We start from the raw sequence: 70,150 nt of genomic DNA on the forward strand, positions 1-70,150 counted from the left end.
GTCGGCCGAACTGGACGGGAAGAGTCAGGGCTGCACAGGGATCAGTGGAGCCAACCTGCCGTCCGTCCAGAGACAAGAAATGGACAGAAAACATCACAGCCTGGACGACCAGCCCCACCTTCTCTCCTCTGGGAGGCGCTGCAGAGCTCTGTGCACCAAAAGACCAGTTAGTGCACTCAGTCAGCCTGGAACAGTAAAACATCCAAAATATGAGTCATATATTCAAATACTGCATGCTCCACATCATACTGTGGTATTCCTGTGTACCATTTGTACTTTATTTGTATTTACAGAAACACTTGACTTGCAGAGAGACACTGAACGCTGCTTTTTGTATATATATTTACATATTCAGCTGCACGTGTGAACAAAATAGTTCTGTTTGTTTTCACTCTTGGTTCAGCCTCGTTTTAGCTTTATGTCCTCGTGTGTGTGCACAATAAAGCTGATTGTGATGGAATCAGAACACGTTTGTCTTTAAGATAATAATAATAATAATAATAATAATAATAATAATAATAATAATAATAATAATAATAATAATAATAATAATAATAATGGTTGTAACGGCCATGCATATTTCATGGATTTGCATTATCTGAAAAAACTCTGTCGAATGAATCAGAAGAATATAATATTTACAGGAAGAGAAAGTTCTCCCACAGCTCTCGTTCTGAAATGCCGCTCAGCCGTGTTTTAGTACTTTCTTGGAAATTTACAGTACAAATAAAGGGACACGAGTACAAGTACAAGTTAGTGGACCATGAGTTGAGATTGTTTTGTCAACTGCTGCTTTCAAGGTTAACAGTGAACGGTCAGCCTGAGTTCTGACTGTGACGGCTGAACGAGCTTCTTTCACAGCCATCTTCATCTGCTGATGAAGACCATGTGATGTGGTCAAAAGCCCTGAACGAGCTCATCAGTGGACCTTGACATAGGTTTGTTGGCTTCGAAGGTAAAAATGAATTGTCGACGTGATGCATGTTGTTGTGGCCCTGAACACGAACTTCTCCATCACGACAACACGGACCTGAGAGCACAGGACAGGTTCACATTATTCAAGTCTGTCTTAAATCAGCGGCCATGAGCGCTGAGAGTACGAGCCGTGAAGAGGTGCGCTCCAAAGTTCAGCAGCAGCTAACGAGTCTGTGAACGACGGCTTGCCTTTGTTCAGCTCTGCCCACGCTGAGCATTAACAGGACCATCATTAGATTTACATGGTCCTCGTCTCTTCTGGATGATTGATCTCACGTCTCATTCAATCCTCCTTCCAGGAAGATGTAGAAACTGTGTCATAATCCAGACAAATCACAGCTCAACGCTTGTTTTTCACCTGCAGTCTGTGGATCTCCAGACTCATATTTATTCCCTCTGGTGTGTCTTCATGAGGTAAAACCATTGGATTCCCCTCGTTAGCAAAATCATAGACTATTTAAAACGTGAGCGTAGTCTCTGTGACGCCACCCACAGGATTCTGAAGAGCCGTTATGAAGTTCAGTGGTTCAGCCGTCGCCATCTTGGCGGTGTAAACATTCACGTTTGTCATGAACAGGGAAGTTAGATCTGAAACTGTCTTTTGTAAAAGGCTGTAAAATGCTTGTTTCTGCTGTAAAGCTGGGCCTGTTAATATGGGGGTCTATGGGAATCGACTCGCTTTTGGAACCGGCCTCACGTGGCCTTTCGAGGAACTTTGGAGTTTTTGGCTCTTTGATGAGCGTCCGTGCTGTCCTTCGGTCAGTTCCATCTCAGATCCATAATATTATAGTTAAATATAAAAGTTAAATAGTCAAAGTATCAGTAACCTGACGTCCACGACAAGTGAAAGTCCTGGAGCAAAATACACACTTTAAGTATCAAAGTACTCCTTTAACAGGTGATGCTTTAACACTCAAGCAGCATTTTGGTCTCATAAGAGGAAATCTATAACAATATTTGAGAATCTGATGTGTTTTCTATGGAAAATCTCAAATATTCAATCTGCTGAGTATTTAGCAGCTACTTAAAATAAAGTCGAATAAATTGAAAATACTCAAATACAGGTACCGTTACAGTACTTGATGAAATGTACTTAGTTACTTTCCACCACTGTTTTAATTTGTCGGTTAAGATTTTGCTTCCAGTCATTTTTACTGTAAGTAAAAGTACTGCATTCAAAAGTGTAAATATAATGTAGAGAATGTACTTAAAGTACTTAAAGTAAAAGTACTCCTGTGTCAGTAAAGTCATCCTGTCAGAGTGTTTCTCTCTGCTGTCGGTGGATTCATGTTCCTGCTGTAGATGTTTCAGCTGGAGCTCATTGAACTCCTTTATATCCTGTTGGTGCTTTAATCTTCATCAATGCTTCAGATTCTAGAAGATCATCACATGTCTGCAGCGCGGCGTCCTGTGAGAACCACGTATCTCCAAAAAGTCTGATGAGCTCAGAAAAACAGGCTGTTTTCAGCTTTGTGACGATGATTTTCAGCTGATCCAAGAGGCTTTTTAAAGAGTTTATTGAGCTGAAGAAGAAGAGAAGGAACTCTTCATCCTTCAGTTTATCAGAAAAACTCAAATTCTCCAAATTTGAAGACAGGAAGGGCACAAACTGTAAACTGTAAAGTAACTAAAGCTGTCAGAGATGTGGTGGAGTTGAAGTAGAGCTGAGTACATGTACTCAGTCACCGTGCAGCTCTGGCTGAGGACACTAGGGCCGCACGGACTCCAGCCTGCAGGCTCCGGCTGAACCGAGAAGGTTAAGAAGTTCAGGCCGACTCCACCTGAAGGGTCCAGCCGTCGGTACCTGAGAGAGTCCTCGCAGCTCTGCAGCTCTCCTCACACACCTATGAGCAGTGAAGGCAGCCCGAGCTGCTCCATCGTTACGCTTTCACACTGAAGGATAAAGCTCCGAGGCTTTAAGACATGAGCGGACTGTCAGCAGAGGAAAGTGCTTCATTCCTCAATGGACCGCCAAAGGTAGGAGCTGCCTGCGGGACCGAGGCGCTGCTTCGAGCCTGCAGGCAGAGCTGCGACACGAGCGACTTCTGCACCTTCGTCAGCCATCATTTATTAAATAATCAACGTGTCTGAGGTCCTCATTCAGGCTGCACACCCAGACTAACGGCGCACGTGTTATCTGTCACCTACTGCTCATTAAGGAGCAAAAAATAAATGAACCAATCAATCAAATCAAACGAACGTCCATGATTGAACCTTAAAGTGCAGAGCATGGACCACAGTGTGTGCAGTGATTGGATGGAAACATCTTAACCGTGAAGCCTGATGTTATTTTCATTTATTTTTTATCTGTTGTATCTCTGGAAACATGTTTGCTTCACTCTTTCAGCTCTTTGAACTTTACGTTTTTAAAGAAAAGTTCAACTCTGACGCTCCAGAAAAGTTTGTTTGGAGCGCAGTTTGCAGTCTTTGTGCTCTTAATGATGGTTTACAGTGTTGACAGAGTTCGTGATCATGGCTGATTGATGGCACTCAGCAGAGCTGCTGGCTGTGCAGAATGTGGCGGTTTTAGTGGTTTTCCAGGCGGCCGAATAGAAGCTGCATGTTTGGAGTGTGGAGACAGATGTGGGGGGAGGTGCACAGCTGTGAGGTGAACTCTGACCTGTCACTGCAGGTGTATCAGCCCGCGTGCTCACCTGAATGCTGGCTCCTCGCGCAGCAGCTGAACGTGTGAGGCCCGCCACCAGGGGGCTGTCTGCAGTCTCAACAGGAGCTCAATGAAGACTGCTGAGCGCGGTGAATAAGATCCACACGGACAATAGTTTATTTAAAGGCAGCACTGAAACAGGTATTTAAATCCTTCAGTACTGCACAAAGTACTCCATTACAAGTCAGGTTCCTGCGTTGAACATGTTCCTTTAGTAAAAGTACAGAAGTATTATTCAGAGAATGTACTTCAAGTTCAAAAGTCAGAGCAGTCACTGCAGCAAAGTGTTTTACTATAAAATACCATATTATTGGAGTACTTTCATGTGTACTCTTCTGCTGGTGGAGCGAATTTAAACTATTTTACACACTGTTTATAAGTTTAATGAATTATGATTTCTAAGCCAATCATATGTCCTAAATTGTAAAGTAACCGGTAACTATAGCTGTGAAATGTACGACATGAGTACATGAGTACACCTCTGACATGTCGTGGTGTAGAATTATAAAGTGGCAGAGACACTCAAGCAGTACCTCAGCATTGAATTAAGCTCAGTGCGTGAGCAGATGTACTTTCCATATGGATGCTTTCCTTTGCACAGAGCTGCTCTTGTGTGGCTTCTCCTCCTTCTCGTGGTACACTGGGGTCACAGGAAGTGTTGGGACAGCTTTTCCAGCTCTTCCTCTGAATGCATCTGCCTCGCGTTCAGCTCTCTTTGGCGCCGTGCTGCATGTGGCCGAGCCGTGGATGGAGTGATCGTACTGAAATCATACGCTTTGCTAAGATCCCAAACCTGGACGCCAGCCAGGCCTGCTGGTACACGCAGCGTCGAGGTACTTCTCTGAACATGTTGAGGAGTAGATAACACTGTGTAATAAACACGGGCGTACTTAAACACATGCTATAATGTCCTGACAGATGAACTGAGTCTATACTGAGAGCCATGATCCGCTGCTCCATGTGACGTGGACGAAATATTTAACAGCTCTAAAGTTAGATACGAGATCAGTGCAGCACCACTTGATGATACAGGACACTTTGTAAAGGGTTTATACATTTCAACCAAAGGTAGAAATATGTAATACATTATTAATTAATGATTTATTGACCAGTGAGAAGTGAAAATATGGATGAAATATTTCCAGCCACAAAAGTGATAGTTTATTAGAGAGAATGTTCGTTAACAGTTTATTACACCATGAACAAGCCGTAAACACAACACTTTCAAAGCCATTTAAAGCTGCTGTTTGACGAGTGTCAGCTTATCCGAGCATTAATCATGAGTCACGTTTGTGTCCGCTTCATGTCTGTTTGCTGCTGAGCCGACGCTGCACAGCGTTTGGCTGAAAATGGCGCCGATCAGAGCGCAGAGACTGAAACACATAAGGCTGAGCTGACAGGCGCTCTGCAGAGCTGCGCTGCCGTCAGGTGACGCTCGTCACTACAAGTGGCCCCTTTGTCATCATGTGATCCCTTGCTGACACACACTGACTGCAGCATGTTTTAAAAGGGTGAAGACAAAGCTGGAGCCTCGGTGGAGGCTAATGGTGGCCAGTAACTATGGCCGCCGCGTACTCGGGCCTGGCCACGCCGATCTGTCGGAGGTTTCATAAGAAGAATCACCCATTCATTCCTAACTCCATCCTCATTTCACTGCTGCCTGAGTGAATGAGTGACTGAGGATAATGACTGTTCTACATCCCGGCGTCGTTAAGAGGCTGTCAGACCAGTTTTAAGGCTTCATTCAGTGACTATTGAATATTTGTTATTTATTCACTCATCGTTTTCTTGTATGATATTTGCCTGTTTCTGGACAGACTCTATTGTTCTTTAAGTATCTTCACATGCCTCCTCGAGGGGTCATCATGGAATAAAGAACTTAAATAAATCAACTTTAAAAAATAACATTAACCGTTAGACAAAGTGAGCAGGTTGAGGACGTCAGCTGGGGCTGTGCTTTGGGCGTTCGGTCACTAACACCTCTGGAAAAGAAGATTTGTAAGGGCAATCAAAATAAGACAAACTCTCCGCTCTGGTGGGATCTGCTCCGTTTATTTGGAATTTATGAGCAATTTATAAACCAAACGAGATATTTAGGAAATAATCGACAGATTAACCGAGGATAATAAATCTGACGGTCAGCCGCAGCCGCTCTGTTTCCAGCCTGAATCATTCTGTGATCCTCCACAACAAAACGCTCGCACAGCTGCATCGTTCATGCAAAACAAACTCATATCTGAGCATCTTTAGCAAGAAATCTATAAATATGAGCCAAAAGAGAAGGGGGGGGGGTTTGGACAGTAAGTGGTTTTCATCAAGCCCCATTAGCTTCCTTTGACAGCATTATGTCTAATTCAGCAGAGTGAGGCTTCAGATGACCCCTGGAGTCAGGAGCGTGGCCTCCAGGGAGATTAGAGGGTCATGATGGAGAGATGGAAGTGATATAATGTTAGAGGGAGGGAGGAGGGAGAGGTGGACCGTGGCCAATCATCGACAAGCAGCATAACTGAAGAGGAGAAGGACAGATTTGATGAAGCCAGTTTCCCTCCACAGGCCTGAAACGCGCGCATGTCTCAGAGGACGAAGCCGGATGTGAAGACAGAGGTGATGAAGAGCGGCCAGGTGGTTTAGTCCGTTTATTGTCTTACCCATCAGTCCGGCTCTTTTCACGGACGCGCCGGCGGGTGGTACAGCCCACCAAGGCTCCGCTCACCTTCCGTCCTAAATATGACATCGAAATCCAAGATCCGACGGTAGCGGAGGCTGAGGAGGGACCGGATTCACGGGACGCATGAATTAAACAATCACCAACGCCACCTCACGCCCCCCTCCCCCCAATAACCTCCCCCTTCATGTGCTCGAACGGAGGTGTGTGGAGGAGAGAGCGATTCGAGCCCGCAGCCGATGCCCGGAGAGCCGCAGCCTGTGTGCAGGCGGCTGAGGACGACAGGAAGGTGGTACCCAAGTGTCGCTGTTTGTTATCCGGGATCACGCTCCGGAGGCGCGCCGCTGAGGTATGGGCTGCGCTCCCAGTATCCACGTCTCTCAGAGCGGGGTGATCTACTGCCGAGACTCAGACGAATCCAACTCCCCCCACCAGACCACCACCATCTCTCAGGGCACCGCGGCCACGCTGCACGGGCTCTTCATCAAGACCGATGCGGCCGAGACCATCCCCTCCGTCATCACCTACCAGAACCGGCACTCGCGCAACAACTCGTACCGGGATCGCAAGGAGAACAGCGGCGGACACATCCGCATCGAGGCCGAGACGCAGACCAGCCACACCAGCGTCAAGGTACGGTACCCAGGGGCGCGTTTCAGGGGGGCGAACACGGCGCAGAGGCGCAGTCACATCATCATCCTCCTCATCATCAGCGGGTCGTGAGTGAAAAGCACACGTGAGGGAGGCCTGTCGGTTGGTTGGTTCGGCACCAGAGGAGGCCCGAGCCTTCCGCTGGGCTGCTTTGATCCTAACAATGAGCACAGGTCAGTCAGCTGCTCCATCAGCCCCTGCCTGCAGCCATCATGCCCCCTGTGAGCTGACTGATCTGCTGCTGCTGATCGCTTTGTTTTCAAAGATGAATGTCATTAATGACAGCCAGGCCAGCAAAATCAATGCTTTACTCATCAAAATGCTCCGCAGTCAGTCGCAGATCTGAATTATTTGCCTGTCAACAACATCACAGCTGCTTGTCCAGTAGTCCTCCTGCAGGATTTTTCCATTTCTTCCTGTAAATATCTGCTCAGTGATGAGTTCAGTGTTTACATGCTGCCTGGAAATGCAACATCGGGCTTGTCGTAGTGAAGCGTCACAACTTGAGCAAAGAACAACTTTAACACTTCCAGTCTTCCTCCTCGCGGTTTCCCTCCTCAGAGACGAGCAGTTGGTTAGTTCTTAAGCCACAAAGCTCACCTGAAAGTGGCTGAAGTTGAAGGATCATCTGTGGTTTGACAGCTGGAGTTCATCCGTCTGTGCAGGGTTCTTTTATGGCTTCATGAGGCTCAAACTAGACCAGTTCAAACTGGGAGATGTCTGATTTAACCTGAGAGATCAGCCATTCAAGAATCACTAAGCCATAAAGGTCAAAGTGCGTTTGTTTTGTTTATAGCTTATTAAAGTCCCCACGGACGATGCTGCATGGAATCAGCTCTGAACTTGGTGAATTGAACTTCATTAATAGGCTCAAGGCTCAACCTTCAAACGCTCCTCAGGGTGGAGGAGGAAGAAGTTTCATGACAACTTTGACGCACAATAAAAAGTTTGTTTTTGTTCTGTAGCTGTAGTGATTAAATGTCTCATTCCCACGCTCATGTGCTCCGCTCCCCAAAAAGTTCATGCTCTGAGGACTTTGATGTGATATTTCAGTTGGTTTTAACATCTTTTCGTCCTCTCAGCTCGTAGTTTGGGACTAACGCCAGCAGACTGACGCTTGGAGCTGAAATCAAAGCTCATCACACGATTCAGCTCCGTTCTGAGATCTAAAGTGACTTTTGATTAAGAAAACTGAGGTTTCAGCTGCAAACTGATGGTTCGGCTTCGTTCAAGATGAATGTGACCAGCAAACAAATAACCTGCACGCGTCTCATCGTCCAACACTTACTGGACAAGCTTCAAGACATTTCTGGACATTTTCATATGCATGCGTAGATGTGCAGATAACAGTGTGAGCGTGTAAATACAGCTGTCTGCAGGCGACGTGGTTAAATCCATCACTGCGTCTTTACACATTGCTTATTGATGCCGTTAAAGTCGAAAATAAGAGCTCACAAAGCGACGTGAAAACAGAAAATGTGAAATTTTGGATCATAACCATGAAAATGTTTCAGCTGTCTGTCGTGAGCAAAGATCAGAAAATCAGAAGTTAAATGTTGGTGTGATCTGAGATCTTTAAACGGTGGCCCCTGAATTTGAGCCCCTCAGCTGTCAGTTTGGATCCAGCCCATCGTGAAGTGACGTGACTGCTGGGCAAAGACGACAGAGAATTTTAACGCTGCGCGATACAGCTGAAAAATGACACTTCATCAATCACACGAGACGTAATTATCTTAATAAAGCAGCCTAACGAGTATCAGTAAGCCAATGAGAAGTGAGCGAGGCGCAGAGCGGCTGGCTTCACCATCGGTTCTCATCCTCGGTATGAAGATCATAAAGTTGTCTTGTCATGAGGGAGCATGTGAACAGATACTCCTTCATTCTCCTGATGGAGCCCCAGAGGATGTAGCTGTGTTTTCTTAAGTCATGTAGCAGATGATCATGTCATCAGACCCTCAGAACAGATTAACTCATTCAGGCCGAGACAACATTTGGGCGATTGTGCAGAAGAAAAACGCCCTCGTGCTTGAATTGTGACCTCTTTTGTATGATTCTTGGTGAAATATGCTTCTGAACTTTTGGTTTTTGGCATTTTGTTGATTAAAATATGTCTAATTGATATAAGCTGGCCTGAGCGTTTGGCCTTTGCAGAGGCTCTCATGCACTTTAATTCTCACATTTCCTTATTTTTTGGCCTTTGCTCGCCTCCTCTGGTCCTAATATGGAAGAAAATTGGCACAATATGAGTCATTGGATTGAATGAAAATATTTAGTCGCTCGAACAGGAAGTTTCTCATCAGCAGCTTGAATCACAGAACACACTGCGGCAGTTTGATAATATTTTGATCCATCGATTTCATATTTTTTAGAGATTTGTGTCGTTTACTTAGGGTTGCACAGATAGAGTGTGTGTGTGTGTGTGTGTGTGTGTGTGTGTGTGTGTGTGTGTGTCTGTCAGCAGTTCCTTCCCTCAGTTTCCCTCTATCTGACGACTGCGAGAGGATCAATGATACCATTTATCATTAAAACCATCTGCCTTTCCCTGCAGGATCTTGATAATCAGCCATGGTGCTGATCACACTCTTTTGTGTGTGTGTGTGTGTGTGTGTGTGTGTGTGTGTGTGTTTATATGCACAAGTCGTTTGTTTACCCCTCTGGTCAGTATGGCGGCAGTGTGAACAGTTGCATGTGAGGGAGCTGATCCCGGCGGCCCGTACAGACGCCCCTGCAGGGCCTCTCACACAGGCGGCGACTTATAAGAACGTACAGATGAGAGCGCGAAGAAGCGCTTTCTCAGCGTCGCCGCTCGCTTCCAAAAGTTCCGATTTCACAGATCCCGTGAAGTCTCTCAACACAGCGAACACAGTTCTTCAAAGCTGATAAAAGCTTTGCACAAAGTGTCTTTATTAGCTTTTTCTTTATTTGTTTGTTTTTGCAAAAAAATTGATGATAATTGAGAAAAGAAAGAGAAGGAGAACACAAACAGGACAAATTACGAAAAATAAACCTCCAGAGGATGAGATGAGGTCAGTAACAGAGAGCCGTCTGCTCGATGCTCCTCTGACACACAGCTGATTCGCTCTGACAATGAGGAAATGTTGCTCATTAACGACCTGATACTGACAACGTGTTTCATTAGTTTTCCACTAAAGTGAGAAATCTAGAGCAGCACACAGCTTTTGTCTGTTCTGTTCAGGCACTGACGGTTGGGCTGATGTCAGGGAAAGATTATGGTCTGTTCTCACGCAGGTCTCGCCTTCACCTCGACCAAAGGGCTGCTCTTGCCTGGACGTGAACCCTGAGCTCAGGTGTCACACTCGACCACCTCCTGCAGCTCCAGCAGACGTTAATAATGATGATGAGGAAACTTCATTTGTTAAGTTCCTCTCATGCAGGGTTTACAGCTCAAAGCGCTTCACAACAAAGAACTCACGTGCACAGAGTGAGCTTTACATCCAAACTACAGAGTGGACATAAAAACATGAGATGGAGATGAAAAGGATGAAAAAGAAAATGAAGACGGTGAATAAAACAAACAATGAAATCTTAAAATCTCGGTAAAATAGAGCAGAATCAGGATAAAGGTCTGATCTGAAGAGCTCTTCTTCTGCTGTTTCTGCTTTCTGTGGTTCTCAGACGCCACAGGATCCTTTTCCTTCTCACCACGTTGACTCATCCAGGCAGCGCTTACGTCTGTCGGCACGATGTAATTATGACTGCAAATCAGTTGTATATAAATGTAATTTCTGGGACTTGGTTCTGGCCAGCGTGACGATCTCTGGTTAGAGTTTACAAATCTCAACAGGTAGTCAAAGGAAAGAAACACTGTCAACGAACAATGACCAAGACAGAGTTTAGAGAAGAGGCCATGTGCTCTGATCTGCCACTCTCAGGTCACAGTTACTGCACATGAGTAGACACACAACCCGTGTCCTCCGCGATGTCTCCAGAGCAGGACAGGAGTCGCATTCTCTCACGCATTCACGTGATTATTCTCAACATACAGTGATCCTGATTATTGATTATTAAAGGACGTTTTCAGTTTTAGCCCTCTTGGTGTGGACGCCGTGTGAGCGGGGGTGGAGGAGGTGGGCGTGTGAGCGCAGGAGCGTCATCCGGGCTGTGAAGTGGAAAATAGTTTGAGCGTTGGACTGGGACGACTGTTTACATGCGAAGACGTTCCTGTAGGTGTGTGTTTACATGCGTGTTATGTCACTGGAGCATGGTCAGGATTTTTAGGACGCGCCGTCATATTTCTGCTCTTTCCTGGTCGTTTGGAGTGATCGTACCAGGGAGGGTGGCAGGATTTGGGGGAAACTCCAAACCCTGCAGCTGTCGATCAAATGGAATAAATTAATATTGAAAGCGTCGGGCAGGATTAGCAGGAAGGAGTCACATGAGTGAGGAGAAGTGTCTCTGTCAACAGTGCTTTTTGTTTTCCAGGAGCAGAATCAACAGGTCGCCGTCACTGCAGCTCGAACGCGCTCTGATTCACAGCTTTGGCCAAACTCGACTCTCCGGTCCAGCTGATGAGCACGACTTTAAAGTCCGACCGACGGCAGAAGCGTGCAGCACTGAACACTCACGATGACAGATGACATTTAGCTGCTATGTCTTAGCTTAGCATGCTAACATTTGCTAATGAGGACTACACATAAAAACGCAGCTGAGGCTGATGGGAACGTTGTTAGCTTTGCAGGTCATGAATCAAAGTGGACAAATTAGAAGTTTGAGCTGACGATGGAGCTAGATGAAAAGAGAAGGGCCCAGCGTGCAGGACGAAGGGGCAGAAATGGAAAATGATGTTCATCATTGTGTTTTCATTAGTGTGTGATAAGAACAGTGTTTCTGTTGGCTGAGAATGAGTCCTTTATATCTACAGAAGGAGCGTAATTATTGGTAGTGCAACATGAAATTTGAAGGTTGCAGCTGAGAAACACGCTCACATGACAAACTTTCAGGCCACGTCCAAACATCACTTGATCCGTGTGTGATTATCTTGACTTCATCCTGTGGAAAGAAGTCTGAAGGAAGATAAGCGGAGCAGCGTGCAGACTGAGGCTGACCTCAAGTCCACGCCGGCGGCACAGAACGCCACCTGCACGCCAGATAAGACGAGGCCTTGTTGCAAGGACTGATTCAGAGGAACACGCAGGCCTGCTGGTAACCGTGATGAGTAATGTAACACGACGACAGCCGACCGCTCGGTTTTTATCTGGTAATGCACAAAATAAATCGAACAGCATTTCACTGGATACAGAGGAAAGTGACATAATGCACAGGATCAGACGCCTTGAAGGCCACAGTAACGTCTCACTGTCTCATTTCAGCTTTCTAAACACTTTCAAAGTAAGAGCCCCACACACGGACCCTCTGTCACTTACCCAGAATGATTAGACGTTGGCCTGGAAGTGTAAACAAGCCTTTCTGTTCTCCAGCTATAATGTAAACCAGCTTGTCATCCTTATAATCTAACATCATTGTAAACAGTGACAACACCTTCAAAAGAATACATTAAACATACTGCGGCTTTGTTAAGTTCAGTGCGTTCTGAAGAATAAACCGTTGTGCTAAATGTGCAATGAGACGGTGGAGCGGGCCTCCGCAATGAAAGCCATGTTTAATCTGTATCATAACACTGTGTGTACACTGTATGCAATGACATGATGTACCTGGGCCCTTGTAAGTAATTACGGGTTTATTTATACAGCACCTTTCAAAGCCAGCGTTACAAAGTGCTTCATGCAAACAAAGACGAGCTGAAGCGAGTCCAGGAGGGAGGCAGCACACGGCTAGACGAGCTCCACAAAGTTAGCCATCAGTCGGACGTTTTCAGACTGAGAGGCTGCAGAGGGACAGACAGGAGGCCAAGAGCTGGAAGGGACAGGTGCATGCTGGGAGGTTTGGCTGCGACACAGTGCGATGCACGTTTTAAGATTCAGTGTGATGTTCGATTCTGTCCGACGTCCATCACAAAGAAACGTCCTTGAGTCTGATTAGAAATCACAGACTCTTCCTGTAACTTCAGAACTTGCCTGACAATCGCGAAGTTTTTAGCTCTCGTCAGTACTAAAGTAACACGGTTGTAGTTGTCTGTTCATCTATGGGTACATGTGGTGCAGAAGTGGCTAATAGCTAATTCGGCATTCCTGTAAAGGTGCCAAAATGTGAACTAATAGAGGGAATAAACAGTTAAAGCTGTTGCCCACAGCTAACTGGCTCTTTAGTTATGGCCCAAATCTCAGGCTGATTGTCCTCCAACGTAAAGCAGAACGAGTGTCTTGATTTCGTGTGTGTGGCTCCATCATTTCTAAACTTTGGGACATTTTTCTTCCTTTTTCTCCCACATTTCTGATGGCCAGCGTCCCTCCGCTGTGGTTGCTGTTACTTCAGTGCACAGTCATGATCTCACTTCTTCTGGGTCTCTGCTGTGAAAGGCAACAAGCGTCAGAAGAGTGGAAACACAAAACGTCCAACTTGAGTGCGTAGTTTATATATTTAATAAGGGGAACTCCGCCGATTTCACACATAAAGGTCAGTTTACTACAACTCAGCCTGTGAAAACAGCTGTATGATGTCAAGTCTGAGAAAATAACCCTGATTATGTCATCGTGATGTCATCAGGTTTGTCTCATCCTGGGCTGAGAACATTTGTAAGTCTGCCGTGCAAACTGGAAATGTAGTTTGAAAGATGCTGTTTTCCAGGCAGGAAGGGCTCGTAAAGGAAGCCGTCAGTGGCATTATGGGAAACGTAGCTGCAGCTAACCGTTATTTAATGATCAACTGGTCCGCCCGCCGTTTTTGCAGTCAACATACATTTACACCGTCAAAAACACGAGAAACGCTTCAGTTTTCTAAGACGACACCATCAAATTTCATGTTGTCTGATTCAATATTCAGTTTAGTTTTGTAAGAAAAAGCAACAAATCCTCCTTTGAGACGCTGCGACTGTCAGATGTTTGGCACGTTTGACTGAAACGAGCCTCTGCTTTAATTCCTCTTTCCTCTCTTTCCTCCTCCTCCTCATCCACCTCTCTGCTCCAGCTTCATGCTGCCTCTGCCTCTTTGCTTTCAGCCTTCCTCCTTCTTCTCCGCTCGCATCCATCTTTCTTCCAGCATTCGTCTTAACTCTCAGACGCTCTTGTTTGTGTACTCCTTCACCTGTTTCCCCTTCCTGTATTTCCGCGGAGACCTCGTCAGCTGATGGTGCCCTGTGACAGCTTCACCCAGCGCTTCCTCCATCATCCTCCAACTCCAAACTGTTCTCTCAGCACTGATTGCCGAGCTCTTCCCGTCTCTGCCGCCTTCCTTCCTGTCCTGGTTCACATCTGGCTGCGTCATCCTCAAGTACAACAGAATTAGTCATTTTCTCGTGAAGCCGTCCCTCTGTAGAGTGTCATGATGCTGTTTACAGGGACTCAGCAGATGCTCCTCGTCTGTCTAACTTGGTGGATGTCTGGTTCCTCGCCCCCTCAGGTCGTCTCATACTTGTTTGACCTCCTTCCTCATTTGCCCTGTTCCACCTCAGAAAGATGGCTGCCAGCACGTCAGTGATTCCTGCTCTCATAGCTGTGACGTCCACCAGCTCGTCCTCATTTCCAGGTCATCAAGTATGGACGGTGTTTTCTCAAGAGACAAGTAGGCGACATGTCTCATATAGACTCACGAGGTTCCCCTCAGCATCAGCGTGTGGTTAACCTTGTTAGGTTTGGAGCGAAAACAGCTGGTTTGGGTCAGAGTAGTTCAGGATACGTCAGGTTTTGTCCTCCCTCTGCAGGCTCTGAATGAAGATTCAGCCCAACTTTCAGATGAAAACCTTTGTCTGTGATGAACTTATCACTTTCTTCAGCTGCTCAGCAGTAAAAGACGGATTTGTTTGCATTGACAGCGTCCAGACATCACAAACAGCCTTCACAGCAGCAGTAACATTAATCCACAAACAGCAGATAGAAAAACACTGACGGGAAACACTTAACTGCACTTTTTAAAGTACATTTTGCTGATCATACTCTGATACTTTACTTGCAGGATTTTTACTTGAATCAGAGTATTTTCACAATTTTGTGTTCGTGCTTTTTCTGAAGAAAAGGACTTAAATACTTCCTTCATGGCTGCATTTGAATCTGAATCCGACGACTGACGGCCGACGGACTTCATGCACCCACAGAAAAACAGTCCTGATGCAGAAACCAAAGTGTGTGTGTGTGTGTGTGTGTGTGTGTGTGTGTGTGTGTGTGTGTGTGTGTGTGTGTGTGTGTGTGTGTGTGCAGGTTTGTTCATGCATGTTACCCAAAATTAGGCTCATTCTTCAAGTGTGGCGCCCACAAGCTCTTGATGACGTTCGCGGTGCGTAGAGGCTCGTTGAGGCTGGATGTGGCTTGCGGTGTGTCCACCTTTAAGTCTAATTACCCCCGACAAATAATGCTGATGTGCGGTTGAGTCACCAGCCCTCGTCCACCTCCCTGCTTTAGTCACGCCGCGGCTGCTGAGCGGCTGCTGAGCGGCTGAGTCGAGGTTGTGCGTGGCGTGCATTATTACCAACCTCGTGCCTGTAGTAGAATTACCTGAAATCCCCCCCTCCCTCTTTCTTGAGCTCTCCCCTCTCCGTTCTTGTGGATGCCTCATACATATTTTTCTTCAGATAGAGTGAGACCTTAATCTGGAACCTTCCTCTGCGGGTTATGAGTGTGCGTGTTTACGAACAGAAACCACAGATTCGAACAAAGGATGAGGAGCAATGACTCACCGGCACAGAAATAACTGGATACCTGATGGTAATTCCCATCAGGGTTATTGTGGCGTCCACTCCACTGTGATGCTGCACGATACAGTGCAGCGCTGAATCATTGAAGTGCGGTGAAAGCATGTGTGTGCATGCATATGCTCAAAGGATGCACATGCAGCCGAGTCGCTTGCTCACAGCAGGATGACGCATGGCGCTAAGAAGCCTGCGCGCACATAAACAGCACTGAATGTGATGCTCCTGCAGAAGGATTATGCAAGTAAACCTGTGAGTTCAATCTGTGACTGGCTGCTAATACCTTCTAAAGAAGTTTGCAGCGGACAGGTCTGCTCTGCGCTGCTAATGCCACAGACGACGAGGCCAGCTCAGGATCTGCACTAAAGAAACACACATTTGTTTTCTTTCCAAGCCTGTTGATGTTTCACTGAGGAAATACTTGTTTGTCTTGTTGCTCGATGGACTTTTAAAGCAGAAAGAGGGAAGTAAGAAAGAAGGTTTAGGGTGGTGCGACACAGGCAGCTGGTGCAAGAAACAGCAATATGCCAGTATGCTGCTGGACGTCAACGGTAAAATGGTAAGAAGAGTTGGCAGCTTCCTTTGCTTCGTTTGTGTTCAGGAGCTCAGTTTGTGCTTGTGTTCACGTGGTCTCCTCTGCTGTTTGCAGGTTTCAGCCACAGAAGAATGTGTAGGACCGATGAGACTGACTCAGGAGCCAATTCAGGTAAGAAGAACACAATCGTGCTGCTTTAAGTCTGCTTTTGAGGTTGATTGTTAATCATTCGTTTCATCTTTGAAACATCAAAAAACGCCCAGCAAAACTTTGCAGAGCCAACAACACGTCTACGAAGTCCGAAAACCCCAAATATTTAGCTTCCAATGATACGATAAAGAACAATAATCCCGCCATTTGAAAGATGGCTGAACAGATTGATTAGCATTAAGCTGATTGGTTGTTCTTCAGTTCATACATTAATCGTTTCACCTCTGCGTCAAAGATGATGAAGATTTCAGTTTTTTTTTCTGTCTGTTACTGTCTGAACTTCAGCTCAATCACAGGATCTCCAGCATCTGACTGAAGAGCAGATCTTAACACTGGATCAATGCAGCTCTCCCCGGTTGTTTATACAGAACTGTTTATATAAACCAGAGCCGTGCTGCGTTCAGGTCACGTTGGGATTTTCTGCATTATGATCTTTCTTCTTAAAAAAAACCCAGTCGCCCCAACGTCTGAGTAGTAACTTGGCTTAAAGTGTGTTGAAAAGGGTTTTTTTTTTAACCTAAACATGTTCCACCCACAATCCATACTGCACCGATGACCCATATTTGCTGAGCGTGCTTCCATCGGCTGAACATTCAGGGCTTTGAGATGCTGCATTTATGTAAAAAGTCCACCTCAAGCCTCCTGCAGACACCTCGTCTGTACTCTGTGGTGTCAGCTCTGCTGAGATCTCATCTTCCTCGTCAAGAACTTGGGAATATTGAAGGTTAGTCAGAGTTGAGTCAGGGATTGTCTGTGCTCATCCTCTGCGTGGGGATTAGGCCATGTGCTGCTGAGATTTATCCTTATGTAACAGAAACTCGGAGCTGCTGGAGGTTACAGCCGGTGGAGATGCAGGTATCACGAAGCATTCCTCTGTTCTGGCAGCTTCCGCCGCAGGAATCAGCTGCTTTATTAGGTGCTTGTTTATTGCTTTGATTTAATTTGCTTCAGTTTGAGCCGCGCTGCCTTGACCGATCTCCAGGGGTTTCTGGGTTCAGCTCAGTTCCTGCTCCAGTGCAGTGATGTGAGAGGCCTGGCACGCCGTGTTCACCATCCCTTCACCCTCCTCCTCCTCGTTCACCATGCCAAATAACATCGCACCAGGAATCTGTGGCAGCGTGCGGGCAGGTGGAGGGACCAGGGGCTGTATTAAAAAGGCTCCTAAGACCTCATCTCACATCCCGTAAAACCCTTAAACTGCTCTCCCGAAGCAGCCCGGTAAAGCAGCACCTCCAGCCCTCTGCTGGATCCGTGACCTCCCCTCCTCAACTCCTTCCACAGGAACAGAGAGATGAAAAGCGAGCGATAAAATCTCTGCAGGAGAGAGTTATATACAGTGAGTTTTCCTTGACATTTACTGTTACTGCCTCGCAGCCCTGGAGAGTTTCAGCCTCTCCAGATGCCTCCTCCTTCAACTCATCTGATGATTCACGATTCCCGTGTTTTACTCATGAGATTAGCGAAGGTGAAGTAACACGTATGTTTGTAGATTCCTCATGTGAAGCTGCTGACGCTCGGTCAGGACCCCTTTTTCAGTGTCATTTTCCAACGTGCGGGGCTCCGCGGTCAAGTTAGCAATAATACGTGTAAAATGACTTTCAAAATAAAGCTCGCTGAGAACAATAATAAACACACGGTTCACGTCGAGAAACAGCCACACTTTTGTTTAAGTTGGGGCACCAAAACTGCCTGTTTAGGTTTGGAAAAGATCATAGTTTGGTTTAAAATAAGGTCGTACTGTAAATGCTGTGTATCAGGATGAGATATGTAGAACTTTCAGTGACTGCCAGCGCTCAGAAAAGTTACATGAACGTTTAATTAAACTCAATCAATGAGTAGATCAACAGTAAATCAATTGGCAGAACATTTGTTAACTGTTGGCAGAAACACCATAAATGTCCAGATGATTGAACAAACCACTGATAATTTTCCACCGATGATTGAACAAACCAAGAATTAAGTGAGAAGATGATCTGCAGATCGAACAATAATAAAAATAATGAGTGGCTGCAGCCTCGAGACTCGTGTTTTGAGTTATTGTGGCCACTTTGTGAAAGAACACGGCGTCATAAAACTCCTCCAGAGACGAAGCACGGCAGAGGAAACAGCTGGAAGCTTCCTTCAAAGCGTTCTGTTGTCAACAGCGTCATAAAACCGTGAAAATCTAAAAATCACCACAAAGGTCTGTTTTGGTTCAGGCTGGACGTTAAAGGGTTAACGGCTTGATCTGTATCGTAGATGATTTGTAGCTCAGTAAAAGACGTAAAAGATTCTTTAATGATCCAAATTCACATGTTTTAGGACACTTCCGGCACAGATTGCACAGTGAAGATGACGTCCAGTGTCCGGCCTTCACGTTTAGTCTGTGAGGTGTGAAGAGTCTTAAAGCCTGACTCGGGACCTCAGCGGCCCTCCTATGAAAACAACCTGATTGGCTCAGACTGATTTGTGCTCCCACACAGATCAAGTGCTCAAAGCCAGTTAGCCCAGTGACACCTCTCTGTGTTTGGGACTCTCCCAGCGTTAGACGGCATCTGGCCTGGTTGTGCAAACATGGCGGATTAACCTCTGAACTCTGAAGATGTGAGTCAGCTGGCGGCAGCAGTCGGAGATAAAACCGTGCGCCCGCTGAACGCTGACTGGACGTGTTTTCATCCAAACCATGAAGCCAGTGAGTGACTGCGGGCTTTGTGTGCTTAAGTACACGTATGTCAACATTTAGATGGTGTAAGCAGGCAGCTGCGTGAACATGCAGGCAGTGAGTTACGTTCAGGGACGAGCGTCTAAGACAGACGTGATGTTGGCGTGACGGAGCGCAGCCGTGTGCGGGGTTGAAGACCCGCGGCGCCTCCTGCCAGGGCTGGTGACATATTTGGGTGGCAGGTCAGAGATCCGTGCAGCCGGCGGGCGTCCTCCCAGGGTCGGCCGGGTCCTGTGCGTGTGGAATTTCACATGTCAGCACCATGGTTACACAAAGCAGGTCCAGATCAAAGACTGTGGACCTTTCACAGGCTCTCACCAATACCAGCTCATCTCTGCCCTCTGCTTTTACAGCTCCCTCTCCTGCCGCTCTCACCTGGGCTTCTCCATATTCTCTGTCCGTCCTGTGTCCAGCTGTGCAGCGCTGCGTTCAGGTGTCACTCTGACCGACTCTCTTTCCTCATTTTAAAAATAAAACCCTGATTGGATGCTGCGTAAAGTGTAAATTGAACAGAATGTGATCACCTGCTGATCCTCTCTGACCTAAACTCAGTATATTTAATGTTTTTCCTCATCTGCTTCACTGATTTCTGTAAATATCTGTTATTGTGAGTCTGAAGCAGCAACACGTTTCACAGACTGAAAGATGTGGAACGTTCCAAAAACAGCTGTTTGGAACATTCCACAGGTAAACAGGTGAGAGGATCATGATTGGGTATGAAAGGGGCATCCTGGAAAGGCTCAGCCGATCATAGAGGATGGAGCGAGTTCACCACTTCGTGAACACGTGAAGGATGAAGGACATGAACACATGAAGCTGCTGTCAGTGAACAGTTTGATTATTGATGATTGATTCTGGTTTTATACAGCTTCCCAGCGTCTCTTCCTTTGTCGGGGTTGTTCTCACGACGTGTGGGGAGGCTCTTTTTTCACCCACCCACTCATCGTCCCCCCCCCCGTCACTCTATCCTTTGTTGTCCTTGGTGGGAGTCGGGAGGTGATGCTGCTGCGAGGCAGAGCTGAGCTCTGTTGCTTCTGGCTGCAGACCAGCTGCGTGTGTGCGCACATGTGCCTGAGAGCATGTGTGTGTCCGCCGTATGCGTGCTGCGTCTCCTCACGCTGTACCAGAGGTGCTGGTGCGTTCGTGGTCAAAGCTCAGCGTGGGATCAAAAATCCACGCTCTGCAGGCTGCATGTGTGTTGGTGTGAAACACAGCTTAATAAGGAGGAGACATTTTGACGTGTCCCTGCTGCGGTCTGCTCAATCCAGTTTCATCCATTCTTTATTATTATTGTTTATCATGGAGGGAGCTGGAGTCCATCCCAGCACGAGCACGAGGCACAGAGGCCCCTGCACAGGTTGTCAGCCAATCACAAGGAAAACAAGCGGATGGATCAACACACAGTTCTGGACAGATCACAGTAAATCCTCTGAGCTGTGTGTGTCATGACGCTGTGGGAGGAAATCCACATATGATGCAAACCACGACGGGCCGATCCTGCCTCTGCCCGCTCACGTCGAGGAGATGTGACGTGTTTTCTATATTTAGAACGATGTAAACTGGTTTAAATTTTCTCATGGTATTGATTTCTCTGTCAGTAAGCGTGTTTGAGACATGTGCTCCACATCAGTGTCCAATTTAGACTTTGTTCATATTCATGACCATAAATCTGAACCTTTGATACACCTGATATATCTCAATACCATCAACATAAGTTACACATTACAGTAAAATCCAGACACAAGGAGGACCGTGGTGCTTCTTCAAAGCTGTCTGGCAGCCCAGCAGTGTGATAAATGTTGTGTCCAGTTTCACTGCCATGATCAAAACTAGCCCACCCTCAAAAGGAGGGTGTGTGTTAATGAGTTAAATATCTCCGAGGAGGGTTTTGGCAGTGAGCTGCGTTTAATCACAGATGTGCATGAAGCTCAGCAGTAACAGTGGTTCTTATTCAGGCCCATAAATGTCAGTGACTGTGGTGTCAGAAGTGAATCCTGCGGCTGAAGTCTGGTTCTTGGATGTCTGCTGCTCTGGAGAATGTCCTGTCTGAGTAGTAAATGTGCTGCGGACCTACTAACACAGATATTCTATAATTATCACCGCAGCAGCAGCACGGTCTCACCCAGGCGTCCATTCCTTCCCGTCTCCGCAGGTCCTGCTGGTGTTCGCCAAGGAGGACAGCCAGAGCGATGCCTTCTGGTGGGCCTGCGACCGCGCTGGGTTCAGGTGTAACATCGCACGGACGCCCGAGTCGGCCGTGGAGTGTTTCCTGGACAAGCACCACGAGATTATAGTCATTGATGGACGCCACTCGCGCTACTTTGAGCCTGAAGCTGTGTGCCGGTGAGCCCTAGCTGCATGTCTGATACCACGCTGTCTGTATGTAAAGACTGTCTGAGGCTGCAGCCGGTTAGCTTAGCTTAGCACAAAGATGGAAACGGGGGGAACAGCTGACCTGGCTCGGCCTGAAGGTAGCAAAATCCACCTTCCAGCACTTTTAAGGCTCAATAAGAAATAATCACAGTCACAGCAAAAGCACAGTTTGTCAGTTTTACTCCGAATTAAACAAACTGTTAGTTTGAGGTGGTGGAAGGTTTTGTTACCTGTGGACAGAGCCACACGAGCCCTTTCCTCCATTTCCATTCTAATGCTAAGCTAAGCTAACCAAGTGAATAAGCTTCCCAAACTGTCGACCTGTTCCTTCAAGCATCACATCTCACTTTGATTCCTTCAGGAGCTTGAAGTCGGTCTTTTTTCCTGTTTCTGTGTTCAGGGTTTCATCTGCAGTCGGTCAGTTTCTGTAATAAAGATCACGCAATCCTTCACTAATTTGAGACTTTCACCTAAAATCAGTCATCTAACGCGATGTCCAGAGTTCACACTGTAGTGGAGGGCTTGTTGGCACCATCTGGTGTTCAACAGAGGCACTGCAGGCATCTCCGACCTGAAGCTGCACTCTGGGCCTGTCGGCTCATTTTCTGAGGGTTTCTCAATCCAGTGTTTCAGTCCAGAGAGAAGCAGCAGGACATGCAATTCACAAGAGGCCTCTGGACTGGAATAGAGTGGCACTGGAGTGAGCCTGAACCACAAACTGTGAGTTTGTTTGTTGACGTGAAACTGGATGGTGGCCCCGGGGGATGGAGAGTGTGGTACGCATGCAGGAGCTTGAAAAAGAGGGGCTTTTTTCCCTTTCTTGTCCATTTTTCCACAGCAGAAAACTCCGTCTCACAAAGCTCTCTGACCTCCGTCTTGCCAGGTGTCCACGCTGGTCTGTCCTGAGTGTGTCCCCTCTAACTTTCTGTCATGGATGGACATTAAAGATTCCCACAGGAGACATTTTTAGCCGTCCTGCTGAGAAAATGTCCAGTATGTGGGTTTTGATGTCAGATTCCTTCCTCGCTAACCAAAACGAATATGGTGTACTGCCCTTTGACTTCTAACCAATCTCTGCGTATTTCAAATAACCAGTAAGAGCTGGATGTTCTCCTTCTGTGAACAAAGAGCTTGTGTTCAGGGCCTTTGAAAGGGGATTCCCGTCATGCTCAGTGAGGGTCCCATGGTCGTCTTAACGCCTGTGTGAATACCTTCAAGGCATCATTACTGGGACTTCTTTAAACGCTGCCTTTTATTTGGGTCGACGCTGGTGAAGTACTACACTTTGATCCAAGGCTACTTCTGTGTGTATTTCTGAGTGTGTTTCTGCAGACTTTGGGGCTGTGGTTATTGTTAGTTACATCGCTAACCCGTCCAAATTCTTGGATCCACTCAAAGCCACCACCGTGTATTTTGTAGAGTGATTTATTAGAAGTGCTTCGTTATTTCCCAAAGCAAAGGAACAGATCCATTCGTCTCTCCTGTCTCCTGGTCACCACAGTTTGGCCGTCGCTCCTTTCCTCAACACTGTTTTTTCTTGGCTCCCCCCTCCTCCCGTCCCTCAGCCCCCACCAGGATCTCTGCCATCATCTGTTCCCTCCGTTCCTCCTTTCATCCTCCATCACTGTCCTCTCTCCTCCTCCGCCCCCGGACCACTTTCCCGTACGTCCTGCCAGCCGCGTGGCTTTGTGGCCGAACCTCTGGAGCAGATGGTGTGTTTGGTGTTTCTGTCTTTCTGCTTTTGTGGCCATGACATCACCCTCCATGCTCCCACATGTTTGTGCTGTACCTGAGTCCAGGCCGTCCTCATGAGCTCCGAGTGTGAATGGAATGACCTCCCGCTGACTCCCGCTGGCTTTTAATCCCTTTGGTTTCTTTGTTTCCAGGTTGATCCGCGCCACGAAGCCCTCTGAGAACGCCGTTATTCTCGCCGTCGTGCCACAAAAGTAAGATTGACTTTTGCTGATTTTAATACCCTCTTTGTTTTGTGTGCCTTAAAGTTCCTGAAAACTTGGCTCCAAATCATCTGTGACAGTATCAACGACCGAGAACAGAGTTTAGTTTAGTTTAACACTCATTTGTTTACCTCAGTGATTCTCTGAGCACAGCATCAATCTGTTTTACCCTGATTTATTTCAAGTTAAATGTGAGTGAAACTCAAGACTTCCTCCACAGTAAAAGTCCTGCATGCAGTCTTGCATTTATAGGCATGCTTTTAATGTGGAAACATGGCAGGAAGCTGTGAGTTTCGCTGTGGTAGCTTAGCGCTGATCAGCAGTATGGATAAGATGAAAACATCAGGCATTAAGAAGCTGAGAGAGAATGTGATGATGATGATGATGATGATGATGGTGGTCATGGTGATGGTGATTCTCTGTGTAGGCCGGCTGACCAGGACGAGCCATCTGTCCTTCCTCTCCTCTGTGCTGGATTCAGCAGGGTACGTCCAGCAGCTCGCCTCAGCTCGTCGCTGTGTGTTTCTGACAGTCTGAATGTGTTATCTGTGTCTCTGCTGCTTTTTATTGGCCTTCTAAAGGACTTGAGACGCTGAAATAGCAGCGTGTCGCCAGTTTTTATAGGGGCGGTTACTGCCGGCGGCGTGTCAAAATGACGTAAGCGGCTTGAAAACAAGTCGCTACTGAGTAAATCCTGACTCATTCAGTTTTCCGCTCGTCTCTCTTCTCCTTCGAACGCCACTTAACCTCGTTTGGCCTCCAGAGGTTTGTGGAGAACAGCAGTGTGTCGGCCTGCTACAATGAGCTCATACAGATCGAACACGGAGAGGTGCGCTGCCAGTTCAAGCTCAGGTACAGCCGAGGACACGCACACACACACGCACGCACGCACGCACGCACGCACGCACGCACGCACACACACACACGCACACACACACACTGTGTTTTTACTGGTCCTGAGCTGGTGTGGCTTCACTCATCCGCAGGGCTTGTAACTCTGTCTTCACTGCTCTGGAACACTGTCAGGAGGCCGTGGAGATCACCAGCGAGGACCACATAATACAGGTAGCCATGATGCACACATACAAACTGTACCAGCATGCAGAGCCAGCATGAGAGAAACTTTCCTTTAGGATAAGGACCAACAGCACAGAATATGGTTGGACTTTAACGTCTTCCTGGTTTTGTCCCAGTACGTGAACCCAGCGTTTGAGCGGATGATGGGCTACCACAAGGGGGAGCTGATCGGGAAAGAACTGACCGAACTCCCCAAGAGCGACAAGAACAGAGCTGACCTGCTGGACTCCATCAACACCTGCATCAAGAAAGGAAAGGTCAGTCCCACATCCGTCCGTCCGTCCGTCCGTCTTCCCGTCTGTGTGTTGCCTGACTGTGTGCTCTCTCTGAAGGAATGGCAGGGAATCTACTACGCCAGGAAGAAGTCGGGCGACAGCATACAGCAGCAGGTGAAGATAACGCCTGTCATCGGCCAAGGAGGGTAAGATGAGATCCATCAGCCCGAAAGTCGTCACTGTGCAGGAAATGAGAGAATACTGACAGACTCTTAAATCGCTTCCAACAGGAAGATTCGACATTTTGTGTCCATCAAGAGACCTCACGTTGACAACAACAACCAGGTGAGTCCAGCGATGATCTGCTGAGGACAGGTGTCCTTTAGTCGTCCTGAAGGTTTCTCTTTGGTCATCATGAAATGCTGTGCTCACTGGCCATTTAGCTGCACTCTTATCAAACCTGGAAAAACCTAAACCTGGACCGTGAACGCACATGAGCATCACTTTGAGACCTTAAATCTGCCCATAATGCTCGTTTGCAGGCTGAAAATGATAAATCCTTCGCTTACAAGCCTACGAGCAGCTGCTCCGAGAAGAAGTTGCTGCTACAAAACTGAATGTATGAAAGCCAGAGATTTGTAAACCCACTGTTGAAGATCCATCAGCAGTCCGAACGCTGCAGCCCGGCCTGGCTCAGTCAGGCCTGGTGGAGTCTGAACTCTGCTGGCAGGTAGTTTTACATAAACACCTTTAATGAACTGCAGGCTGAAGTGACAGATTTAAATACTTCAGCGGGGCATGTAGCCTCGCAGACTTCCAGCTCTGCTTGGCAGCACGCTTCCTCCGAAGCAGGTGTGTCGCTGCTCTCAGCTGGGTTCCAGGCCAATAACGTCATGCTATGCTAAGCTACGGCTAAGCACCAGGATCCCCCGCTAAGGCCCGGGAGGGCCAGCAGCCAGGCGCCAGGGCTATTTATACCCGGGGCAAAGCTGCAGGGAGACCAGCTTTAGCTCTCCGCTCTCTTTCATCATGTGTGCATAAGGTGAGTCAGCCGTTGGCATGTGCCTGCAAAGCCAAATGGCATTCATTCCCGCTCGTTGGGATTGGGAATCCTTAGACATGGCAGCGGCTGATCCCATTCTCCAAACCGCACAAGTCATCTCCACGACCGGGATTGTGCAGCGTCAAACTGAATGGTTTTATCAGGGTGTTTTTTTTTTTTAATCCACTTTCACCTCAGATTGTAGAACAGAGGGGATGCGAAGCAGCAACAGACGTTCAGCATTTGATGACATTTTTAAAGGAAATGGTGTCGCGAGGCGTTTAGTGTATCTTCGCTGAGACGCCAGCGACACGGAGGTCCTCTCAGGATACCACCGATCTGATACCGCGTCCCTGCTTGGAACATTTTCCTCTGAGCACTTTAAACCACACATTATTCCACATCTTTCCCACCCAGACGCTTGGCTGTGGCCCACGGTTTCCATTTCATTGTGTTGTTTGGTTAGCAGTACTTGTCTAAGCACTCCAGACTCACAGCAGGTTCAGGGTCAGTTCTGTTTGTCTTCCCTCTCAATTAAGGGTCATCATAATCTCAACTGTTTCCCATCTTTAGTCCAGTTAATTCACAAGATGTTTTTTTAGATTTCTGTTTGTGCTTTGCAACCCAAGAAGCCCATTAAGACGTAGCCAGCTAAATCTGGCAACCTTGTATGTCATTAGGAGTGTTTATGCCGTCTTAATCCTATTTACTCAGCATGGGACGCACTGGAGACCTGAGAGCGAGCGACTCGGGGAAGGAGGGCCGTGGAAAGAGAAAGTGAGCCGACGTGTGCGTGAACATTTCAGGGATTCATTTCTACTCATCAAAATGATTTTTTTTTCTGATTTTTGTACATAGAAAGGAGTAAATGTGCAGCATGTTTGGATGCACCGGCTTCATGACATAAATGTGCTCGATGCCCCGTCAGCAACACGTAAAGGTGCAGTGAGTCACCGGGTGAGGAAAATCTGCTGTAACTGGATTAGAGGCTCTTCATATCCATATCTACAATAACCCCAGTGTGACGAACAGGATGTTCTGGACACACGTTCACCTGCATGGAAACACGTTATGATCAACACGGACCAGTGTGCAGGGAGGTTCACACTGAACCACCAAGTTCACATCCCGCTGCTTTCATTAAGCATCATTTTTGTATTTTTGATCAGAATTAGAGACTAAATCTCACAGATCTGCTGTTTGTCCTCCACCTCTGACGCTCTGTCATGCTAACAGGCTACACAGCTAGCTCTGCAGGTGGAGACATGCGGTACTTGAGTATACTTGAAGTGTTAACAGTTGCTAAATAGGCACAACTTTTTCCGAACTTGAAGTGTACTGAAGTACACGAGAGGAAGTCAGGATTCTTGAGTATTCAAAACACACTTGCAGTACAGTTATTACATCACCAGTGTGCTGGAAATATACTTAAAGTACACTTTAATTGAGCATGCTAACGACTTGAAAATAAGTACACTTTATCACTGTTATTTGTAATTTAGTACACTTTTTATAAGTACTTTGAAATACCGCTTAAAGTACTGCAGAATTAGTATATTCATTCTTAAGGCATTGAAGTAGGACTTAATGACGTCTGTTTGGAAGTACACTTTTTAAAGTCAAGGTGTACTTGTACTTGTAATGGCTTTTCTGTACTTTGTCTATTATTTCTAGTACTCTGAATTATACTACTGTTTTCTCCCTACACACTCATTCAAAAAAACGCTGTTTCCCCCCGTCTGAGCTGTGCGTCAGGTGTGTCGTGTTGTCATGTTCGACGATGAAAGGCTTTAATGATCGTTATCAATGAGGCAGAAAAGAGTCTGTTTCTGTGAGAAATGATCAGCTTAACGTCCCGCTGACGTCCCTCGGAAACCCGGCTAAACGCAGTTCCTGCGTCTGCTTGATTCAGCTGCTTTCTCTGTATTCATAAGCAGCTTTACCTGATGCAGGTGCTGCTTTCAAGGAATCATTGGAGACGTGACGCTCACACAGTTTACACGGAAAGACAATGAAAAGTGAAAGCAGCAAACGTTTGTGTGTTGAGGAGAGATGGAAAGATAAAGAACGTCACATTAAGACTCTAAAGAACAGCAGTAATCCCGCCAGCGTGCTGCGTTCGATTGTCTTCCTCACAGCGAAGGAGAGCCGGCTCTTGGTCCGAGTCCAGACCTGGACTTTAAAATCAGCCTCTGCTCTCTCTGTGTGCTCTGTGTGTGTCTGTCAGGTCCACAAGTTCAACAAGGAGGAGCGAGGCGGCGGGGAACACTCTCAGTCAGGTAACTCCTCTTTGGTCCTCTGCAGCAGTCTGCATCACCTCACATGGGAGTCACAGAGCTGCACGTTAGCTCTGCTGTTAGCTGATGTTTGAATGGAGGTTAAGAAATGTGAAGCTTGAGACTTTTACTAAACTCAAAATGTCTTTCTGTCAGCGTTTGACTACATTAAGTGTGTTTATAGACAATTTATTAACTCTTTAGAAATGTTTAATAGTGAGATTTAAAGATTTTTGAAGCTGTTTCTCAAGTTAATAAGTAAAAAATAATCATAATGAATGAAAAATAAAGATTTCAGAATCAGTTATAATTCTCTTTATATTATTTTCTTTATGTATGCAAACAATAATATTGCTTTTATATAATTTTTTTTTTCATACGAAATGAGCAAATTTCATCTTGTGAAACTGGTGAAAAGTGTTTTTAATCAAGCAGCAGACAGAATATCTTTTCAGTGTGAAGTGTTTTATGTCTGAACGGGACTCTCATCTGAACTTTGACCCGCTGACCTCCCTCCACAGAGTGCCACTCTCTGCGTCACCGGGACCGCAGGAAAGATTCGATTGACGCCAGGTCGCTCAGCTCTCGCAGCAGTGACGGTGAGCCCGCCGAGAAGGCCTTATCTTTAATGTGAGCCTGAGTTTGTGTCGCTCTGGAGGGAAGATGACGGGCCGAGATAACGGCGGGAGAAGGAGGTGAAGGCGGGAGCACAATGGGGGGAGGACGGCTGTGATGGCGGCTGCCTGAGCTGAGGAGGTGTGGAGGGCTGATGACTCCACGCTCCTCCTCGCCTGCTTTTCAGACGTCTCCTCTGCTTTGTCTCCTTCAGTCCAACCGCTTTCCAAACTTTATCTTCTCGTCCTTCTGTATGTTTTCTGCTCATCCTTTCCGTCCATTCATGAGCCTCGCGATGAGGCCTAACAGTTGCAGCCCCTCTGATTCAGTTTTTGGAGGGTTCGCAGCGTTAATGATGTTAATTAAAAGACTGTACAGGCTGACGGTCGATCAGCAGAACCATCATAACACCTGAAATCTTTGTTTTCTGAACTGCAGCTCCCAGTTTACAGAATCGGAGATATTCCTCCGTCGCCAGGATTCACTCCATGACGATCGAGGCTCCCATCACCAAGGTGAGCTGCTTTTACTTCCTGAGGGTTTACAGTAAAAACACGCTTTAAACAATCAGCATATTTTCTTCTGTGTTCCATTAAAGACTAGTTTTAATAACACGGGTCCTTTATGGACAAGAGAAATGTGTAAAACTGACTGTTCAAACACAAGAAAATGAAATGTTTGTGAACTATCTGCCTGATCTGAGTCAGGTTTGTCAATGTCTGCAGCTGCTTTAGTGCCTAAACTTGGCTTAGTTTGATCATTATTAGCAGGATTAGCAATATGGTTTACCGAATTCATCACTTGAAAAGCGCTTTAAAATGTATTGAAAACTCATGATCATGATCATCTGAACGTCCGTCTGCTCAAACTTCATGTAACAGATGATAGAAGAAAAGGAGTTTCAGTAAAGAAACGTCTGATTGTTTCTGTGAATTCCATGAAGCTAAATTTCAGCGAAGTGTTTTCCAGCACAGCTTTGATAGAAGTTAAACAACACGTGCTTGATTTGTCTTCTTCTTTCTGGTTCTGAGTCTCTTAATCCTCGAAACTAGAGCTTCCACGATGATAAAAGATGATTTTTAATGAGGCTACGCTGCTTTTAAGCGAACTTTGGGCTCTTTGAGTCTTTTCTGTTGGCAGATCATTTTGCTCATTTTCAGTAATATTTCCCCCAATTTATTGCTTTTTTTCTTGTTTGTGACAGTTTATGTCTTTGGCTTCATTGTCCTGCTGCTCACAGCGGATGTTCTTATTAGCAAACGTCACACTTTAATGTGAGAATCGTCTCAAGCTGTGAATTCTCCGTGACCCCGCTGCCGTGGTGTGAAGGTGCTCAGAGGAACAGGAAACTCGGGGAAGCTGTAGGCTGGATGAACTTTGGTGTCATACGTTAGACAGTATGCGACATTGTGCGCTGCAGGTCCTGTGATGCTCGTGTGTGTCTGACAAGCAGCTTTTTTTAGCAGCTTTTGCCCCACACGAGGTTTGTCCGGCATCACATGCACGTCTCCATGACACATGCACAAAGAAAGGAGCGCTCTGTTACGGCGAGCCTCGCAGAGGGCTCTTTGTGCACGGGCTTGTAGGCAGCATCTGTTTTGAGGCAGACTTTTCTTTTTCCTCTTCCTCAGGTAATAAACATCATCAACGCTGCCCAGGAGAGCAGCCCGGTGACGGTGGCCGAGGCTCTGGATCGCGTGCTGGAGATCCTGAGAACCACCGAGCTCTACTCTCCTCAGCTCGCCTCCAAAGAGGACGACCCCCACACCAACGACCTGGTTGGGGGACTCATGAGTGTAAGAAGCAGCCGAGGTTTCTGCGTTTAAACTCATTGACAGTATACGTTACAGGCTGGACGCTCTTTATAAGGAGAGGAGAGAGATGGTCCAGAAAAATGTTCTTACCTCATGTGTCTGAAACTGGACGTGCATTCCTGTTGAACCAAGAAACTTCTGGCTTACAAATCAGATCGATGGTGCCAATCAGAGTGCCAGCAGAGCCTTTGTTTAGCTTTTACTTTTTGATTTGTTGAATGAGATCAGCTGTGAGGTGAGTCACTGCACGCAGATGTTCGTCCATCAGCTGCAGAAACGTCCAGCACGGAGACTTTCGTGCACCGAATTCTGCATTTTTATCAGCAAATTCCCACAAAAATACCCAAACCTGAGTGTGAATCACAGCCTGATAGCTTTTCCCTGCGCCTCAACATGTTCCTCCGTGACCTTGAACACACTCAGTAGTTTATTCTGATAGATCCCACACACACACACACACACTGTTCACTCCACTTTGAGCAGTTGGTGCTAAAAACTGCAGCAGTTTCAGGAAATTACTGAGCTTTTATTGTTTGGGAGCTATTTTTTAAGATTTACATCTTCAGATGAAATAAATGTGCTCAAGGCCGAGAGCCACAGAGAACAGACATGTTGTTGTTGTTGTCCTTTCATGTGAAGAATAAATAAATGATAAGAATAAATGTTCCAGAGTAAAGAAGCTAAAGCTTTCAATGACTTTTACTTCATGTTTTTCAGGACGGGCTGCGGAGACTCTCTGGGAATGAATACGTCTTCTGCAAAAGTAAGTTTCAAAGAACTGTGGACGTGCACCAAAGTAATCCAGCATTATAATCATAGAAAGACAACATGACCGAGTTTTTACTCACTGCACAGCTGATGTGATGCACAGTGACTCACTGAACACAGCACGGTGTAGCTGGCGGTCCACCACAAACACAAGAAGAAGAACAAGGATGAGCATTAAAGAACTAGTTTGAGATTTTGGGGAAATACTTTATTTGGAGACAATGATTCGTTAGTTTAGCCTAAAGAATGAAAGGATGAAATATGATTAATCCGATTTCTGGTGTGGGAATGGTGACTTTGGAGAGAGCGATGCTAGCTGTTTCCCCCTGCTTCCAGTCTTTATGCTAAGCTAAGCTAATCAACTTCCAATTCCAGCTTCATATTAACACACATACATATGGGAGGTATCAATGTTTTTGTCTAACTCTGAGGGAAAAAAAGCCTGATTTCCCCAAAATGTCCAACAGTTCCTGCAGTTGAATCCCATCCAACAAGCTCTGGTTTGTAAAGTCAGAGTGTGTCCACGCTGAGGCGTCGCCAACTGTCTGGTGTTCGTCACGTCGGCCACAGAAATGTTTCATCGCTCCACTTCTCGGTGCTTTAACGCCAAACAAAACAGAAGTAGAAGGAGACTGTGGTGAATACCCATAACTGAGTCATGTATGGAGTCCTGCTGGTGGATCACGTCTTAAGACGGAACTGTTCCTGCACCGAACCTTCAAATTCAGGCGAGAGAAAACCCATGAAAGCATCAGCAGCGTCGGGCTCATTCACAGAGCTGACTCTGTTCACAGGGTTCGCTCTGACTGATGAGTAAGACGAGCAGAACTGCGCTGAGCTGATGTTAATGAGTTAAGAGCAGGTAGGAGTGCAGGCGCATCGTCACAGATTGAGGAACACGAGCTGCTGCCTCACTGAATCTCATGAATAAATATTCCATTTAAGCTGATTATTGTCCTGACGGGAGCCTTCCAATGTTCCCGCGGCTTTGTAGAGTGTGAATTCTTCCGGTTTATTATGTAATCCCCATTAGCATGATTAAGCTCTCAAGAACACTTAAGAAGATCGAAACCAAGAGTCAGATTTCCACGAAAACAGCGTCTTTCTCTCGTCTGCTCTCAAACAATCCTTTAAACGCTGCTCGCCGTCTCTCTACCGCAGACTCAGAGAGTTGCTGTTTGAGACACTTAGCCAGTGTTTGCACATGCATAGATGTTAGAGAGCCAAGACTGCTGCAGCCATTTCTGATTTATCCATGAAATCAATGGCTGTGAAATGACCTTGTGTGTCTGCAATCTGCCAGATATGAGTCAGAGCCAGCTGGCCATCCCCGTCACTCTGAATGACGTCCCGCCGTCCATCGCCGAGATGCTGAACGATGAGGAGTGCTGGGAGTTCAACATCCTGGAGCTGGAGGCCGCGACACACAAGAGGTACGAAGGTGGAGGGAAGTGAATCACAGCAGCCAGAAGGAGGAGGAAGACTAATTTCTTAGATCATTTATGAGTCACTCCAGCAGTTAACTTGGATTTATTGGTGCCTTCACTTCGTTTGCATCCTCAACGTTGATGCCTTCTGAAAACACATGAATATATTTTCTTAGAATCAACCAAATATTTACCTTCACTCAACACGTTTCTGTGGATTTCGCCATTGTCAAATCTGTGTGGTAAATATGAAGCTTCAGACGTTGGCAGGCTAGCTTAGCTTAGCATGAAGACTAGAAACAGTAGCAACTGGACTCCAGGAAGTCACTGCACCCGTCAGTTAACAGTCCTGCACATAAACCCACTTTACACACACAGCTTGTCATTTTACATTTAGGTTTTTCTAAAAATTCTGCGTAAAAGATGCCTTTGAGCAGAGCCAGGCGAGCTGTTTCCCCTTGCTTCAAGTCTCAATGCTAAGCTAAGCTAGCTGTAGCTTCATGTTTAACCTGACAGCATGTGTAAGAGGCCGGTCTTCTGTGTGATCCCTGCAGACCGCTGACTTACCTCGGGCTGAAGATCTTCACGAGTTTCGGCGTGTGCGAGTTCCTGAACTGCTCGGAGGCCACGCTGCGCTCCTGGCTGCAGCTCATGGAGGCCAGCTACCACGCCTCCAACTCCTACCACAACTCCACCCACGCCGCAGACGTGCTGCACGCTACTGCCTACTTCCTCCGCAAAGAGAGGGTCAAGGTTAGACGAAAAACACCACACACGCAGTTGTTTTAGCCAAGAGATCTGAAAATGCCTCTGAGTGCGAGCGGCCTCGAGGATTCTGCAGGGAAATCTAATCCTGCTACGAAACATGAACTTGACATAATGAAATTATGTAAGAGATATTGATCCCATGCAGGGAAATTCAAATGTCTCCGCGGCAGAAGCACAAAAGCGGATGCACGCATGAGAAACTAAAATTAGAGAGACTGAATAATAATTCCAGCATAAAAAGTAACTATAAACAGAACTGTGACAAACACGGTAATGAGCATTGAAAATAGAATGAAAAACAAATACAAAAGCTGCACTTGAATCAGAAATTGCACTTGAGGGAATGAGACTACCCGGCGGGAAAAGTGTCACGTGCAGATCAGCAGGCTGGCGAAGATCAGCTGCTGCAGAACCAGGTGTGTGAGTGAGCTCCACGTTAACTCAGTGACACGTCCTGACTCTGTGTCTGCGCTGCTTCCTTCAGAGCAGTCTGGACCAGCTGGACGAGGTGGCGGCGCTGATCGCGGCCACAGTGCACGACGTGGACCACCCGGGCAGGACCAACTCCTTCTTGTGTAACGCGGGCAGTGAACTGGCGATCCTCTACAACGACACGGCCGTGCTGGAGAGCCACCACGCGGCCCTCGCCTTCCAGCTGACCATGCGAGACGGCAAGAGCAACATCTTCAAGAACACCGACCGGTCGGTAGCAGCAGACACATACGACCTGAAACAGTGCGTGACGTGATAATCCCGTGGCGGATCAGTATCAGACGGGTCCACATCTTAACTTTATCCCCTCCCCTGCTGACAGGAATCAGTTCCGAACGCTGCGGCAGGCGATCATCGACATGGTGTTGGCCACGGAGATGACCAGACACTTTGAGCACGTCAGCAAGTTTGTGAACAGCATCAACAAGCCAATGGCCGCCATCGAAGAGAGCAGCATCAGTGTAAGTGTGGCTGTGAAGACGACGTGTCTCTGCCGTCTGTTAGACGCATGCTTCATGTTTGTGTATGTGCAGACGCTCACGTCTTCCGTGTCCTTCCTGCAGAGCGTGAACAGCGACTGTGACGGTCAGGCCAACATCAGGAACTCTCCAGAGAACCGTCTGCTGATCAAGAGGATGCTGATCAAGTGTGCGGACGTGGCGAACCCCTGCAGGCCGCTCGAGCTCTGCATCGAGTGGGCCGGCCGGATCTCTGAGGAGTACTTTGCACAGGTGTGACGAGCTCGGCGCCGTTTGACAGAGCCGTGCGGCGAACGGGGGGGAGCCGCAGGTTTAGCTTGAACTGACCTGCGCTGCTGCCGCTCAGCTGTGATCTGTGTGTTTTCCCTGCAGACGGACGAGGAGAAGCGACAGGGGCTGCCGGTGGTGATGCCGGTGTTCGACAGGAACACCTGCAGCGTGCCCAAATCTCAGATCTCCTTCATCGACTACTTCATCACTGATATGTTTGACGCCTGGGATGGTAAGAATCCTCTGCTGCGGCGTCTTTAGTCATTTCCTTTTCCACTTCACTTCCAAGGAGGATGGTGTTCCTAAAATAAGCCCTGTGCATATTTACTATAGTCTGCTTGTGTTAGTGAAAGGTCACGAGTCTCAGTTTGAGTCCAACAGGCTACTTTACGAGCTTCAGTGTTTACTTTCAGAGAACTTAAGTACTTACAGTAACTGGCTTCGTGGAGCTTCCTCGCCTGCTTTTACTTTGCCTGAATGTTTGATGTCTGCTCTCAAGTCCACTTATAATTACATTACAGCTAGTTTCACATTCTCCACTGTTTGCACGTTTTTCTGTCCTTGTCTTTGATAATCGTCTCAAACCTCCTTTAGTCCAAGCAGCTTTTGGAGCTCCTCCAAAGCGAAGCCTGAAAGTTTCGTCTCAACCTTTCGAACAGCGGTTTGATGAAACAAACCCTCGTCTTTACTTGGTTTTCTGGGAGCGTTAGACCACATCTCAGGCTTCTCAGCAGTTTGTTCAGGCTGCTGACAAAGACGCACTTGAAAACTCCGGGAAACGCTCGTAAATGAATCTGAAATCCGTAGCATTCCCTTTCAGCTGTGAAACGGCACAAAGAAGAAAAGAGTTGATTGATTTTGTAGGGTTTTTTTAGGGAAAGATGGAACAGATTTGGCTCTTTAAATAATTTGCTTCAAGGAATAAATGATTGTGTCTTTTTATTAAACAGACATTTTGGCTTTTCAAATTAATATTAAAAAGGTTCAAAAGCAGAAAACAAAACTAAGAGTCTACGGCCATGCTGCTGCCACAGCTATACTTCAAGCTGAACGCTATCATCAGCAGACTCACAGGCTCAAAATCAATGCAATGTTTACATTCACTGTCTTAGCAATGCTAGCAAGAGGCAAAGTACAGCTGAGGTTGAATGTCTTTAGATTTAGACGTCAGAGGATCATCAAAGTTCACAATTCACACCGTTTACAACATATCAAACCGACCAATAGCTTCAACTACAAGCAACCTGAAGGTGGCGCTAGAGCGTCAGGTGCCTTTCATTTGGCTTCATCCACGATCATTTTGTGCCAAAAGTCCTAAAGTAGAAAAGAGGAAAGAACGAGGGAAACAGAGAAAGAACGAACATCTGGAGCAAATTTCAAGGCTGTCCAAAACTTTTCAGGACTTTTTAATAAAAAAAACATCAGCCTCATGGTGGCGCTAGAAGACACGTGAGCAGGGTTCATCCTCTGGGATCAAGTGGCTGCTGAGATATTTCCATCTGAACCGACTAACTGATCCACTGCCAACTTTGCTTCAGGGGTTTCTAATGTTGCTAATCAACAATTGATAAATTGGGTAAAACGGTCCCCGTGAGCGTTTCCAGCTGAGCAGAGACAGAAGTTGTTTCCAGGCCTCTGAATCACTGCCCACATCTCAGATCTGCTCAGCAGAATGACTGAAAGCAAACGACAGCTCTGTCGGACGGTCGGGACGAAACAGAACCTGGACGCTCGCTCCGAGGTTTCTTGGAAGATGGCAGGATTGGAAATTACAGGAAAGGAGGAGGAAGAGCCAAGAGGGAAGAGGCAGGACGGAGCTCGGCGCTCCCCATTCCCACTGAATCTCCCTTTTAGTTTAGTCTCCCCAAGAGGGAACTTGTTTACTGTCAACACAGCTCTGATGTCACGGAAAGATTCCAAATGCCAGTGGGACGGAGAGGAACTGCGAGGGCGTCGGGAGGGGAAGTTGGGAAAATAGCGGAGGGGATGGGGGTTTAGGCTCGCTCGGGTCGGGGGGGGGGGGGCTTCACTTACACACAAACACACATGCAGCCACTCTCAATCCACCAGGGTCTCTGTCCGGGTCGCCGCGAGTTCCACAGATTCAGCCGGGGTCATCAGCACGCCGGAAACAAGGATGTAAACAAGACGGGGTCGTGCACTGAGAACACACACTCACACAGCCCAAACTGTGTGTGTGTGTGTGTGTGTGTGTGTGTGTGTGTGTGTGTGTGAGAGAGAGAGAGAGAGAGAGAGAGAGAGACTCACGGAGACCTTTGACTCCAGCGGGCCTTTAATGTGGGAGCAACACTGCAGAGTGTACATAACATTAGCCACTGTGCATGAACCACACACACACACACACACACACACACACACACACACACACACACACACACACACACCCTCCTGCCGACAGCTCATGTGGAACGATCACAGGACGCTGTAACAGGGGGCGTGGCCAGTCGGTGGACGTTCGGTCGTTTGTGTTTATTCCTTTGTTTTGAGGCCTGAACGGATCTGCTCATTGTTTCATTTGCTGTTCTTGTTCCATCTTCTTCTTGTTCACAGTGTGTCTGACATGCAGCTGAGGTTAATGAGTCAGATTACAAATCCAGTGTGTGTCCAAATCTGTGCCCGCTACCTTCAACCTGTCCTCCTCTGTGTCTCCTCTGTGTCTCCTCTCTGTCTCCTCTGTCTCCTCTGTGTCTCCTCTCTGTCTCCTCTGTCTCCTCTCTGTCTCCTCTGTCTCCTCGCAGCCTTCGCCAGCCTGCCTGGTCTCATGGAACACCTGTCGGAGAATTACAAGTACTGGAAGGGCTTGGACGAGATGAAGTGCAAGAGCCTGCGTCCTCCTCCTCCTTCATGACCTCCTCCTCTCATCCATCACTCCGGGCAGGGTGGGACAGCCAATGCGGCCCTGCGGCGGAACAATTAGTCTCTTCAGCTGTGATTCGACGGAGCTCCGTGGCCCCCCGGCCGCGTTCGGGGCCCGACGGCGGGCGATCTGGGCCCCTGAGAGCAGGCGTCACTGACTGATGGACACTGAGACGCCGATTCAATCTCAAATCACAGCCTCTTTTCTCGTGGCCCTGGTGCAGGTGGTGTCTGCCAGCGGAGAACAGGCTGTCATTTGAGGGCCCCGTCGACTCTCCGTTGCCGCCTCACGGCCCTGTTGAGTATTCCTAATAGCACCCGTGTGGACCTCACGGCTCACCTGACAATCTGCACCACACAGTGTAACACACCAAAAACCTGCACTTTAGCTAATCGAGACGTTTTCATTTTGAGCTCCCTCTGGTTCTTCTTGCTTTTCTTTGAACAGATCTTTTCATTCTGCGTCTGTCTGTGGCGAATAAGACGGTGAGCAAAGCTCGAAGCACCGACACGGTCTGCAGCGCGACACACGCTGCTGTCTGGGACCAAACGCTTAGCATCCTGGTCCCTGTTGGGCCCCGTGATGAAAGATCCTGCTGACAAGATTTAAAGGGAGCCCCGGGGTCCAATCAGAGGGCAGCGCCGGACAGGTTTTAAAGATCACTTATCCTCGACGTCTCGTTGGCGCGCGGTGAAAGCAGTCAGAACAAACGAGGAGCAGCATCACAGCAGACGGTACACACTCAGCGTAGTGACACTAACTGTAGATATCTGCACCCACACGAGAGGAAACAAATGTGACCCGCGAGCAAAGTGTCTCACTCACTGAAGGAGCTCCTGATCCTCGTGTGGATCCAGCTGAGCAGCGCCTGTCTGGTCAGCTCCGGCTCTCACGAGGTTTTTCTTAAACGGTTATTGATTAAAATCCTGCAGCTGCTTTTTACCTCGCAGTCATTTGGGAGAAATCTTGCTGCACATGAGCTTCAGATTATTTGGATACAGAGCCACGAACACGAGAGGCCGTCAGATGATGACGTCTGTGTGGTGTCTCCGCCCTCTGGTGGCCACGCGGCGGCGTTGCAGTTGTGGCTCGCAGACATGAAGTAGTTTGGCAGATCCAGAGGAAGGCTGTTATCAGCCCGCGTTGAGTGGGGATAGAAGGTAGTCAGCATTTAGAAAGAAAAGCTTGAAAGAGCTGAACCAGCATGGCCCCGCAGTGGACACATCAGTGCATCTTTCAGAGCACTTTCCTAAATTTTAACCCTCGAAGGTGAAACAGTGTTGGAGAAAATCGGATTCAAAGTGTTGATTAGGGGCTAAATCTGCAGATATCAGGTGTGTGTGTGTGTGTGTGTGTGTGTGTGTGTGTGTGTGTGTGTGTGTGTGTGTGTGTGTGTGTGTGTGTGTGTGTGTGTGTGTTAACCAAAGGCACGGCGAGCTCGTGACAGGTGCCTTATTCTTTGGTCATCGTTACACAAACAGAAATAGCTCCTGAAGAAAAGCCGCCGAAGCAGAAGCCATACGTGTTTTCCATGTTTTTAAGAGGACTTTGGGTGAGTTTGAGTCGACTCTGCGTTCGTCGTCCTGCCTCGTGACGTTTCTCCTTCTGTTGTACGACTGTGACGTTTCTAAAGAATCAGGTGAAGCTGGATCAGACGTGAAGTCCGCCGCTGGTTTGGAACTGGTCGGATCCACGTGTTCATGGTTTGTAGTCATGTTGCTGAAGACCACGGTCTTAATCGACGCCTTAATCCTGTCACGTCTCAGTGTTTAGGTCTGCTCTGTAAACACTCACTATCTCCTTCTTTGCTTTGCTTTTTGCTTAATTTGCTTTTGTTTTGGCTGTTACATGTTGCCGAGGTGATTTCCAATCGAAGTCTCTGACTCAAGATTTTAATATTTCACAGCGACTTGAAACTGCTGAATGTTTCATGACTGCTCTCACTGATCACGAGAAGATATTTTTGCTAGACGATGATGAAAGATTTCTATTCTCAAAGACGATTCACGGACTTCCACGTCGGACATGCCTTTCCTGTGAGCAGCCATGACTGGACTGTGATGACACCGGTTAGAGGGCACGAGGCCCGGCTCGCGCTCAGACCCGGATTGCAGAGCTGCTTGTTGTGTAATGATCAGCCTTCATCACCTGCAGTGGTTTCTGTCTGCTCTCATCTCTGACACTGATGGCCGCGGCTGCAGACAACGTGCCAATCCTGCTGTTTTGTATAATTTATAAGCAGAACAATCAGAAAGTCATGTTATATACGGTTCAAATTATTTTTCAAAGGAAAAAAGTCATTATTGTCCATTTAATGTGTGTTTTCAAAGATTTTACTGCCTCATGCATAGTAATAAAAGAGCTTTCCATCAGTCACTGAAGACGTTTGAAAAGTTGAATTTAGTTTGCTTTCTGGACTAAAATGTCTTTGATCTCTGTCAAACACAGAAATGTATGAGAGGCAATTAAAGCTTTCTTTAAATAAGACGTCGACACATTTAGAGGAGCAGTTTGAGATTTTAGGAACGACGCTGAAGAGTCAGATGAGAGGATCGACACCATCACATCTGTCCGCCTCTGTCCAAAGGTAACACCATCTGCATGCAAGCGCCTCCAAAGCTCCCTGATTAACACGTTATGAGTTCCATCTGTAAAAAAACCAAAGCTTAAAAACTACAGGCAGGCTTTTTTTTTACCTTCGGACAGAGCCAGGCTAGCTGTTTCCCCATTTTATGCTAAGTTAAGCCAAGAAAGCGAATAATAACGTGTAACTAGTCCTTTGAGTTAAGACATGAATGCTGATTAATGCATGAAGGGCTGAGCACACTCCCTCCTTCAGGCACCTCACAGGACGACTGAAAACACCCAAATCTGTCCAAAGAGCTGAGAAACAGGCTTATACACCAAACACGAAGAGGCACCGAAATGAGGACTGAAGCAGCTGCTTAGACAGCAGCAGCCAACCAAACGCCAGCTAATCCCTGACAGGCCTGCAGGACGCAGTGCGACCAATCACAGACAACGTCGCACACACCAACATCACAGGAAACACTGCAGGCTGGAAGAAGGCGTTTCGAGGTATTTTACTTCTTTAAGTGCAAACAACAACAATCACATCATCACTAAATACAAACAACAATCCTTCCAGTGAGTTCACGTCACCACACATCACAGCTCTCCTTTAAGGCTGACTGAAGGTCAGGGGTCAGAGGTCAGAGGCCGGGTCAGAGTCCTCCATTCTCCTCCAGTTTTTGGAAAAGTGCCAGGCTGCGCAGGTGGGACTGCCTCTCCCCGTTCTTCCACAGAATCAGCAGGTGGTCCGCCGAGCACGTGACCAGGCCGTCCTCCTTGAAGCTCACAAACATCTGACAGAAGAGCAAAAGAGACTTAAAGCGCTGCCGTGACGCCAGTGTGAAGCAGGACACGAGGAAACGTCATTAAGTCGCACCTGGACGGCCCCCGAGTGTCCGATCAGATCCCCCGTCAGCTCCAGCGTCCTGATGTTTGGGACGTCCGTCACCTTCTTAGACGGAGGACCGCTCTGTTTGTTTGACCGGCCAAAAGTCCACATTCCAAAGAACCCTGGAGGACACGGAGGACAGACGCAGAGCAATGAACAAAAGAGGACATAAACAACCAGCAAATGTATCTCATCCAAACTCGTTAGCTGCTCCTGGTTTGAGAAAGTGTTTCTCTGTGTGTTCAAGGAGACAGAGGTCAGGTCTTTAGTCGTGTTTCTGGCCAGCTGCTGAAGGTCAGTCTAATGTTTACTCTGTTTTTGGTCCCTACCACCTGCAAACAGAAATCTGTGGCTCTTCAGCTGCTAAATGCTCCACTATGTTCTCCAGATGGTCGCTAACTTTGTCTGCTGTTTGGTGCGGAGCAGATAGTGCACAGTGGGTTTGTAGATCTCTGAAACGATGCTACGAGAGCGAACCGAAACTAAAACAATGAGCTCAAAGTGAGCTGAGGGGAACTCCAAAGCTGCATCCTGATCCTCTGTGGGCACATTACATTACCCAGAGTCCTCATTTCCCCAAATCTCCACAACAGAGGTGGCGAAAGCAAAGTCAACATGATCCACATGAGCTACAGTGGCAACAATTATGGGAAACACGCCAGGTTGAAATATACACAGGTTTCCTTTAAAGGCCACAGGAGATGCAAGTGACTGATTTCTGGTTTCCATGAAACAGCGTAAAGCAAACGAGGCCAAACGAGGCCTTTGGTGATGATTAGCGGGTGATGCAGGCTGAGTGTGTTCTCCAGCCAAGATCTACTCGGCATCACCGCAGCTCTCCACCGACTGCAGACAGCTCGACCATCAAAGACGGCCCGACCACACAGACCACCTCACTTACTGTAAGAAGAAAGCGCAGCGTCTGAGAGCTGCCACAGCACGCTTAGCTTTGATATGCACAACACATAACACCACATCTGGAGCGCATTACTGCACCTCCAACAACACACACAACTACACACACGAAAGCTGAGTGCAGGCAATTCCCCCCAGTCTCTGAACTCTGTTTCATGCTCATGGACGTGATCGATCACTGGGAGCGTCGTCCAGGTGTCTTAACGAGGAACATCCACGGAGGGAAACGGGGGACGTCTTCATCTATGAGCCACCCTCTCAGCACTCAGGTAACTGAAGCTGAAACTGTGTGCGAGTGTGTGTGTGTGTGTGTGTGTGTGTGTGTGTGTGTGTGTGCGCGCGTGCGTGTCACCTGGAGAGGCTGCTTCAGCAGGCAGAGGCAGGTCCTGGATCTCCCACATCCTCACGCTGCCGTCTTCAGAGCAGGACATCAGCTCGCTGAAACAGTCACAACAGCTGCTTTAATGACGAGCAGGTCTACGGTGTGTTCAACCGTCTGGGAACAGGTCTGACCAGGACTCAGATCCTGGTCTGTTCCAGTCTCTTTGTGTTTGTTTGTTTTCTCCACAGACCTTCAGGACAATAAGTTATCTCCAAATTCAATATTAGAACACAGAATGAGACAATGAATGTCATTTAAAGGTAAATCAGAGGTGCTGGAGGGCCAAGTCAAACACTGGTACTTTTACCTTTAATTCAGTTCAAATGTGAAGAATCCTGATTTATTTTCTGCTTTTTTCAATCAATCCGTCAGTGTTTGTTATGTTAGAAGTTTACTGCTAAAAACTCATAAAATCTGATGGAGGATTGATGTTTTGCAGGGCTGCATCTGTTGATTTTATTTTTAACTCCATCACAACTCAAATCAAACAAATGAACTATTGAAAGTACCCAGATTTTCATTTAGACGATGCAAAAGAAAACAGATCTTTGAGCTTATTCAATAAGCCTGTGGCGTGACTGTGTTTCAGATCGCCTTCCAGAGCCATGAAAGAGCCGCTACAACCATTAATAGGAGCTTGATTAACATGAAAGAAAGCAGAAAAAACAGATGTACGCTACACAAACTCATGCTCGTCGGTCACAGGCAGAGATCGAAGGGGTCACAGGCCGGAGAGGCTGAGAACCAGCGTCATCATCATCAGCACTGCGTCTCTCCAGTGAAGTGCGTCCACAGGTTTCATGGAGAAAACTCTTCTCGTGCACGATATCAAAGGAGATCACTGATGGGAGTAATTTTCTGTCACACTCTGGAGGCAAAGACTGGGGCTTGTGGGAAAACGTCTGATTTGTTACCTGTCGGACAGCAGCATGGTGTGTAAGACGTTGGAGTCGTGGGCGACCTTCCTGTAGGCCACCACCGTCTTGGTCAGAACGCTGTACACATACAGGCCGCTGCCCACGGCTGCCAGGATGTGCTACAAGACACAAACAATACGTTTGTTTATGGCTCACGACACCAACAGACGCATTGACGACCTCCGGCGAGGCACAGTAACCCTCTCAGCCTCACCTTTCCATCAGTGCTCAGATGCTGAATGGACATCTCACTGGGTTTGGGAGCAGCCAATCGTATTTCAGCCTGAGCGCAGGATTGAGACTCCTCCCACAGGATGTGCTCATAGGCCATGATGTTCCAATCGACCGCGTCCCATAAGATCAGCTCGCCCGCGTGAGAGCCGCTGGCGAAGAGCCCGTCTGAGGAAGAGGACGGTGTACGTATGACATGTGAACCAAAGTGTGTGACATGCAGTTTCTCAGTTTCCTCATAGACTGACCAGTGACGTTGATCAGGGCTCGAATCTGGTCCTGGTGGTCAGACAGACAGCGGATCTCAGCCAATGACAGAGAGGAATCCGTAGACACGGTCAGCCTGTAGATGACTGCAAAGAAACAAGCGTTTCCACCCGTTTGCTCGTAACACACAGCACACTGACATGACTGCACGCTCTCTACCTATCTGTTTATCCATCGCAGCCGCCAGGCAGTTCTTGGGCAGCTCTATCAAAGCAGTTATTCCTGCAAAACACCAAAAACACATGGACAGCGTTAATCAGCGTGTGTGTGTGTGTGTGTGTGTGTGTGTGTGTGTGTGTGCGTGCAAACAGCAGCGTCAGAGCGTTTGTTTGTCCTTACCGGTGTCGCTGTGGTTCTGTCTGTGACACTGCAGCTCGAAGTCTTTGTCCCACACACACAGCTCCTCCCCGCCGGACACCCACACACACAGCCGCTCCAGCACCAGCAAACACTGAGGACACACAAACACATGTGCTTATATCATCAGTGGCAGAACAACCTTTAGAGCCCAACATTTCAATTAGTGTCTCACACGTCTCGCCAACACGAAGCTAATCGCTCAGATGACATGACTGAAATATGGGAAAAAACCCAACGTGCAGGACCAGGATGTACTTGATCCTGGTCCTCTCTATGAGCACGCACGGCGCCAACATTTCGAGTGTTTTTAGTGCTTCTGATGCTCACACAGGAGAAGCTGGAACCTGTGGCTTGTTGAGAAATGGCTGAAACGATGAACTGATCGTCACGGCCCTCCTCACTAATGAATCCACTTAGAATTCTCCTCGTCGGTCTCATTCGGTGTATTTTTGTGCAAAAGATGTGATAAATGTATTACAAGAAGATCAGAACAGGAGGCGTTGTTTAACTTCCTTCTGTCCAGGTGTGTCCAGGTTCCACCTCGTGCTTCAGTCTGACAACATTAAACTGTCTCAGGCACTTATTCAGACATGTGAGCCACACACAAAGGTGAGCCTCTCAGTTACCTTTACAGAAGACTGTAGGTCTGAAATGGTCTGAACCCTGTGGCCTGTGTCAGGGTCCCACAGCTGACGAGTGACATTAAGGAAGCTTGAATTACAAACACAACAAACCAATCAAGTGATTCAGTGCGTGTTTGGATGCCGGGTGTCGGCTCTGGCTTTCGGTACGAGGATACGCTGAGACTTCGGTCCGAGGACGCTGTGATGAGCGAGGTGTGCGATGCGAGTCCATTATTACAGCTGAAGGTGGTCATGGCTGTTATTTGCTGGGAATGGCCCCTCAGCTCCTGCAGCCTCTCCCCGGTCTAACAGTCAGGAAAAAATAAGCAATTAGTGCCACGGTGTTGTGTGTGGTGTGTGCGGCAAAATGATCTACTTGCAACGTGTTACCTCGATATTCCAAACGAGGACGAGGCCATCGTCCCCTGCTGAGGCACACCTGGAAAACATAAGATGAAAGCTGTGAATTGTGTCTTGCAGGTGGACTCATACGTGACAAACACCTCGCTGGAGATGTGCACTTGGCAGCCATCATCTTTTGTGGGTTCAGCAAGCGTAGCCAAACGCACCGAGTTAATCTCTATCTGTGTGAAGAATGATTTCCCGTACGTCCATCTCCACCAGACAAATCTTAAAAAAACACCTGTCCGGGGGCTTTCCACCTTCACTCGCCCCCTGACCCTCGGCCGTGCACACTACCTGCTCCCAAAATCAACAGACAGGATGAGCAGATAAAAAAGAGGTAAAATGAGAAGAGAGGAACTGTCAAGGATACATTTTCTGACTTCAAAAGCAATCTGGAGAGAATTTTCTGGCCTTTGCCCCCGACTGTGAACCTGTGTGCTGAGAGGACGAGACCCAGAGGAGGGGGTTATTACTGGAGGAGACCAGGCGTGAAGCAACCCCCACCTCCTGACACACACACACACACACACACACACACTTAGATCTGTCCCAATCTGACCACTTATGCAGACCCACTCTACCATGCCTGTGTGCAGCATGCTTCCACAAAGTAGCGCAGAGAGGAGAGCAGGTGCAAAGCCTTTCAGTGTGTGTGTGCATGTGTGTGTGGGCAGCATTAAAGGGCTCAGGTTAGGACTGTACTCTGCACACACAATCACACAGCGGCGATGATTGGGCTCTTGTCATGCTCTGTAAGTTTTCTGTAGGTGAGGATCTCCTGTCAATCACAGAGGGATAGAGGCCAGCCAAGGGTAGAGAGGTTAGAAAGAACGAAAACCAGGAGGGGGGGTGGGGGTGGGGGGGCCTGTGGTCTGCTTACCTGAAGTCATCAATCTGCACCAGAAATCGAACAATGTCAAAATGTCCTTTCAGCACCTGCAGCTCAGTGAACCAGTTTTTGGGCTGTTCCTCTCCGATGCACAACACAGGGCTTTTCTGCAGACACGAGAGGGACAGCAGTGAGACGAACAGGCCGGCGGAGGAGGACAGTGGACTCAGGCTGAGAGTGCAGAGCGGGGACAGACAGCGGTGGACAGCAACTCACTGCATTTTTAATGGACTTTCATTTGAGTATTTCCATTTTCTGTGACCTCATGCTTTCATTCCACTACACTAAAGCAGCGGTTCTAATTCGTTTTGCTGTGACCTCACACCAGAAAGGAGTGTTAGCAGTTTCACCAAAAACATTTCCCTTCTCAAACCGCAGAAGTCAAATTATGTTTCACAAAGAGGAAATGAACAGAGGAAAGTCTGCGAAACGACGAGCGATCTGTGGAGCAGAGCTTTGCTTTTCTTCGTTTCCATCCCGTTAATCATCTCGAGATCCAGATTTATCGTTTGGTCTTTTAGGTTTGGAACCACTGGACTAAACTGCTGAACTGCTTTTACATTAAACCTGATCTGATCATTTAATGTATAATACTACATTGCTCATTTTCACCTTTAAGAATTTTTACACTGTAGTACTGCTAGATTCAAATACTTCTTCTTTAGTTTAATTTAGTTTAACGTGCATAAACATAGAACAGCATAAAACCAGATAACAGATAGAAAACAGACATGACAGGAGAGGTTTAAGACAAATAAGAAGAAAGGAAAAAAACACAATGAAAAATACAAAAAAATGACAAGAAACACACAAAAAGAACAGATGAGTTCACTCCATCAGCAGATAATAATCATGTAACATTACAGGCGATGGTTTTCAGATGATGACGAGCTCTTGATAACATGAACTTCAGCATTTCAGACCTGCACACCACTTAATCTGAGGGAGTACTGACCAGGTGGACCTGTTTGGTGTTATCAGGATAATCTGAGAATCACATCCATAGAAGGTGCTAAGAGATGACGGGAAAAATCCCACGAACATGGACACAAAAACCCTCATATCTGATGAATATGAAGTACTGTCAGCAAAATGTATGTTAAATGACAAACTAAAGCAGCTTTTTATTAATGAAGCTCGCTGCTTCCTCATTTCTGATGCTTTTGGGTGGTTAAATTATTGTATAACATCATCTCCATCATAATATATCCTGATCATAACCTGACACAAGTGTAATGGGAGTAAAAATACTCATATTTCTAAATAAATATTTTTCCTAAGTACAAGCACATTAGAATAGTATTTCAGTAGCGTTACACTACTTCAGTAAATGTACCCCTGCATGTTTTTTTGGAAATACATTAGATTTAATGGTTTTAAGAGAGTATGTATTAGTCCAAACTAAATTACCATCGATCAAATAGGGATAAATCATGTAATAATACGGAGAAGAGAAACAAGACCCCCACTCAAACACGTAGCTACTACAGCACAGCTAGCTTACGCGTAGAAATATTAGCTTAACTGATTAGCTACATTAGCTTAACTGCAGTAGCTAACGTTCAAATTAATATTTACAATCCGTCTTACCTCCACTGAGCTCTGAGCTTCTCGACCACCAAGAATCCACCGAAGCATGACTGCGTTTTTCATCGACTAACAGACTGAAGCCAGTTTCTAAATTTCACTGAATGACGCTACGAGCCTAAATCATAGTTAACATTTAACGTTAGCATCACAAACAAGCTAATGTTACAGGCGCGTGCATCATTAGCGTAATCAGAGAAACCAGAAACGCTTCCGCTCGTGAAATATCGACCTGTTTCTCGTCTTATTATGAGTCTGAGATGTTGCGTTTCGTGTCGTTGACCGGATAATTTCACCAAAGGTCACAAAATGTAACGTTAATGAAGTCGTGTGTAAGCTAGCATCATGTTGTTATAAGGTGCATCTCAGTCACGACCACAACAAATATTCATGTGACTCAGACTACGGAAGCCTTGGAGGGACTCGATTCATTCAGGTCGAGAAATACTGCACAGTCAGTTTAAACAACCATGTTTTTTTTTTTTTTTTTTTTTTTTTTACCGGTTTCCTGTACACATTAGAGAACTCCAGGTCGACTTGTGTGTTCTTCATTTGTCACGTTTTCCTTTAATACCCCCTCCAGCCTTCTTAGCAAATAAAAAAACACTGCTTTGAATAGTGTTTTGGGTTTTCCAGATAAGATGGGATAAATCGGGTTTGCAAACTGACATTGAAGAGAAACTCTCTTCAGCAGATAAACGTGAAAACAGCCTTCTGACGTCAGACTTTTTGCACATTCAATAAGAAGCACAACACATATTTGAATGCAGGGGAAATTTAACGTTTCAACAGTCAGCTGCTGAGCTCGTGCATCCTGTTTAAGCGGGTGTCATTCTCCCTTTGACCGCTAGATGGCAGTGTGTAACAATCCCATGAGATCTGAGGATGGTTCAGGCCTCCATTAAACAGGGAAAACCAAGTAGTTTTGCAAAGTGTTTCCCCTCACATTTATCTAAATTCTGAGCATAATTCTCGAAAGGCAAACTCAAATTATTTCTCTGATTCTCTTGTTTGGTTTTACTTCTCTCTGCCTACATTTTTTCCCCACTTCCCTTATTTCTCTCCATCTTCCCATGACTACTACTTTCATTTTGACCTGCTCTCCCTCCATATCTTCCTTCTTCAGTCTCCATTATCTTCCTCTGTGCGTCTCCCCTGTTAACACACAGAAACACACATATCACACACACGCAGTCACACATCACCCTTGCTGTGTCTACCCCTGCTCCCCCGATTGAGACGACACGCAGTGTAGGGCCTGTGACCTTCATGGTGGCTCAGATCTGCGGCTGGCACTGATTTCTGATTTAGTGTCGATCCGCCGCGCTTGTCAGGGGCTGCGAGGTGCTTTCCATGCGGTAATAGAAAAGCTCAAGGGCAGCTAGAGAAAGGAGGAGGGTTGGGGAGAAGGATTGGTTGAGGTGGAGTGAATGGGTTTTAGATTTGGGGATGGGTGATGCTCTGTTTGTTTAACTATCTGTCAGATGTCTGAATGAATAGGTCAAATATGTAGACTGTAGAGAAGTGCTTCAGTCAGTGTGTAATTCACTGAAAGGATGTGGAGGAATGTGATTCAAGTGCAAAAGCAACGAGACTGCAGACGCACCAGCAGCTCTGTGAGGCTGCACTGAGTGACTCTTTGAGCTGTAGGCTAATGTCAGGATGCTAACAAAATGCCCATAATGAGATGGCTAACATACTGACGTTTATGTTCACCATCTTAGCATGTTAGCATGCTAACATTTACGAAATAGCGCTAAAAAAAATTGTACAGCTGAGGCTCATTAGTTATGTCATTATTTTTGCAGGTATTTGGCCGTAAACTGGATAACTTCAATTTTCAACTATTTCCAATCAGGACCAAAGTTGTGGACCAAACGTCCCGCTTAAAACCGCAACATCAACCTCATGGTGGCTCTGGAGAAAAGTCAGCGGGATACATCATCTGGTGGCCATGAACATGCAAATGATGAGCCGGTCCATCCAGTAAATGTACAAATATTTCACAGAATCGGTGGATTTTGAGCTGCCAATGGCTTTAGATGAAAAGTCAGAGAATCACCAAAGTAATTAGGATTTATCCTCTGAGCACAGTGAATGTTTGACCCAGTTTCATGGCAATCCATCCATCCAAGTGTTTCAGCCTGGACCAAAGTGGTGGACCAACCGACCCACTGACAGACCGACATCACCATCCCCAGCATCGCTCATAATAGGGTGAAGTTAGAGAAAAGGTGGAGAGAAGAACGAGGGGTTATGCAGAGATTCACCAGGAAGAAAAGGGAGAAAAAGATAAGCACAGCCTCGGTCAGGTGTAGACGAGGTGTCAAATATGACCAATGGCAGGAATCAGCTAAGAGCTGAAGTCATGATGCGATGGCCACCGAAACACTCGCAGCACTAAAGACCAGAGTCAGAGCGAAGACAAAAGTCCGCCGGCTCCCTCTTCCCCCACCGCCTGATCTCGTCCCCCTATCTCCTCCCTGTAAGGAAAACAAATGGTTATGATGATGGAAAAGGAATTAAGCTGTAATTTAACAATGGGCCAACAACAGTTTTCAATAACAGGCTCCCTCCCTCGCTGTTCGAAGAGGCCTTGTAGAAGAGAGAGTCTCATTCTTGACCAACACACTTCACTGTCCCTCTTCATCAGGCTTTCACTGTGTTCTGTTTTACCGCCGTGGCCTCTGCCTCACGTGGGGGTCTCAGTACGCAGGGCAGCAGCTTCACGAGCCCACTGCGGACACAGGATTTGTCCTTTACTGCTCTTCCTTTACAAATATCTGATTTCTGCATCAGTTTCTTTATGTTAACAATGATAATATATTCAGTATTCCTGAAGCATCATCCTGAAGTCCATTTCTTCCACAAAAATCTTCAAAAACCAATTAAGATTTCAGCTTTAAGCAAACATTTCACAGACTGGAAAGTGCTGTTGTTTCCCTTAAAGTGGCGACATTCATGCCGGAGACCTAATTAAAACAAAGAGGGAGTGGTTGTGATTAGAATATGGCACATAATCCTCAGGATCATGGTCTAAGGCTGACCAGGGAGGATGCCTGGGTGTATTCAGGCTTGTCACTCTGATTTGTCACATGAATATGACTGTAATTGCTGTGTTTCAGTCATCATAGGTTTAATTATCAGCCTTGACCTCTCACACGCTCGCATGCAGAGACTCACACTGACTTCACACACCAGGATGGAAGGATTGTTTTTGTCCAAATCCACGAAGTTAGAAGAAATACAGCACAGTAATGTGAAGCTGCCAGTTCTCCTTTGCTCTGTATCGTCTCCCCCTCTGTCCAACTGATCATCACTGTCTGTCTCCCAGCCCTCCTCCCCTCTCCCTCCCCCTTCCTCCCTCCCTCATTTGGTGACCCACTAATGTTCTGTTCATTTTCTCTTATGAATAGATAATGGGTAAAAATCAAATCTCTTCATTTGCATGTAATACAATTAAGACCTTTTCAAACAATGACAAATGGAGGGAGCAGCGAGATGTCAGTCAGCCTCGTCAGCGAAAGAGCAAAGACGCCATCGGCGAAACTCTCCATTTTAACGAAAATTAATAAAACCTTCAAATGGGATTTTCTCGCCGCCATCTGGCATAACAATCACCAAGACGCTCTTAGACTCTGCCTGTCAAATGAAATTAAACTTCTCATGAATTTGGATTCATAACGTGGGGGTGAAGCCACCAACGTACCTCTACTCCCCCAAATCCAAAGGATAATCAATAATTATGGGATGTGTGGCTCAAGCTGAGTATTGGCAAATTCTGGCTTTCTTCACAATAACATCAAGTCCAGAACTGATGTGTGAAAGATAGGTTCACATTTTTAAAGCCTCACTCATGTACATCAATTTTTGATTTGTCCCCATTCTTCATATTGGGACTAAAATGCTGTTTATGCTAAGCTAAGCTAATCAGCTGCAGGCTCTGGCTTCATGATTAGAGTACAGACATGAGAGTGGTATCAGTCTCTTTATCCAGCAGTCAGTAAATGCAGCGTCGGTATCAACAAGTCCTTGTTTTGTGCAAAAATGCAATGCAAAGTTCAGCCACAGTCAAAACGAGGATTCAGCAGACTGTTAGCTGAATCAAGCAGGTTCTCCCAAAGTCCAAAGTCTTTTTAGCATTAGCATCTTTGTGCTTCCCCAGCAGTGTTTCCTTGCAGAGTTGAGGTGTAAGAATGGAAACAGAAAGGGAATTTTGTACAAAAAAAACTTGATACCCACTTAATACGACTGATTTTGATTGCTGAAGCCTCATATTAGCATCAGGTAAACTGTCACACGTATTTCTGCACAGAGTGAGGACTCTGGATTTTGTTCCCATCTCTTCTCTGATACCAAGCAATAGTTGGACATGTGGGAGAAACGTTCATGTTTGCTTTTACGCCAAGGGTTAGATGAGAAGACTGAAACCACTCTCATGACTGTACACTAATTATGAAACTAGACCTATTAGTTAGTTAGCTTAGCTTAGCATGAAACCTGGAAATTTGAAACATTTAGTCTGGAAATGCAAGAAATAATAAAATCTGTCAACCAGCGCCTCCAAAACTCACAATTAACACATTATAAAAAAAAAAAATGTTTGTGTCTTTATAAAAACTACGTGTAAAAACATCAAATTGTGTTTTTACGTAGGTGATGTGTTCAGGGACTTCTTGTCATCACACTGCAGGTTTGTACAAATTAGATAAACCGGACATAACATGTATTGATCTTCAGTGGTGGTGCTGGTAGGCAGATATGTAGTTTTGGACAGAGCCAGGCTAGCTGTTTCCAGTTTTTAAGCTAAGCTAAGCTAAGCTAAGCTAAACACCAGCTGGCTAGAACTGAAGCAAAGACAGGAGAGAGGTATTGATCTTCTCCAGTAACTCTTGTAAAGAACACCATTTTAGAGCCCATTTCCCTGAACGGCAGACTATTATTGTTATTTTGTATAATCACAGAAACACAGACTTTTGCAGGTAATCGTTTGGATTTTTCTGATACAGCGTCCTGATATAAACTCACATTACTTCATTCGATGTCATACAAAAACATAAACATGTGGACATACATGCAATAACACATGCATGCACACTTAGACATGCACAAAACACACACACACCAACTGACTCTCACACACACACAAACACACGCACACACACACACACACGCACACTCTTGCACAGGAAAATTAATGAGCTCTCATTCATAATCCAGGATAGAGAGAGCCATATTCACCCTTGGATGGTTTATTGACTGATTTCATTTATTTGTGTGGAATAAATAGGAGGTAAACATTGGCTCGCTCTCACATTTTCCGCGACACACTCGCTGCACAGCATTCTGGGAGAAATGATCCCACCAACAGCAGGGTCACTGATTGGCTACCTCGTCAGCGTGTGACAAATTACCCAATGAGAAATAGGTTACCCATTTCCACAAACTAATTAACCTGGGTGATAGTGAAACAAATTATTACATTTATGTAATATTATTTCACATCTGTCGCCAGACTACAAAAATCTTTATCCTGGTGCTTCCCCGCCCCACGATCGCTTCGTCTTTGTGATTAGAAACACATCCAGACAGCATGAAGCCCTGCACATACTGCATGCATGTGTTGTGTAGTATAGAGATGGTTTTACCTTCAAGGATTCAGCTTCAGCTTTGAATAGAAATCTAAAAACAGTCAAAAATGTCTAAGAATTTTTTGGCAAGTGCAGCGAGTTAACAAGCACTTACAGCTGGTTTCCAACATGAAGATAAAGATGATGATCTTGTGTTGCCTGCAGCCGCTGAAGTTGTTGGAGATGCTCCAGAAAGAAGTTGCTCCAATGACCAAGCAAACATTTAGCAGCATATAGAAGAGCAGCAAAATGTCGTGATGCCATTTGATCTGACTACCAATGGCAGACCAATGAGCGTACACTGTGCTCAAGTTAACCCAACAAGCTCTATCTGAGGTGCACCAGCTGATGGTGGAAACCTCCTCTGTGATGGTTAGAATATGCCTGGAAAAGGAAATGTGTACAAACGCCCCCGAGAGACGTTTACTGTAAACAGCTGCTGACGCTATCGTGGAAACACACAGAAGCTAACCTTGGACAATTTGACACAGCTGGATTAACAACATGGAATTACATGAGCATCTTCATCTCTGGGAACAGTAAACATACAGCCAAATAAAACCAAATCAAACCAGGGCCAGTGTCACCTGTAACACTGCTGTCGTCCCTTTTTCCCACAATTATTAGCACATAATTACATGTCATTAGGTTCACTATGTGATCCAATACAACAGCTCTGCCACAAATTCTGCTTTCACAGAGATGATGATGTTCAGAGAGGTTTGTTACTGAGGCTCTAGTTTGCAGTAGTGTTGAGCTGGACTGCTTTATATTTAATATCATTGACACACCAGACTTTCAATATAATGCACTCCAGTACAACAACTCCACCCACTATGACATCAGTAATAAACATAAAGTAGAATTATTACCTAAGAGTGTCAACAAAAACAGAAAAACATAAATTTTGTGAAAGTAGAATTCATGGCAGAGCTGTTGGATTTGGCACAGGTGTACCTAATGAAGTGGCCAATGAGATTATTTCCAAATTATCTGCAAGTAGCAGCTGAGCAGAGGCAATGGAAGGTTTACGGATTAAAAATCTGTCTTCATGTGTCGCCTCTGATTGACCGAAGTGAAACGGTGCACTTACCTGTGTGTCGGAGGAGGCGCGCAGTCTGTGCTGCACCTGAGCTGCAGATTCCTGTCAGGCTGCAAAGACTGAGGCATGAAAACAAAAGCAAAGGGATTAGAGAACAGGATCAGTTCATGGATGCTAACTGGATTAATTTGCCTCCTGATCAAAGAAGAGCTGAAAGATGCTGGGATCTTTCATTGGATGGATTATTTAATTGCTGCAGGTGTCACATATTATACTGTAGCCCCTAAAAATTTGGAAGCTCCTTAAATTCATGATTTCAGTTGATTAAATGTTTGTGGTTCATGCCACTAAATTCCCACCTTATTTCAGCCTTTATTTGAACCAGGTTTGGTTTGAGCTAAAAGGTCATAAAATGAAGAACAACACCTTTGGCCTTCAGTTTGGTCTGCACTGAGACTGAGTTTGACACCTCTGATTTTGCCTAAATTATTAATTGGGAATTGAGGGTTTTGTGTGCAGATGCTCCCTGACAGCCTACATATATTCTTATATAGCTACACTGCAGCTATGGGGACAGACTTTCATCCAACTAAAAAAGAAATGCTTAATTGAAGGATGATATGCGTCTCAGCACCGTCTGGATTAGAACTGGTCTGTTTGATTCTTTACAGGAAAACATACAAAACATAAGAAATGCTTTCAGGTGCCAGCAGGAGTATCTCCTCACTGTTTCACAGAGAACCAGCCAGGAAACGTGGAACCAGAGGTGAGCGAGGTGGAAGAAGCAGAAAAACTACAGCGTAAAACTACTAAATTACAAGTAAAAGTCATACATGCAAAAATCTAAGTGAAAGTACAGAAATATTATCAGGAAAATGTATCATAATGCAAAATGACTGAACATTTCTGAGTACTGATGCTTTGTGATGTGAGCAGCATTTTACATTGCGGCTGTTTGAGGTGGAGCAAATTTTGACTTGAATAATAATATTGGTTGTTTAATCTTTTCTAAACTGCTCTTATGGTTTTAATGTCAAACTTCAGTCAGATAAACACAGCGGAGTAAAAAAAAGTAGAATTAAATTAAAATTTGCTTCCACCCTCTTTGCTTCACTGACTGATGAGGTCATTCATCTGATGATGTCATGACATGATGTCATAGACTGAACAGGAAAGATTTAAGGTGATCCTAATTTTATAGAAATGTTAAGTCTGGACACGCAGTCACTGCATCGAAATGTTGGATGAATTAAAGCTGCTCACATTTTAAAAATAAACCGTGTATCTCCAAATTCAGATTTTCTTCATTAAATTCTCCTTCGTGTGTTGAGGAAATTCTTCTGAATGAACAATTTAAACCTGCTGAATTATCTGAAGCATCGCGTGGTCACACAGCTGAGAACAGGGCTGTTTGGAGATACATGGTTTTTACAGGACAGCGACGCCAGCCTGTCTTTAGCTCGAGCCGTTCAAATGCGTCAAGAAACGAGGTTTGATTCATGATGTGACATAATTGAAAATGATTTTTATTTGATCATTTACAGTTAATTGATATAAACATGTCCATGAAACAAAATGGTTGAAACATTTAAGAAAGTTATTTGATAATAAGCACAGACAGAATTTTGGAAACATAAGTTATCACAAACTGACCAAATGGGAACAAGAGTGCTTCCGCTACACAAAACATCCTATATAACAGATTATAGTTAAGTCAGTCTCCAGGTCTTCATTTATAGTATTTCCCGTATTTTTTATCTTTTTTTTTTTTTTCGTTTTATTTTTATTTTTTGCCTTGGACAGCACATGCAGTCAAGTCCATGTCGTCCTGGTTCCTCAGTCAAAGCGGTCTCCTCTCTTCAGGTGACTCTTTCGGGTCTCTCAAACCTCCAGGTGTCTTGGTTCTGCACGGACGCTGCGCATCCCTTTGGCCCTTCGCAGCTGCGTGCTGCTGTGCAGCAGCTGGAGAAGGAATCTGGTGCCTTGTTTTGTGTTTCAGAGTATCCACAGAATTCAAAAACCGTCAGTCACCACGCAAATGTCACTGAAAGCCCCCTGCGACAGTAAAGGCGAGGGCTGCATGTGCCAAATAAATAAATACAGAACAAACCAATAAGTTAATTTAAATAGACAAATAAATAATTGGCATAGGCTACATGCGAAATAATAAATTATAGCTTAAAACAGAACCAGTCCTATGCTCGAGAAAGGCCCACAGGCTGATACATAGCTTCAGTTTTCCCTCTGGTTGTGATTTGGGAGGAAAACGCGCCACGTGTGCAGCTCGGAAAGAGAATCCTGGTTGTATTTTTCCCGGTGCACCGTTTGGATGGAGCGGATGGATAAGAACTAAATGCAGAAGATCTGTGTGTGGGTGACAGAAAAGCTCTTCGCGGTGGCCTCCTCACTAGGTGAAACTCATGGATACTGTGTGCTCGAGCGCTTTGCGGCGCAGCGAGGCGATGCTTGTCCCTCTCCAGACGTCACTGTCCGGGGAACTACACAGCTGAGGCGAGCCGGTCACGTTGGTCGGGCCCGACAGGGACGCGGGTACCATCCCGGGGAAAGTGGGCTGGTAGAGGTGTGACTGAAGCCCGGAGCCGTTCGACGACATGTTGGATAGACCCATGGAGTTGGGCGGCGGCCCTGCGCCGAGGCTACACTGAGACAGGGACTGCGCCATGGCCTGCTGGCGGCCCAGAGCCGGCGGTAGCTGCAGCTGAGACACGCCGGGCATCCCCGCCGTGGCCCAGCGGGTGTCGTTGGCGTGGAAGGAGCAGAGGCTGTCGCCCATGGCCGCCGCTGCTGCCGCGGCGGAGGGGAACTGAGGCAGGCCGTGGTGCGTCGGCAGGAGAGTCCCCGGAGCCCGGAACACATTGGTGGTCTTCTTGCGCTTCTTCCACTTGGCGCGACGGTTCTGAAACCAGACCTGCAGACAGAGACGGGATGAGTTAGGAGGAGCAGGTGTAATGGCTGCTGGTCACTGACAGGTCATGTTGTCAGAGCTGTGAGCGCGCGTAAAAGAGGTGATGACATCAGGTCATGATAATACGCACAAGCAACAATAAATAAAAAATAAAAAATAAAAAACAACTGTAAATAAACAATAAATCAGCGGCAGAGAAACGCTGATGAGTCTTTGTTCCGGGATCTTAGCATCATTTGCGTTGTTCAGATTTGTGCCGAAACGTTCCCAAATAATCCAAAAATAAATAAATCACGTGCGTAAATTTAAATATATTTGCTTCTTCTCTCCATCTGGATCCTTAAACTTTCAGCCTTTGGACCAACAGAGGTCATCACACGTGTTATAATTTACTTTTATCTTGTACAAAATGTTAAAATTTCTGAATCAATAAATAAATCATTTCCATAAAAATATTACAGACCTTGTCAGTGTTTTTATATCAGATTATTTCGACTTTTCACACGTGCACAAATGTCTTTCATTTTATTTTTGCGCTTAATTTCAACATTTTTAATAACAGATTTTAACTCCAAGTGATTTTTCCTGCTTTGGAAGGAGCCATTGGAAGCGCACGCGCTCCGATAATAAAGATAATGTTATTGCTGTGACAAACAGTCTGCTGGCAAACAGACGTTATTCCGGAGTCCTTGAGCCTCTGCAGGTTCGGCTGTAAGCGGGGCGTCTATGATTAATGTGAAGATTTGCTTGAGAAAGTGGGGCGCAGTAATAAGAACGGGACAATCTCAGGCTCTTCCCCCCGCGTAGCCAGCCGTGAAATCCGGCCTGAAATGCATTACACTTCAAAGGAAAGAAAATGCAATTTCTCATTCCGTTTAAAAGACAGAGTGCACCCTCAGCGCGTCCGGCATTAAGACGTGGAGAGCAGTGACAGGCCCATCGCGAAGCTGAACCTGGATCTGCTGCTCACTGCAGCGCCTTCATGAGAGCAGATGAGCTTCATTTCACTAATTCTTATTTTATGGAAATAGTATATAGAAGCCGAATTGACTCACGCAATAATAATCATGATTATTAGGGTGTTATTTCACATGTGAGCGAGCCAAGTGCCTCTGCCAGCGCTGGTTAATAAGGCGGCGGCGCCATATTTTGTGTTTGTGCAGGCTGGAAGTGACTGAAGGCGGAATTATAAAGGGGAATAAAGTCCACGGAGTCTGGTCCAGCTGTTGATGCAGATGTGATAAAAGGCTGATTTCAGCGCGGACTCAAGCTGCGGTCCATGTGGATCCCTGCGGACTCTTCACTGGACGCCAGGTTTGAGTCAGAGGGAGCGAGAACAAATCTGTCTTCTCCTTTAAAGTATTAAACAAAGGACGCGACTGAAGCAACGAGCTGATCTCAGGCTGCCACGGTTTCTATGCACAGTCAGTGAAATCCGCAGGGCCGCCGGTTCGAACCCGGTGAGGCAGGGCACACACACACACACACACACACACACACACACATTACAAGCTTTAATCTATTACCTCTCAACTCACTTATTAAAGCTCCTGAAAGACAAATAAAATAACATTTCTTTCAGCTGTTAGAGTTTTATTTTCTTATTTTCTTATTATGTTATTATTATGTTATTGTTTGATTTTGTTGTCTAATATAATAAATTCGCATAGTTCGTTTTCCTGCAACAGATAATTATTTCAGTGTAACCGGAAGCAAAATCGAGACAATAAATAAGAAACATTTTTGGATTTTATTTATTCTGAACTTCTATCAAATTTCCTTTCAGCCCACAGTTAAAACGTGCATCTGGTTTATCCAGTAAAACTGTTGAAGTTGTAACACCGACGGCTAAAATCAGAACTTGGAATTCTCCATCCACGAAAAAATAAACAGCATTTTTCTTGCAGCCGTTCTATTTATTAATTATTGATGACAAATTAGCGACTTTTTGTTTTGTTTTGTTTTTTTTAATCCAGGCGCAAGAAGTCAAATTGTTTCAATTAATTTCACTGAATGCAGTTATTAATTTCTGTGTTTAGTGTCACATATCGGTTATTATTATTATTATTATTATTATTATTATTATTATTATTATTTGTGTTATTCTTATTATTATTATCGTTGTTGCTGTTGTGCACGTTTTGAATCGGTGCACTTGTTTATGGATTTATGTTATTGTTGTTGTGTTATTGTGGCACGTGTGCTCAGTCGCGTGCACGGCCTACAGATGCCTCGGCTCTGTGTCTCTGCTGTGCCTCTGAACTGTGTCGTGGTGGACTCGGACTGTTCCGGACGCCCTACCTGCACTCTGGACTCCGTCAGGCCGATCCTCAGCGCCAGCTCCTCGCGCATGAAGATGTCCGGGTAGTGCGTTTTGGCGAAGCTCCTCTCCAGCTCGTTGAGCTGCGCCGGGGTGAAGCGGGTCCGGTGCCGCTTCTGTTTCTGGGTCTGCTGCCCTCCGGACTGGTTCGGGTTGTTGTTCTGCTGCTGCTGCTGCTTCTCCTGCTCTTTGCTGTTGACCTGCACCTGGTTGGTTCCTCCGCCGCTGCTGATATCATCGCCCGGGAGCAGCGTGGCCCCTTCCACGCCGTCCGGGCCTGGGCCGAGCTCCCCGGAGTGTCCCGGGTCAGGTCCCCCTCCGCCGAGCCTGCACTTCAAAGCCTCCCTGTGGCCCAGGAGCTCCGCCGCGGCATCCTTCATCCCTGCACAGACAACCACAGCTGGTGAGATTTGCACAGAAATCGCTTTCGCTACAGGAGGGAAAAAGGGACATGTTAGGCAAATACTGCGAGGCTGTAAAGTGCACACATGCGAAATACTTTACAGGCAGAAGAGAAGGACTCGGAGCAGCTGAAACATTATTTTAGCTGCAGCAGAAAATGGAGAGAAAAGCTGCACGTGCACTAAACGAGCCGCTCCAAATGAAACACACATGCAGAAATTAAAAAATAAAAAATAAAAAATCCAGCGCGGCTCTTTGAGAGAGACAAGCACAGCATGCACATTACAATCTGCTCCTTAAATACTCTTAATTCAATTCGATCACACCGATATCTTAGAAAATTGTTCAAATCAAATTACGCAGTAATATAATAATAATAATAATTACTTTTCCAATGAATTAAGCGAGTTTAGTTCACTTCAGTCACATTAAGATAATATAAGAAGCAAATTGTCAATTTTCTGAGCTTGATTTAAGATTAGAAGTGCCTCCAGCTTACAGTAGAGTTGAAGACCGGAGTTTGGTGATGATAACTCACCGAGGCGAGCATCCAGGAGGTCGGCGTGAGATAGCATTGCGCACCGCTCCAGGGCGAAGTGCTATTCCAAAAAAATCTCTATGACTTTAACCTATTTAAGAAATATATATAGCCTAAATGAAAGCAAATTCGGTTTGTGGTTAAAAGGGAGGTTCGTTGCATTATAATGTAGTTTAGAGAAATGGGGAGGCGCTTAACAACGGAATGAACCCATGAGCTTCTCCAAACGAGGACCAATCAGAGCTGAAGCCTGAGGTATGTCAGCTTTAGCCCGAGACCCCCCCACCCCCAGCACCCCTCCACCCGCACCTCCATCCTCTCACATCCACAAGTTCATTCCTCCTCATTCCTGTAATTGGCTTTGATTTCTCCTCCAAATTACATCCAATAAAATAACCTGATTTAATATCTGTGTGAAAGCTTCGACCCGTTCAAGAAATGTTGGATCACCACAATATTTGTTTAATTGTGCATGCTGCTCTGCACCCGCTTTTATGGCGAGCCCCTCGAACAGAAGAGGAGTTATTCATATGAGGAAGAAGCACATGGCTGCATTAACAGACAGGAGAGCTGGAGTCTGACACGAAGCTGCATTTATTATTATCATCGCATTTTAGTCTCCTTGATGTTACTGTCGACCTCTTTACGACACTAAATGCCTCTTGGGGACCGAGTGAACCTCTTCTAATATCCTTGATTTCCCAGTCAGCCAAACAACAAACTTTATATTATTCTAACCAGCCTCATTTTCAAGGCCATTAGGCTTTTATGTAATTAGTGGCGAATCTATGCGCCTTTATTGCAAATATCAGAGTAGGATCAGTATAAATTAGTGGTAATTTACTCGTGTTTAGGCCCAACTGTCAAGAAGGGAGGGACTTGGTTTAAATGATGTGCGAGCAAATTAATTCTGCGGAAAGTGGAGGGAGTTCAACATGAGCTGTGAATGCCTGGCTCTGATGGAGGAGCACAGGTAACACACCTGGATACCGGGACACCTGAGCAGACAGTCCAAACACTCGAGGAGGCGTTTATTCCCGATGTTTCATACTCTGTGTGAATGTAGGTTATTTATTCTCAATGAGACAAGAAAAAGTTCTTTAAAATCAAGCACAACGGAGCTCTGTCACCGAATAAACCTCCATAGATTCAATTAGCACAGCAGCTTTTCCTTTTTTCTTTTCTTTTTTTCTTTTTTTTTCTTTTTTTTTTGACATCACTCTGCCAAATATTTAAGGACAGAATGAGACATGCTTTAGACAGATGTCGAGCCGTTTTCAGGGAGCAGGTTTATTTATTATGTGCTGGAAAAGTGGCACAAAGGAGGCGTCCGAGCGTGAACCCGAGGCTCGTTTGGCTTCTGCTCTTCATCCGCGCAGCCTTCAGTCGCCTCTGCTCATCTTTTATTTGTCTGCAATCTGGTGGCACCACCGACCGACCGACCGACCGACAGACAGACCGACAGAGATGGATGGAGGGACGGAGGGATGGAGCGGAGCCGTGCGGACTCGTCAGGGATGTGGAGGAGATGTTTTTGCGCTGATGTCTGCGTCTTTCTTCAGGGACCGACAGAAGAAGACGCGCATGGAGATATTTCTTTGACCAGGGCTCTCATTGTTTTTAGAAGCTGGACTTGAGGTAGATTTTAAGAGGTTTATGACCGGAACTGAGCGCATTTCATTCAAATTATTCTATTTTTATACAGCAAGTGTTCATGAACTGTTTTATTTCATAGCATTATAAAGACATTATTGAGTGTTTATGCGCCTGCGTGGCCTGTTCGATTCCTGTGAATAACTGTGCAGATGTCAAAGTATTCCTCTCGTGCTAGCCTCCTCTCTGCTGCGCCTCTTGGCGCGCTGAAAGCCTATAAGGATAATTCAAAAGCATCACGTTGCGGGATGATGGATTGCGCGCTTCGTTTTACGACTTTTCAATAGCTCAGTGCTTTTATAGCCGTACAAACAAAAGTGAATGACTCCTCTGGTAGCAGCAGCTCATATTTAACCCAAACACCGAGAGAGGGGATGATGAGGTGTCAGGGAGATATTTGTGGAAGGGCCTAAAAAAAAAAGAAGAAGAAAGAAAGAAAAGAGCAAAAACAAATATTAATTTCCTTGATTTTTAAAGCATTTTGTTTATTATTCACAGCTAGAAAAAAGCTCGAGAAGTGTTTTTTTTTTTTTTTAAATAATATTTGTGATTGCTCCAAACAACATTGGCTTCATGTAAAAGCTTCCAGTTTATTTAGCTGCTTTAGACTGAATCATGTTTTATTTTGAAAATTTTTGGATAATAAAACAAGTTATTCAACGCTCTGGAGACTCAAAGCACTGCTGTTATCATCAACACTGTTAGATTATTTTTATTCATGTGAGCAAATGTTCTGTCTGATGAATGACTCAGTGTGCAGGAGTTCGTCCTCTTACACTCACTGTGTTTAGTTTCACTAATTCAAAGGCATCTTTTCACTTAATAGCGTCAATAGATCTTGCCTGTGCGCATGTGCGCATGTGTGTGTGTGTGTGTGTGTGTGTGTGTGTGTGTGTGTGTGTGTGTGTGTGTGTGTGTGTTGAAGGTCTTGGTTTTGCTGAGCTGATAAGGCTGTAATTAGTGTAAACAAGGACCAAAGGCACCGCGAGCTGCACCTCTCCCCGGCAGATTCCACCAGCCTGCTCACATCAATCTTCTCCACGATAGAAATAAAAACAGACAAACAAATTCGCGCCCTGCAAGTTAATGCGGCGCATCTGAGTGGAAAGTAGACATTTTCACGCGTTGTGGAGACGAGGAGTGGCTTTTAATGAAAGCAGGAAAAAACATAAAAATATAACGCTGTCAGTGGAGCTCTGTGGGTGAAGTCTGGGAGGTTTTACACTGACATCCGTGCGCGTGGCTGCAGGCCGGCGGGGCTTGAACCTGTGACCTCTCGGTTACAGCACAGACTCTCCACACCGCTGCAGGCCCAGGTGCTTTTTTCCCTCCTTCCTCTCTGTGATCCGCAGTCTGTATTCACTCAATTAGAGATTTCTGAGGAGAAAAACAATCGATCTTCCATCTGCACCAGCCCCAGTTTAACAAATGAGATTCTTGTTTCATGCAGCTGATTTGGTGACAGTCTGCGGGGATTAGGAGCAATAAGTTACCGAGTCCGCTGCAAGCACAGCGGGCTGCCCTGCGTCCTGCAGCCCGCGGACAAAGTTGGTCGAGGGCAAAAACTTTAGCGGCAGAAAAAGGGCGCAAATCGCGGAAAACGCATCTGTATGCGATGCTACCGCCAAAGCAGGGAGGCGGCAAAGTACCGCGTCCGCGTCAAAGTGATGTTTTACTCTAACTTAAAAACAGGAAATTAATTAACAGAATCTGCAGTGGAGGAAGTATTTCGATCCTTTAAGTACAAGAGAAGTCGGTTTAAGGATAATAAACGTATTCACTGTGAAGGCAGCACAGCCGTGTACCTTAAAGTGGCTTATTATGGCTGATGCGTTTACGTGCAAGCAGCATTTCAAAGTCTGCTGCAGAGCTCATTTGACCAGTTTTATATATTTGGTGCTTTAATTCAGTGTATATAAATGCATTGTTTTATATATGCTCATTACACGGAACAATTTGAGGAATAACACACAAAGGAATGACTTCAGAATGAAACAGGCAAGTTTAAGGGCAATTCTCAGGTACACGGACTTTCCTTCTGAGTACATTTACTCAGTTACCTTCACAGCTGAAACAGTCTCATGTGCTGCACCCTCTCATTATTATTAGCCTGGAGATGACATGTATAGCTCGCTCTGAGGTTATATACAGGCCACTCCGTTCATTTGGAGCTAATTCACGGAGGCTCGGCTTCCCTGATAACTCACAGCTCGTAAAGGAGGAGATCATGGAGGCAAAGAGGTTGACGAGGTCAGTTTTGTTTGAGAAATGAGAATTAATAACAGAGAAGCCTCATTATGATAGTGGAAGTAACTGATTTTAAGTCGTTTTGAGGTACTTGAGTCGAATTATTTCATGCTATTTTACTCTTTGAGTGCGTTAAATTCCAGGTTGATCAGGGACAATAATTTATTGTGCTGTTTTCAAATTAAGCGGATCAGTTAATGAAGGATGATTCAGCTGTCCACCAGCAGTTCAAATGTGCTCCACAACATTAAAATGCTGCTTTCACGTTCATGCACAGCTGTAAAAATCCAATTATCTTATAGAATAACTCCCTGAAAGGAGCCGTTCTGCTGCCTAATGAGTGCTTTTATTTTGACACCTTCAGCTGACACCGCTTCCACGTAGACTTCAAATTAAACAGTGGCTGCAGAGTGAGTATTTTCCATTGTAATACTGCTGTTTGTACTTCAGTGTGGGATGTGACTTGCTCTCCAGCCGCTGCACGTCCAGCCAGCAGCCTGCACCCACACGCAGCGTCCTGCCGCCGCATCTCATGCCTCAATTAGCGCCGCTGCCCTCTGCACGGACTCCATTAGGCCGTGATTTATCCGAAAGAAATATAATTATACCTCCAAATAAAATAATCAGCATTGAAGAGCGATTTCCTTAACGAGATGGAGCGGGGTAGATGCCACGGAGCAGCAGCGCCTCATTAGGGCGCTAATGAGACTTTGGGGTGATCCCGATAATTATCGAAATCTGTAAAATAAGGATCAAGTCAAATGTAACCTTAATTTGTCCGCCAATTGAGTTCATTTATTAGTATGACTATTTAGGAAGGACTCTCTCAGCCTTAATACAAGGTGTCGTTATTTTAGGCCACGGGGACAATAGATGCGCGTGCAGCGGGGACGCACGCGGCCTGCTCTGTCATTTGACTGACAGGGTTCCCCAAAGTGCAGGTACCAGGACGCGATCCATTCCGCAGCTCCGAACGGGAACACCAGCAGCTGAAGCATCAGTTAGTGCTGAAACCATCCGTTTATTCATCGATTAGTGGACTGGAAGAAAACCACAATCCGACATTCTTTTAAAATTCACAAACAGTTTGATCATTTTTCAAGCAAAGAAAATCAAAATGTGATCATTTGTAGCTTTTCAGACCTTTTTTTTTAATCACTGTGAGTTGAATATATTCGTGTTTTGGATGCACAGAACAGACTCAGGAAACTCAGGAGAAAAATCAACAATGAAAATAACTGAATGGCAGCTCTGGGTGGTATTATGGGATGTATCACAGGTGGAAACTGACTGTTTGTCCTCTGCTCAAATGAGAGCGAACGTTTTCCCACTTAACAGATCACCATCGTTTGTTTTTTTAGGTTATTTCTGGTTCACGATTGAAGCAAATCAACCAGCCGCTGCACACTTGAGCAGCGTCTGGCTGCTGCTAATCTTATGGCCTGACACATCGCGATCAAGGGTGACGGGCAGGACGAGCTCCTGCAGGTTTAAGCAACTCAAACACAGAAAAGGAATGAAAAATGAGGTGAAACACTGGAGCTTCTGCAGGTTTTCAGCTGACAACGGTGACCAGTGCAAAGCCTTCAAACCAGTCCAGCAGTGGACCCGTGTGTGTGTGTCTGTGTGTGTGTGTGTGTGTGTGTGTGTGTGTGTGTGTGTGTGCGTGTGTGTGTGTTTAATGATGTCTTCTAAGTCCAGACTGTGTTTCAGTGTGATGAGTGAAATGTTAGAACCCCCCGCTCCTCCACTGAAACGCTGGATGTTTGCTCATGTTCTTGTGGGATCTTACAGACGGGAGAGGAACGCTCAGGTGTGGCGGCACGTTATCGGTAAACAGCAGAAATAATTACACCAAGAACAGAGAGTCTGAAATGATTGGGTCTGCCTCCACTCTCGCAAACGGGGCCTGACGAAAGGAATGGACATTTAAAAGAAGTGCATCTCACAGCGAGAACAGAGAGAGATCAGAAATCATCCTTCAAGCTTCACTGAGTCCAATATGCTCCTGGCCTCTTTGTACTCTTCTGATTCTTCCAAATCCTCTTCTGTTTCCTGAAAGACACAAACACACACACGCAGGTTTATTTTAGGAGAAGAAAGAGAAGAGGAATCACATCCAGACACCTGACAGATCCACGACTCTCTCAAACTTCTTGGTGTCAGTATTGGAGCGAAGCTGTTTGGATGTCGCCTCGTTGTCGCTGTAACGCCTGAGCTCATCTTTCACATTATTAGGGTCTAAATTTAGCGGTTGGAGCGCGGGCTAACGCGACTGTACGGCGTCCTTTAATCAAGTGTGTGTGCGAGTTCCTGTGGTGGTCACTGCAGTGACAGCGCTGCTAATGAGCGCTGATGAGCGTGTGCGTACAGTATGTGCAGGTCCGCCCGGACGAAGAGCGAGCGGAGGATGAGTGATGGGGAAGGGGACGTGTTGCTAATTCCAGGTTAGCCCCCTCCGCCTGCCACTCGGCTCTCATGTGAGTGACTCACACCACCAGCTGCCTGACTGTTGCTCTGCATTAATTGAGATGACCCTGAGACACACATGCTTATGTTTGCTTCTCATAATCAGCTCGAGTCCTGAAGGGATCAGCACGCGCTGCGGCTGCACGGAGAGACCCAAATATGTCCAACTGGCGTCACGTGTGACACTTCAGCACGTTCAGCTCTTCACCGAAATCACAGAAACCCTCGTACCCGCGGTGGCATACGGCCGAGCAGACCAGCGCTGCTCTCAACACGCTGATGCTAAGCAGGCATCTGAGTTTAGCATGTTAGCGTGCTAACATTCGCTAGTTAGCACAAAGAGCAGCTGAGGCTGATGGGAATGTCGTGAGTATTGCAGATATGTGCTCATAAACCAAACTGGAAAAACATCCTCTGGGAATCATGAATGTCTGGACAGGATTTTACGTCGATCCGTCCAGAAGACCGAAGCAGAGCACCGTCAGTAACATGGTGGAGGGAAAAGGTAAACTGAGGCCACCGAATCAATTTTTTGGTGCTTTTGGAGGGCTGCTAGCCTCGTTGATAACAGGTTTCACTGAAAAATGGAAACACTGACATTTGAACATCTTACACTAAATAACGTGTCTCTAGTTTGTCCACTGGGCAGCTGTAGGCATCAGTTTTCAGTCATCAGTTTTACTTGAAAGAAATGCATCTTCTCTTAAACTACGCTGTGAGCTCTGGGACGAGCTCAGCTCCACGTGTGTGTGCTGATTGAATTCTACTGTATGAGGGCTATTAAAAAATTAAAGGTCATAGTCATTTGTGATATTACGATAAAGTATTTTTTCATTCTGTTAAGGGTCACTGTACGCGATAATAACTGTGGTGTGATGCTTCAGGAGACAGTTATCGTACCAGGCCGTTCATACTGCTCATACTGCGTACTCACACCGAAGGCTTCGCAGTAAAATTACTCTCAGATACTCGGTTGGAACAAAAAGGTTTAAAGAAGGTGGACTGCTGGCAAAGAGAAGCCCATTCTGTGTAAACACACGCGGGTGTTTAAGCTAATTTAATGAAAACGTGTTGTTTTTGTCACCATGTGTCTGCGCTCTCCCACAAATACAATTACAGCACGTAGTTTTTCAACAAGGCCATAAATTAGTCTCAGGAATCGATGGAGACTTTCATCAATACACTTTTGTCCTGTTGCGAGCTGAAAAAAGGTTTTTTTACACTTCCACTTAACGGCGACGGCGAGTGTTACTCACTAATAGCTGAAGCAGATTGCCGTGTGCGGTGGCCAGGCGGCGGTGGCAGTCTGGGATCATCATTTTGGACTCCTGCAACACCTCCATCTGAAAGCACACAGAGACCACATCAGCGCCATCTCCACCTTCATTAGCTGGACTTACCCCCACCACAGCCCCCGTTAGCATTTCCAATCACCTGCCTTCACCAGAAAAAATCAACACGTTATGTATTTTCCAAGTGGAGAACATTCATTTACAGAGCCGGAGAACGGCCACATTCATTGGCTGCAGCCTTGTTCCTCGCAGTGACACGCAGGGTGTCCCACACACACTCTGCTGTGCTTAACATCTCCCAACAAGCCAGCGCTATGAAAAATGTTATTGAGTTATCGATCGGGCGGGGAGCTGGGCAGCAGGGGACCACCTCGATCTGACTGCACACCTGGATAAATGAAGAAACCCTGAGCCGAGGGCGCTGTGATCAGGCGTAAAGAGGTATTACTACGCCTGGAGTGGAACTGTGTTAAAGCCTGGGGAACTTTCACAGCCGCGGCTAATGTGGAATTCCCCCAGCTGGCACCCTAAAGAGCAGAGAAGAGCTGGCTAACGCTGTCAGACACACTCACTCATGACAGATGCTTCCTCACCTAGCCCTCTGTCGAGCTGGAGAGTCAAAACACGGACGCAGTCGCACACGTGTACATTTCACGGCTGTGCGCACCAACAGGCGCTCGGATGAACTCGTACGCCGGCGGGCTGGCGGACGCGCTGAAAGACGGCAGACAACTAGTCGAGCTGGTCGCCATCTCGATGTGACAAGGTGAGCCAGAATAAGCGAAGGAGTGCTGAAACAGAGAAAGTCACGGCGCCCTCCCAGTGCAGTGGAATGATCCCATCAGCGCTGGATGAAGATGACACTTACAGCGTATTGATTCCATTAAAATAAAAACCTCTAATCCATCCTGCTTCAGACCTCTCATCTCCAACCATAATCCATCTGGCCTCCCAATCTCCCCATTTAACACCAGCCAAGCCTGCTGCTCAGCCCGAGCCGCCGCTCTATGAATGAACAAACAAAACAAAACACTCACAGAATTTTAATGTTAGCAGTAAAGATAATCAGGAGCGGAGGCTCTCTGCAGCTCCTCCCTGCTGGGAACACGTCGAGAAGAAATCCAAATGAACTGGGACCCAGTGCTCCTGCTGGAGGAAGTGTGGAGCAGTACTGGCCGACCGAGCCCACATGTTCACACTGAGATGATGAGTCGTATTTCCTGTTCAGGATTCTGGGCTTTAAATGTGATGTCTTGGTTTTCACTTTCTGGAGAAACACCTAAAATGTTTGTGTAAACGTGATATTTATTTATCTCTAGGAGGTGAGGGCGATGTAACATCTTCTATCATATCATTTTATATCACAGCAACAGTGATTAAATTCAATCAAGACGTGTTTAAAGTGACCATTCTGTCAGAGTTTCTGAATCCAAACGACGACCACACAACGGAAGCTGACGAGTTCTCCTCCCTCGTCTTCATCTGTATTTACAGTGTCACTCCCCCTCCATGTTTCGTCACTCTCTTCTTCTGCGTAGAGCTGCATCACTACCTACTATGGCTCTCACGCCACGTGAAAACGTTCATATAACGTTTCCTTGCGAGTTTCCAGAGAAGCTTCACGCTGAGGTCCTTTCAGCAAACGCCGCTGACTCTCTGCAGAAAACATGGCCGACACCCTTCGACTGCAAACAGACATGCTAGCAGCTCTGTGAAGCTGCGCTTTGAGCTACATGCTAAAGTCATCAGGCACTTACAGCAACAATGCTAACACGCTGATGTTTAGCATGTTAGTATGCTAACTGCTGGTTAGCCCTGAATGCAGGGTTCAGTATCTGGTCATAAAGAAATATTTGACAAAGTTTGACCTCATGATAGAAAGTTAAGGAGGTTATAGAACATACAGAATATCATGACAATCCGTCCAATAGCTGATGCTAAAAACATCAGCTAAAGAAAAGCAGTGATATTTCACTCAAACCATAA

The 70,150-nt window shown here is 46.1% G+C and overlaps 4 protein-coding genes across 7 annotated transcripts in view; 1 reads left to right on the top strand and 3 right to left on the bottom strand.

Moving 5' to 3' along the window:
* The first annotated feature begins 2,890 nt into the window (after positions 1-2,890).
* Positions 2,891-39,989, top strand: pde8b (phosphodiesterase 8B). Of its 3 annotated transcripts, none has more exons than XM_076757815.1 (22): positions 2,891-2,952; positions 16,364-16,420; positions 21,313-21,503; positions 23,420-23,479; positions 23,916-23,973; positions 24,252-24,340; positions 24,475-24,553; positions 24,682-24,822; positions 24,898-24,986; positions 25,071-25,125; positions 28,050-28,101; positions 28,620-28,697; positions 29,152-29,228; positions 30,345-30,509; positions 31,245-31,290; positions 32,599-32,728; positions 33,277-33,475; positions 33,975-34,192; positions 34,305-34,443; positions 34,546-34,713; positions 34,834-34,963; positions 37,491-39,989. In XM_076757815.1, the coding sequence occupies exons 1-22, from the start codon at positions 2,899-2,901 to the stop codon at positions 37,598-37,600; spliced, it is 2,385 nt and encodes a 794-aa protein (XP_076613930.1). In that variant the 5' UTR covers positions 2,891-2,898; the 3' UTR covers positions 37,601-39,989. The 3 variants fall into 3 exon arrangements, with proteins under 3 accessions (XP_076613930.1, XP_076613929.1, XP_076613931.1); XM_076757814.1 differs by lacking the exon at positions 2,891-2,952 and adding an exon at positions 6,219-6,938; XM_076757816.1 differs by lacking the exon at positions 2,891-2,952 and adding an exon at positions 16,055-16,273.
* A 690-nt stretch (positions 39,990-40,679) lies between these two features.
* wdr41 (WD repeat domain 41) lies at positions 40,680-48,049 on the bottom strand. The gene is made up of 13 exons (XM_076758539.1): positions 47,649-48,049; positions 46,050-46,165; positions 45,155-45,203; positions 44,941-45,069; positions 44,768-44,830; positions 44,121-44,232; positions 43,941-44,003; positions 43,763-43,867; positions 43,498-43,682; positions 43,281-43,402; positions 42,337-42,422; positions 41,058-41,191; positions 40,680-40,974 (listed from the first exon to the last, which is right to left on the bottom strand). The coding sequence occupies exons 1-13, from the start codon at positions 47,709-47,711 to the stop codon at positions 40,834-40,836; spliced, it is 1,368 nt and encodes a 455-aa protein (XP_076614654.1). The 5' UTR covers positions 47,712-48,049; the 3' UTR covers positions 40,680-40,833.
* Positions 48,050-55,904: 7,855 nt separating this feature from the next.
* Positions 55,905-60,641, bottom strand: otpa (orthopedia homeobox a). Of its 2 annotated transcripts, none has more exons than XM_076758547.1 (3): positions 60,504-60,641; positions 59,545-59,945; positions 55,905-57,246 (listed from the first exon to the last, which is right to left on the bottom strand). In XM_076758547.1, exons 1-3 carry the CDS (start codon positions 60,538-60,540, stop codon positions 56,725-56,727), a joined length of 960 nt encoding a protein of 319 aa, XP_076614662.1. In that variant the 5' UTR covers positions 60,541-60,641; the 3' UTR covers positions 55,905-56,724. The 2 variants fall into 2 exon arrangements, with proteins under 2 accessions (XP_076614662.1, XP_076614663.1); XM_076758548.1 differs by lacking the exon at positions 60,504-60,641 and adding an exon at positions 60,068-60,237.
* Positions 60,642-65,404: 4,763 nt separating this feature from the next.
* The window catches only part of tbca (tubulin cofactor a), an 11,058-nt gene continuing 6,312 nt past the window's right edge, over positions 65,405-70,150 (bottom strand). The window contains exons 3-4 of the mRNA XM_076758441.1: positions 68,129-68,215; positions 65,405-66,458 (exon numbers count right to left, since the gene is read on the bottom strand). Of these exons, the coding sequence (XP_076614556.1) occupies positions 66,378-66,458; positions 68,129-68,215 (168 nt within the window). The 3' untranslated portion in view covers positions 65,405-66,377. The remainder of the gene's footprint in view (positions 66,459-68,128; positions 68,216-70,150) is intronic.

This window comes from Chaetodon auriga, chromosome 19 (genome assembly GCF_051107435.1).
Source record: "Chaetodon auriga isolate fChaAug3 chromosome 19, fChaAug3.hap1, whole genome shotgun sequence".
Classification (NCBI taxonomy): Eukaryota; Metazoa; Chordata; class Actinopteri; order Chaetodontiformes; family Chaetodontidae; genus Chaetodon; species Chaetodon auriga.

What these genes read in the sequence shown, in the direction of transcription:
- pde8b (XM_076757814.1), top strand. Translation starts at nt 6,657, where the DNA reads ATGGGCTGCGCTCCCAGTATCCACGTCTCTCAGAGCGGGGTGATCTAC. An exon ending in TGACTCAGGAGCCAATTCAG is followed by an intron (nt 16,421 to 21,312) that starts GTAAGAAGAACA and finishes CCGTCTCCGCAG; the next exon opens with GTCCTGCTGGTGTTCGCCAA. An exon ending in ACGTTGACAACAACAACCAG is followed by an intron (nt 25,126 to 28,049) that starts GTGAGTCCAGCG and finishes TGTGTCTGTCAG; the next exon opens with GTCCACAAGTTCAACAAGGA.
- wdr41 (XM_076758539.1), bottom strand. Translation starts at nt 47,711, where the DNA reads ATGAAAAACGCAGTCATGCTTCGGTGGATTCTTGGTGGTCGAGAAGCT. An exon ending in AGCCCTGATCAACGTCACTG is followed by an intron (nt 43,683 to 43,762) that starts GTCAGTCTATGA and finishes CCTCTTCCTCAG; the next exon opens with ACGGGCTCTTCGCCAGCGGC. An exon ending in GACACTCGGGGGCCGTCCAG is followed by an intron (nt 40,975 to 41,057) that starts GTGCGACTTAAT and finishes CTCTTCTGTCAG; the next exon opens with ATGTTTGTGAGCTTCAAGGA.
- otpa (XM_076758547.1), bottom strand. Translation starts at nt 60,540, where the DNA reads ATGCTATCTCACGCCGACCTCCTGGATGCTCGCCTCG. An exon ending in CCTCCTGGATGCTCGCCTCG is followed by an intron (nt 59,946 to 60,503) that starts GTGAGTTATCAT and finishes TTGTCTGTGCAG; the next exon opens with GGATGAAGGATGCCGCGGCG. An exon ending in TGACGGAGTCCAGAGTGCAG is followed by an intron (nt 57,247 to 59,544) that starts GTAGGGCGTCCG and finishes CTCTGTCTGCAG; the next exon opens with GTCTGGTTTCAGAACCGTCG.